Raw genomic sequence first — 72,089 nt, forward strand, 5'->3', positions numbered from 1 at the left:
TTTTCAACTAATATAGGCTGCATTATGGATGATATCTTCTTCGTATAATATTTTGTACGTTGACAGAGATCGCAGCGATTTATAGTTTTAGCTACTTTTTTGCGAAGCTTGTAAATATAGAAATTTTCTTGTAACATTTTCGTAATTTTTCTGGATCCAATATGACCATATATTTCATGTATCTCTTGGATCAATTCTTTAATAATTATTTCTGGTAGTAATAATTTATTGTTAATTTTATCTTTTTTATAGACTAAATTGTTATAAATTATATATCTATGGTTGAAATTTTCTTTATTTCTTAAATTTTGTGTATAACCATCATTTTGTTGTAATGACTCCATATTCTTGAAGTATTTTATTAAATTACGTGAAGGTTCTTTCATCAACATAGCAATTTCAATTTCATCTGTATAATTATTACTGCAGTCTGTGATATGTCTAGATAGAAAATCGGCGGCTTTATTCTTATTTCCTGGTAGATACTCATACGTAATGTTGTAGTCTTGAAGAAACAAGCACCACCTCACTAATCTCGCATTTGTAAATTTACAAGTCGTTAAAAATTTCAACGCTTCGTGATCTGTACGAATAATTATTTCTTTCGCACCTCTTAGATACGTTTCTAATTTTAAACATGACCAAGCTACAGCTAATAATTCTTTTTCAGTAGTAAAATAATTTAATTCTGCTCCTTTTAGAGTTCTAGATATAAATGTTATAACTTCTTCATCACCTTCATTATTTAATTGTGACAAAGCGGCGGCTATAGTATGGTAACTGGCATCAGTTGTTAATATGTAAGGTTTATTAGGATCAGGAAATTTTAAAGTGATTGTATCAATAAATATTTTTTTCACATTATTAAAAGCTGTTTCATGCTCAGGTAACCATTGATAGCCTTTACTTTGTTGCAATAAATTCATTAAAGGTCTACATATTTCAGCATAATTTTTTGCGAATTTTGTATAAAAATTAACAAAACCAAGAAAGCTTTGCAAGCTTTTCAAATTTTTTGGAGCTTTATAATTTTGAATTATTTCTAATTTGCTTTTTTGAGCTTTTATACCTTGTGGAGTTATAATATGTCCCAAAAATTCAATTTCTTCTTGAACTAATTTAGACTTTGAAAATTTCAATGTATAATTATCTCTTCGACAACATGTAAATAATGTTCTTAAATGATAAATATGTTCATTGAAGGTTTTAGAAATACATAGTATATCATCCACAAATGGTATTATAAATTGTTTTAAATCGCCAATTGACAAATTTAAAGCTCTCACTAAAGCTGCTGTACTAGTACATGTACCGAAAGGAACTACATTAAATTCGTAGGTATTGCCCTCGATTATAAATGCTGTATATTTTTTACTTTCTTCTTCGAGAGGAATCTGCCAAAAACTACTTGTTAAATCAAAACTAGAAATAAACTTTACTCCGAAACAATGTTGAAAAACATCATCAATATGTAGTGGGGCTTCATAATCTTTAACTAATTTTTTATTCAATTTTCGAGCATCTAAACAAAATCGCACTGATCCGTCTTTTTTAATGCTTATAACAATTGGATTAATATAATTGCTAATTTATCGTCGAATAACGCCATCTCTTAGCATTTCTTTGATTGCAATTCGAACATTTTCTCGATAATTTAACGGTATAGGATACTGTTTTGAGAAATATGGCTCTTTATCTTTCAAAATCAATTTATGAGTATATACTTTCAATAAACCTAATTTTTTACGAAATACATCTTTAAATTCGTACACAAGCGAAGCTATCTCATTTTTTTGAGCATCGGTAAGGTTAGAGCTTTCATCAACTTTCTCATTAATTTCCCCTCGAGTTAGATTGTCAGAATCATTATTTGTAATGCTTGCATCTATTTCATTTCGAGTTAGATCAATGAGTGATGGTATGTCATCCCCAAAATCCGAGACAGTATCATACTGAATAGTTAAGCTTTGATATGTACTTTCATCCATAAATGCATCGTTATATTTCATGTTTTCCAAAGTATTATTAATTTCAAAATAAATTTGCACTTTAAATGTGTCAAGTTTGAGCTTTATATTTTTCATAGTATCATAACCGATAATACAATCTTTAATTAATCTAGGAATAATTATGAAGATAATATCAATGTATTGACTACCCCATTTTACATTCAAATAAATTTGTTTTTTCAATCTCACCGATTTTTGGCCTGTAGCTACCTTAATAACGTGTCCACTAATCGGCAAAGTAGGTTTATCTTTAAAATTACTTAAGTTTTGATTGTAAAATTCTTCTGAAATAGCAGAAACTTCACTACCCGAATCAAGTAGAGCTTTTACTGGAATGTTTTCTAATAAAAGAAATATTTCAGGACAAATTCTGCCCCCATTGCTATTATCGTTATTTGATAATTCACCGTTAATTTCATGTCTAGGATCTTCAAAAATAGTTAATAATTCTTTTTGTAATAAATCGTTACTTGATTTTATTGTTGCAACTCGTTGCAAGCTTTTGCATTTATCCGATTTCCGAGAAGCAACATTTACTCGTTTCCCGAGGAAGTACTAGGTACATCTTGTAAAATCGGTTTTGCAATATTCTTATTTTTATTAGCTTTATTATTCTTATTATTCGACTTACTATTTTCAATCGTTATGCTATTAATTTGTTGTTCTCCGCCGCTATCTTTTTGAGCGTGACGTGAACTGATATAATCATCATTATCCAAAGAAAATAAAACTTTAATAAACTCTGATATCTTTTTTATATGTCTAGCTTGAACTAATAAACGCACATCTCTATCAAAATGTCGAGATAATTTATCTATTAATTCTTCTTCATCTAGATTTTCATTTATATCAAAAGCTAGATTAATCTTACGTATAGCATAATTATAACGTGATAATTTTCCACCAAAATATTTTCCAAATTCTATTTCGCGAGTAATATTTCTACGTATTTCAGCGTTCCAAAATTTCTCTTTAAATAACATTTTAAAATCTTCAAAATTTCTAATTTCCCTCTGTACTAAATCATACCAAGAAGAATTTACTCCCGTCATAGATTGAGATAACAAACATAACAATTGAGCAGTATTATAATTACTTGCTTGCAAATAACGTTTGAGATCATTTAAATATTTTACTGGTCGATATTTATAACTATCGTCAAAAACTGAACACGTTAAAGCAGGTTGCTTAATAGTTTCAATAATAGTTTCATTAATAATTGATCTATTTTGTTCATTATTCTTAATTTTATCAATATTCTCACGAAGTACTGAAAATGTTTCATTCATTTCCATAGTAACATTATTTTTTGCTCGAACAATATCATTAAAATTATCTTCACATCTATCTTTTAAAATAGCAATAATCTCATTTGACTTTTCTAAATTTGATTCTAAACTCTTAATTATTTGATCTTGTTCAACCATTTTATTCGTTAATCTATCAACTTTATTACTTAAATTGTTAATAGTTTCACAAATTGTCTTAAAATCATTTTGTAATTTAAATTGATCAGTATGTCTTTAATTCATCTACTACGGCTTTTTCCCATTCGTGCGTTCTTTTTTGTTGCACGGTCAATTCTCCACCAATTAGTGATTCACTAAGTTCGTTAAGAATTGTTTCGGGAGCACATTCAGTAGAATTATACATTGAACGTTTTTCGTTTGACATTGTAATATCAACAAAGAAAATCCAGAACATACAATCAATTCAATACCAATAATAAATAATATATATAGATGATACTAATCAATCAATTTTCAATAATATATAGGATTTAACAAATAATTGAACAAACTCAAATTATATATCGTAGTAATCAAATTTATTATAAATAACAATACAATTTATGCGCCTGGAGCAGGCCTATGTTCTACGGTATCAGCCAAATGATTTAAATCAGAGCTCATATTTCTCAAACTAGTATCAAACAATTTCATGTTCTTTTTGTAATTATTGCCTAAATTAACAAACGATTCCGCAAGTTCCATATACAATGTACGTAGTTCATTTATTTCTTTTTCCAATGACGCATTCTTACACAGTACTGCTCGCATATGTTTGTTTCTTTTCGGCATAATAACAATTTACAATAAAATTACAAACTAATAAACGAACTAATAAACTAAATGACAAATACTTAACAATAACTAATGTAACAAGAGTCCTGTCACGGTCGCCAAATGTGATGTTCGTATCACTTATAAATAAAAATAATTCGAACTCTCGTAATTTAGCTAATGAGTAAGAATTTGTTTCCGATGATTTTACTCTAATTTCAGGAAAGTAGATAAATGAAACAAATATGATAATCAAGTAAATCAAATATATATAAGTAATTGCAAAATATCGAGGAAAGTCAGACAATGCCCTAGTTTCTTATGGTGCGAGTCGTCCCATAAGCAGAGCTAAAGTCTTTCTTGGATAGGATATAATTCGGCCCAAGTTTCTTATAGCGCGAGATGTTCTATAAGTCGAGCTCAAATTATAAGGAAAGGTTAGTCTTGCTTAGTAAATCACAATGAGAGAAAGAACTTAGGTGTTGATCCAAGTTTATTCAAACTCATGCGCTCACTTTGCAAGGCTAGAAGTGAATGAATCTAGCCTGTGCAAAGGTGGGCCTATTTATACACAGATTTTCCCGCTTATTATTGCAGGAGAGATTTCATCGAAAATTCGAGAGACATTCGCGAATTTTGAGAAATGATTTTTCTTCATTTATAAGTAAATAACCATTAATATTAAGTTTTTAACACATGTAAATTTTACAGAACTAGTTATTTGTTGATTTTATACAATATATAATTATCGCCAATAGTGTCGTCAAAAGTTATTAACTAATAAAGTTAATTAACGTGATATTACATTATTTACAATAGAAAATTATTAAAATTTCATATAACTTTATAGTTAATTAATTTTGGAAGTATTTTCCAAAATTAATTATTTAAATTAATTAATAACATTTGAATTATGACTAATTTTTCATATTTGTAACGGTTTTCTTTTAATCTTAATATGCGATTATTAGGTTAATTATCTAAGATTTCTAAATCATAAAATTGTCATTATCAAGTATTAACTTAATATTTTCGTTCTATATATCGCTTATTGTTTAAATAAATTATTAGTTGTTTATTTATTAATAACAGTTGTTATTTAGCTGTTATTAATGAAACCAATTCTTACTCATGTTCTATGCTTATTCATTTTACATATAAATTATTTATATTTTTCTAATATTTCATATGTTAATAAATTAACTTTACATATCGATATTCGTTATAAATTTATGATTGAATAAGATATTGTGAATCTGTATGTTAAAATCTATATAATTGATACTTTGTTATATTCAAATTATCTATAATTAACATATTTTTCTCAATATTATGATTCATTATATCTATGTCTATTATTTGTGACGTCACGCTATTTGTTTTGACTCGACTCTTATTTGTATACAGTCGCGTAAACAGTGAGGTAGCGCCGCTTAATGTATTGTTTTGACTAACAGATAAATACGTTAGACTAGTTGCAGTCATTTAATAAACAGCTCATAAATAGGACCGTTACACCAAGAAAACTAAAGTTTTACGAAACCTAAAGAAACAAATAAAATGACTACAAAAAAAAAAGAAAACAACAGATGTAAGTGTACACACGTTAGATGAAATGTTAGGTCCTCTCGAAAGTAAATTAAATAAACCAGATAAACTACTTAACCCATTACAATTCAAAAGCTTTTTAGAAAACATACATGGTTCTTCCACTCCACATTTAATTGCACTAAACTATACCGAAAATATTAATAGTTTAATAGATCTAATGAATGAACTATATCCCTTGGCACAACATAAAAATCTCAAAAGTAGATTCATTAGAATTACAAAAAAACTAAAGCAAAACATATTGAACCAGGAAATTGAAAGCTCAACTACAGCAGCATCGTCCGCTGAAGATTCTTCATAATAATTAAAAATGGATAAAAAAATAATACAATGGAATATAAACGGATTATAGCATCAATTTGAATTTTTACAAAATCTTCTAGTAGATCAAAATCCAGACGTCATATGTGTACAGGAAACTATCTTTAAAAATAACTACTACACCAAATTAAAAAACTTTGAAATTTTTTATAATAAACTTTTTGTAAAATTGCTGTATAAAAACACTGTACATTACTGTATTGACCGCGATTATATCGTAACTCGAAATAATCTGTATACCATATTGTAAATCATGTCATAATAAGGTACTATAATTCTATTGTAAACTTCCAAAAGAAGTACATATTGTATACTTTTGTCATTATTTTTTCTATATATACTCTCATATGTAAAATTTTTATATCTAGTGGTCACTAATAACCAAACTGGTTGATGTAACCATCATAAGCAATAAATAAAAAAAAATTTTATACTCTTTTGACATGCGAGCTCCAGCAGAAAATAAATTTACTTTAGTGATGAAATGTATTGTCAATCATTGTCTTACCAGCATACAATTTGTTATCAATTAACCTTTTGATAAAAATTTTACCGTGACCTTCAACGTTGAAAGCTGTTTTGTCGCTAAGAAAAATTTGTTCATTGCTACCTTTCATAAGCTCCGCGAATTATTCAAAATAACAAAAAATATGCTAGCTGTGACGTAGCACTATCAAGAAGCTACGCATCACTTTCACCCAAATAAAAAATAACGTTTTCTAAATGATTAACTCTCAAAACACTAGCATTCAATTCTCATTATTACTGTTCTCTCAAATAAAGGACCACCTTTCAAAAATCAGAATCAATAAAATTTTCATCAACAAAAAAAAAATTAATAACACTTAATAACATTAAAAAACAGAATTAAACTTTTATATAATGAAAAGTTTTTTTTTCGATCCAATTACTTCGTTGACACAAACGACTGCGCATAACCGGTACGATAAAAATAAAAATTCCACAGCAACATTAAATATTTGTTTTATCAATTTCAGACAAATGAATTAAGTTTATCATGTTCATATTTAACAAACTTTTAATCGTTTTCGAACTACAAAACAAAACTTTCTTTTGTTCGAACGTCCCACAAGCACGGGCTAATCATTTCTAACGCGCTTTGAGCTATGAATTAAGATAGTTATCCTTTAAATGCATTTCGTTCAAAACTTTGAGAAAAATCAATTGAAGTAGTAGTGAATACGTGTTTCAATTCTGGAATTTATTATCGTTTTAATTCGGAGTTTTAATCAAAGTTTGCTTCTTTGGTTGCTCTTATACATAGGGGTAGTAGGCAACGCTTTGGAAAATGGCTCATATTTTACGAATCGCATTGAAGAGACCCTTGCAAATTAATGAAAAGACAGTTGATATACTAAAAAATAATATACTTTTGTTGAAAAAGTGTTAACCGTACGGTAAAAAAACTTATTTCTTACATTTCTTTCTGTAGTTCATCCAATTTATCTAAAACTAATTGTCGTTCTTCCTTTGCAGTTGTATCGCAGCTGTCCTTCACGCATTCTTTTATTATAGCTCCTATCTCTTGCTGATATTTTCTAAAGAACTCGTTGCTCATAATAGGCAGATTCAAACAAGCCAAATTTTAATTAACTGTGTACAGCCTATTCCAGCATGATAGTCACCTAAATAAATGCAAAAAATAAAATGTATTAGCAATGAAATATATGATTTCTTTTTCATGAATTATTTGTCACTACCACTTACTAAGTACTGCTTTGAATGTGTTGTTATTATGTTTTCCGTCGCTCATATATTGCTCAGCATTTTCGTTTACTTTGTGATAATTGCCAGTTTCAACGTGGAAATTTTTTAAATAGCTTTTATACTGCAGTATCAATGTTGTATGTAGCCTTTTCTTTATTTCACATTATATTTACATTTTCAAGGAATAATGATTTGTCACAAACATTGCACTGAATTGGCTTAGCACACGGAAATCAACGATTCGATTTCCTTCAACTAGTATATTCCTCTTTTCATCAATGATGGAATTCCCAACTGTTTCACTATGTTTTTTCAAGCCAATACGAGATTTCTCTTTTACCTCAAAAACTTTGTACTTTATAAATTTACCTTTATACCTCAATTGAAACATGTTTACATCAGATTGTGAGGTTAGCCTACTCGCTAAACCGAACGGTTAAGCCGACTAGTAAATACAAGCACCGTGTAGCGATGTCAAATCTTTATCCTGCTAAAACAAGGACATTCAACTGGACTGAAAATCCAATCCGCTTTGAGTCTATTCCTGAATCCTATATAAATGATAATTTAAGTTCATAAAAGTCGAAATACATCTGAATCCCTTTTAAGATTTTACTATCCTGAAATTAATTATTATAATGTGTAAAATTAATATCACGATAAAACACATAAAAATAGATTGAGCTTCATTCTACTTTAATGAATTTCAATTGTCATTGGCAGGATTCAGAAATAGATTCAAAGCGGATTAGATTTTCAAACCGGTTGAGTGTCCTTGTTTTAGATAGTAATTACGACAGTCAAATGCGAGTCGAGCGCGATGACGAGCGTATAGTATGAGAATAACTACTTTAAAATGTGGTTCTAATATTTGAAAAACGTCTGTGATTCCGAAAGACGTTTTCTTTTATGAACTCGGCCGAACAAACAATAATCCTGCTGAATTATACATTTCGACAAATTTTCAAAATAGAAAAAAGCCAAAAATGTTGTAGTATATTTCCGTAAATTTTTGAAGCTCGGAATCGGAATCTGATTTCAGAATTAACTCACCACCTAAGGTTATCGAGATATCTTAACATAAAAGGACGACAATCATAATATTTTATATTTAACCTTTGGACCCCAACTGCCTTAATCCCCGACCCCTGCAACCTGTGATTTTAATGTTATTGCGAAACTGCTAAAATACTTATCATCAATCAATAATATCTCAATGAAAAAAATGAATCTAATCTGAAAAATAGGCTTTAATTGGCAAGGATGCTGCTTTGTCATGACTCTACTTGTTTGTGGAAAAACAAATTTATTCACGGTGTTACATCACATCGAACATAGCAAATAATCGTGATTTTTGCACTTTCAGGTTAGGATACCTCGAAAACTTTGGATGATGAAAGAATTCTGAAGCCAGATTCGGATTCAACGCATCTCTCTGTTGAAGTTTTGAAATGTTAATTTGTTTTATTATACTGAACAGATATGTTATTTAATCCGAGTTAAAGTTTTCTTAATTATACTACTATTTCGAGTACTTATTTCAATTGGTTATGGGCTCAAACGCTAAGCTGTGTATTAAAAATGTATTCAAAAAGTAAGAGATAAAAGTAATAGTGTTTTGATTATGAAGTCTCGTTGAATAGCAATGGATTCAACGAAGCATATCAAACCTTTGACCGGGGTGTCAGACTGGCCTATTTGGAAGCGCAAGATACGCGACCTGCTAGATTACCACGAAGGAGTCGAGTTTACGTCATCGACAACAAAATACAAAAACTTGAAACTCTCGGTGACGGTGCAAATGAAAAAGATAAAAAAGAACACAAAGAAAAAGCTGATTTGTATTGCAAGGCAAATAGTATTGCAAAATTTATTATTTCAAGCTCAGTTACAGACGCAGTTTATGAGAAAATCATGGATAAACAAACGGCGCACAAAGCATGGGAGGCACTCAAGCAACAGTTCGAAGTGACTTCAAAAGATCAACTATTTCATCTATGCGATGCATTTTTCGCTTTTAGTTGGACCTCAGGCGAGGACGTTTCTACACGCTCGGCTAAAAAGTCTTTGAAGTGAACTCAAGAATGGTTTTGTAGCTTGAAAGGATAATAAGCTGCCCGATTTAATATTAGTATGTAAGACATAAAATATTTTACCTGCTGAATTTGAAACATTCAGGTCTTGTTGGATGCTCTTAACCAAAGACACTGAGAAAACGTTCGACGAGTTGACTACATAGTTATATATATTCGAGAGAAATTACAAGAAAAATGCGAACAACGATAAATTTTCGCAAGAAGCTTTAGTTGCAAAGGAAGAAATTCAAAGACAGAATACCAAAAAGAAGTCGAGAACAGGTACGGTTTGCAACTATTGCGGTAAGAAAAATTACTGGGCCAGCGAGTGCAGAAAATGGATCAGCGATGAACTCCTACCTAATATAGTATGTTCCACCTAACCTAGTGTGTTTTATTATCGCTTTTGTTTAAATATTATAATTTAACTTCAGCTTTATATGACTATGTTTATTATTATTAAAATTTATTAAAACTTCTTGAAATTCCTGTAATCGAGTATTTTTTATTGAATTTATTTACAACAGTTGTTGTGATTTTTGTGGGATAGTTTTTCGTGGTATTGTTTAATTAATTAAAATCGTAATGTTTTGAATTCAAAATTATTAATTGAAAATTTCTCTGACTTACTGGTACAAAATTTACTCTCTCCTCTATTCTTAGTATTCCTTGACCATTAATATATAGAGACAAAGCAATAACCTGTTTGCTCAATTGGCTACATTTTGAACGCTTGTTCTCAAAATGTAGCCAATCTAAAGGCTCACCAGAAAATATTGGCAATTTTTGATTTGTTATTCTATTCGCTTGACTTTGAGACTAACATACTATTTTTTCGTATCGCGAAAGATTTTTTCAAAACATCTGCTAAACGTGAAATCAGATCTACATAATAATTTTGCTTGCGAGTGGTGCTGCGCGTCGATGTAGAAGTGTATCATTCGCGTCGTGAGATAGACGGTACCAATTGATGCCCTTTGCGAGTAGTAACAGCGCCTCGTCGGGTTTAAGGAACAGACGATGCCCACTCACAGATTGCCAAGCGCTAAAATATCAGGAATCTCCAACAGCTCAGCGATAGGTTCATCATCGTCAAACAGCGTCCGACCTTCGATCGCGTTGAGTTTCAGCGACCTCACAGCGCCTGGTTACATCCTCTTGAGCTTCATCAAGAATCGCGTTCTCATTTGCTATTTGTAGCTCTCGTCACCGGATTAAGCTGCATTCGCGCGTACTGGCCGCCCACCATCGAAATAACAACTCCTCGGCCGCGTTGTCTAATAGTCATTGAAAGCTCCAGGCTTGTTGCTGGCCCGTAGTCCAGGTTCTCCTCTGTCTTTGGCTCTCGTATAGCTTCGGTAATTAAAGCATCATCCATCGGGACATTGCTCCGTGATTGTTTGAGGCGCAAAGAATCGCTCGACAATTTCAAAATCAAAGAACACGCCCAAGCAGTCAGATTCCGTTTGCTCACAACACATTTTGACTTTCTTTTCTTCTCAGCTTAAGTTTGTCCCATGACAGCTGTTCGTACCTTCAAACCACTTCGATACCTGAACGTTAGTAACGCCTGCCGAACGCACCAGAAAAAGAATCCCAAAAGAAATTTATAACTGGCTGATCGAGTGACTCTCGCGAGAAAATCAGCCCTGACAAGCTACATGCGCACAGATGTCTGCCAGCTTTCGCTGGCTTCCTTGAAAAAACTGTAAAAATATTTTTGTTTTAAACGGAAAAAGAAACAATGCGATACTGCAAAATAAATGCCAGAATGAGAAAAAGCGACTGAAATATTATAGAGTATAAGAGAAATATGTAAACAAATTTGTTGTAATCTTACTTCATTTTTCATGCAAAGCCACAGCTATGTTATATGTACTGTATGTAATTCTTAATTTATGTTAAGTTCAAGTTCGGCGATCAACATACTGTCATCTGCGATGGTAAGAACTTTTTTTCGAGTAAAGATAAAAAATTCAATAGGTGATCCAAATATAGGCAACGGAAATACTGACACGAGTCGAGAGTCGAGTTTATGGAGTATGACAGAAAAGATGTAGAGTCCCTTGGCTGTCATTTACTAAGTTCGTACTTTTTATTGAGACATCGAGCTACCTCGACATTGCATCAATCTTACGTGAATTAAATAAAATGAAAAACACGAACCAGTGAGTCCCGCTGTTCAAAGCTCACGATCACGTGACCATTGTCAGATATGATGGAAAAATTGCTGAAACCATGCAAATCAGAATACATTCCTCCGATCTCGTTTTCCAGTGTCGTTATTGAGTTCGAAGGTTCGAAAACAGGGAGCTTTAGAGGCACTCCCGCAACGATATTGTGCCGGGAGTAGGACCGCAGGCCAAATCACTATTGGTGCCACAGTCAAAACATATGCTGACGTCCCACTTCTGAGAGGGAAATGAAAAAGAAACACCGGAGAGAGAAAATTTTGAGAGATCGACTCGCTCATATTGATCGGGTAGAACGTTTTTGACCTTCGCCTACACAAGCGCACACCAGCTTTTAGACTCTCGCGAGCTTTATAACTGTTACGGTTGTCTGCAACAAATTATAATTCTTTGTAACTTCGAGCAGTTTAAGACTAAATTGGTACTTTACTTAAAACTTGATAATTTAATTTTATTTCCTTTGTATGTTTTAATATTTTAATAAAAAAACGGAGTCGTATTTTATGTGCATATTATCGTGGTTATTTTATGTTCACTCCTCCTCAACCCGAATACTTTGCGACGAAACAGAAGCTGTTTGGAATGTGTTTCGTTGCACAAAAGAGCTCCTTCGATTGTTGTCTCGAGACGAGAAAAAGACGACACGATTGCTGCCTTATGTCGGGATGGGAATCCTGGACCTGTGGGGCAAAACCGAGATATCCCGTCCAACACCTCGAATTGTAGCAGAAGCACACTAAGCTTCGGTGCGAAAAAGAGCTGGTACACCTTGAAAGCCGCCTTGTGCTGCTATAAACTTGGTGCAGTTCGTCTTTAATCAAAAGGTCCAGATGTTATGAATTTAGATCGATCAGCTTTTTCTAATCAGTATGAAGATTATTAAGATATTTTAGCAAATTTGTTCACTTTAATCTTTGTAACTTCCAACATGCGAGCGAGTTGAACTGATGAAACAGTTATTTCGTTACGCGAAGCACCATTTTTTACAACCGCTGCACGAAAGAACGTTCTTAAGTTTGATTGCAAGCAGGATATCCGGCAACCTTTGCTATATAAAGAGAGAAAGTCTGATGAAAGCAACGAGCAAGATGTTAGCGGCAATTAAGGATTCCATATTGAATCAATATGGTTGCGCGTTGAAACGATGAAACTAATATTGCGTTCAGTTCAATTTATCGTTTCTTGATAGCACTACTAAGTCAATAATTAGCTTTTTACCAAAACTTTTTTACGGAGACGCGTTCTATGGTACACTGAACTTATGTAGCAATGCTTTATCCTTAATTAGAAGTGAAAAAGTACGTGAGTACCCTAATGTAATTAGACTTATGAAAGGTGTCTTATATCATAAGACCTTTGCGTCCAAAATACACAATTACGTGAGACGACGCTACGGTACTTAATGTTTTAAAAGATTCAGATACTATTTTAATTTAAAAAACCTTACTTATAAAATAGTTATGCCTTTAGTACAGCTCAAAGAGCTCAAACCTTATCTAAATTGAATATTAATAATATTAAAAAAGACGACGAACATTTGTTAATTACAGACCCAGGTACAATGAAAACATTTGATCCAGGGAAGTATCAACCGTGTTTAAAACTTGCAGAATTCTTTGAAGATAAACTATTATGCGTTTATTTATTATTAGATATCTATTATCTATTATAATATCTATTACTTGTCGACACTTCGTAAACATGTATAAAAATCTTAGAGGTAATTGTACTCAACTTTTTATATCAACGAGAACACCCTGTGGGAGCATCTACTGTATTAGCATATGGGAAATAATAATGAAAACAGGATTGATGTATCAATATTCTCTGCTCACTCAACAATATATGCTGCAACATCAGCTGCATCTGATAAAGTTGTTTATTTTGATACGATAAGATATCGATCAGTTGGTCAGAACGTTCACAAATGTTCGCAAAAGGTTCTAATAGATCTGTTGTTTCGAGTGGATGTGAATTCGTAAAAGCTATAATTAGTTAAATGTAATACATATTTTTATATTAAATAATTTTTCGAATCACTGTAATTACTCTAAGCAACTACACTATATAGAATGTATGAGGTCGAGAACGTAATATAATTAATCAGACGAACTTACTTGTATGTGAAGTTCTTTTGAAATTATACTCGTATGTAGTCCTCGTTCTCACACATTATCTGTGTGCTGTCATGGTGGACAAAGAAGGATGCTACACTATGTAAAATGTATGAAAGCGAAGACTACATTTTATTTAAATTGAACTTCACATACAGGTAAGCTCGTTTGATTATTAATAACAGCGGTATCAACAGCCACGAAAGCGTGACTTTCTCTCTCTTTCTTGGTGTCATTTGTCCTGGATTCTGCATGCCGACCGTGAGCATTAGTGCCACGGTTGTACTATTGCAGTACTCGAGGTCACTGCGGGAATGGTGAGCTGTTCCATGGTAGTGCATTTGTGACAGTCGGTGACATTTATAAGACGTTGCGTCGTCTCGTGGCACGACGGCCGTTGATCTAATAGACAATGTGTAATAAATGCGATTTGTCTGTCCGTGTTGTGAGTGTTTGAATCTATCCTCTGAGCTTCTCATCTCAAAATTCTCTTGCACACGTGCGTGCCCGTACGCGAAAGCATACCCGACAGGCTGTTGTGTAGCTGAAGCATTCGTGCCTTCCTTCTTTGCAAAACATAATTTGTAAATAAACTCTTAAGCTAAATGTATTACGAAGGAAATTCAAAGTAACGACTTTCCCTTCACAAACATTTTTTTTGTTTGCAGAAATCTCGTGAAAACGTTATGGTCAAAAAGTCAATAGGAAATATAATCCTCCATAATATTTAATAATTTTTTGAAATTTCATTAGAAATAAACAGATATCAAATAATTTTTTATTCAAATTCCAATTTCTCAGATCAAAATACCTCAAAAAGTACACTTTATTTTTTTCTTAATGCAAATGTTAATTTACCGCATCAGTCCTGCGCCTGAGAGTTTTATAGTCTGCTTTAATTTTTAAAACTCCTTACCGGGTTAATAATTCAAGTTATATATAACTAAATACATAGTTTTGATATATTATTTTAACATAAAATTCGACTTTTACATGGATTAGTATTATCTCTCGTCATTTCTAGCTTCCATTTGGTTCATAAAATAATTAAATTTTATAACTGAGAGAGTGCATTCAATTTAAAAATATTCCTACCGCGCCGTAGTATGAAACTTTCTGGTCGAATTTTTCACATAAGTACGATGAATGCTATTAAAATGTTAATTTGTAGACGGAATGTATGACTTTCCCTCGTTCAGCGATTTATTAATTAGTAAAGCTTTTTTTATTTTATTAGTAATTGTTAAACAAATATTTAAATAAAAAATAATACATTTAATAAGACAATCACATAATTGAAAAAATAGATTTATTGATAACAGACGAAAAATTATATTATAAAAGAATTTTGACAAGCACAAAAATTTTTTTCTTTCTCTTATTGAATCATTCATATTTTGTACAAACTATTATACGGATTCTTGAGCTTTGCGGTATTCGAAAACACTACCACGTTCAACAAAAGTATTCATTGTCTTTTTGGCCATTACCGGCCTTTCTCTTGGTTCACCGTATCCGCCGCCTCCTGGAGTCTCTAGCAAGAATGAGTCCTGTAATAAATAGTAGTATGCTATTCTTATAAACATAAAAATATATTATTGTAATCTGATTTCGAGATTGAATTTAATTTTTGTTTTAGAGAATGGTCAAGACAAATAAAATAAAAATTGAACGGAGTGTGCTTGTTATTGATAAAGATTGAAAATAAATTCGATATAAACAATTGTAAGCTTCTAATCGCATGGAATATTTTTGAAATAGTGAGAGATGACATACTAAGTAACAAAATTGCACATTGAATGCTAAAAATGCATTACAAATCTATCATAGCAAATTTAGTAAATGAAATGCTAATTGCAAGTGACTAGATTGTTTAGTCAGAGTCATAGATGTACATGTTTTCGAGCTATCTAGCGCAAAAAATGTATTATGAAGCTTAATAGACTTTGCATTGATAAGTGAACAATTTGTAGTAATTACCCCAGCGTTGACTGCAACGGCAGTTTTCGGACCTAAATTGATCATTCTACCATCCACGCGTTTTAATGTGTTTCGTCCACGAGCTCCCGGATCGCCACCATCAAGTCCCGGAGGACAGTGGACCCTTCTTTCTGTCAATACAGATAGCGTCATAGGAGCCCTGTAGAAGTTTTTATCATCAAAAAAATTATTTTCATGTATCTTCTATCTTTCTAATAGGTCTGAGTTTTTAAGACCATTTTTCTATCAACATAAACTGCTGCAAAGGTGAAAGTTATTCCTATGGCACTGGTGATGGTGTGTGTTTAAATGAAAAATTTAGCATTAGAAGCACACCTTGACTTATACTGTGTTCGTGCAAGAACGCATACTCTGGATCTACATTATGTATATTGTATCGTGAAATATCAAAGCGATACTAAGAAGCAAGGAAGATAAAATAATTTCAACCTCGAGTGGTACTTTCATAACATCAGAGTGAAGTTATTTCATTGCACTAGGTTAGGTATTATACGCGATGCAATTTACAATGATCCACAAGTATTACCTGAATAACATTTCACGTATAACTCCATCGCCACCTCGACGAGCGCCATCACCACCACTTCCTTGTCGCAGTGAAAATTTTTGGAGAATTACTGGATATCGCAGTTCTAAAATTTCGGGATCAGTAATTCTGGTATTGGTCATATGTGTATGAACACCACCTCTGCCATCCCACGTAGGTCCCTAAATTCAATCGAAACTTTAATACTAATTCTCGATAAGTCATCCAATTACATTGTAATTTACTTTGTACTTTAGTGGTTTATTCTTTTGAAAGCCGTAAATCTTTATATACAAATTTCTACATATTAATTCATGATCAAAAGATGACTCATGAATCAGCATTTCATTAAAGCTTTAGCTATTTGCATTGCGAGAATTTATTGTCAAATCACATTGACTTTTATACCAAAATGCCTTAAAGTGAAAAATAATCTAGAGTAAAAAATAAAAAAAAAACAAAATATCTTATTTGTCATAGTTCGAAAAGTATTTTACTTTGAAACTAAAGCGTTAACCAGAAGAATTCATTATCTATAATTTTTATGTAGTGCGAGAAAAATATTTATTTCTTGCACATCTGTGATCGATTTTAAAGATAAATCGAAAATTACATAAAAATTTACATCACTCATTACGTTATCAGAAGTCCTATACTTTCATCATCATTTTCAAGTGATTGCGCCAACGTCAAAAAAACAAATATTTTTTCAAGTGTTGAATAATTTGTACTTTGATTTTTATATTGTTCTGAACACGAATTTTCCTCGTTCGCTTGTTCCGTAATAAAATTCTGTTTAATAATAATTACTGAAAAAGACCGTGTAACGATTATTGAAGAGGATTATCCGTGGACACTTTCCTTTGCCCTTGTACACAAACATGCGTATGCTAACTGACGAGGCACGAGGTAAATGAAAAAAGTGTATACCGGCTGGTGATAAGCTATTATTCTTTTCGAGATTGTGAAAAAACCAACGTTGCCAAGTTATAAATAAAGGAACAAGCTGGAGAAAAATGGTACAAAGTTCGATAAGAAAAACAATTCTACGAGAGCATCCAAGAAAGATAGACGTAGAACTCATTTACGTTATTATTTTAGAATAAAATGTAAGAGGAATATATTTTGATGCATCACTCTACCAACACAAATAATAAATACAAAGACTTACTGCGCCGCTACCACCAGCGACCGTTTCGTAGTATCCCCATTCCTCCGTCCCGAGGGTAATGTTGTTCATGCAGCCTTGGGATGCGGCGCACGCACCGAACGCACAAAGAATCACGTCGACAACGCGTTGCGAAGTTAGAACGTTGCCGCCTACGACCGCAGCCCCGTCCGATGGATCAAGCAATGATCCCTTTGGTATTATCACTTTTACCGGCTTTAAACAACCCTATTCGATTGTTTTTAAAGTAGATTAGTTTTATGATTATTTTTTCATTGAGTTACATGCTTCACAAGCATCGCTTGGAATTAATGTTTTCCATTATATATACAACTTTTATATATACAACTCATACAATTATAAAATAAATATTAATATAAATAATTCACAGTATTATTTCGAATATCTGCTAACATATTTCCTTCAATAGCCATTGTCGCTTAACGACAACATTTATATTTTAATAATCGAATTATTATTTTTTTTTTTATTAATAATTTGGTGAAATTATTAATGTACTGTTTGATAAATGTCGACATTATGCAAAAAATACGAACAGACATCATAAAAGCTCTTATTAATTTAAAAATTACATCTGATCGAACGATTGTAAACACAAAATAATAAAAAGTCGTGTTGCATATGTCTCTGTAATAGGTTTATATATGCATAAAAGTGATAAAGTGAGTCACCTGATTGAGAGGTACATCGTGTCCAACGATGCTTCTCAGGCAATAAATCAAAGCTGATAAAGTGATAGCACGTGGCGCGTTGCAGTTGCCCCAAACTTCATATCCAGTACCACTGTTATAAAAAAAATCAATATCAATAAAAATTGTACCTTAGAACATTTCCGCAATATGATTAATCATTGAGATATATTTATCTACTTGAAAGAACTTAAAATTCATAAACTAAAATTAACGAAGTAATACTTACGTAAAATCACAGATTGCTTCTCCTTTTCGAATGTCAATTGACAATTCAAGTTTGATTTCACTACCATCGTCTAAATAATCTGAAGCGGTAATGGAATGATGTTGAGTTTTCTCTATTATTTTTTCGCCAACGGATTTTAGCATATCACGTACTGCTAATTCTGCATTATCTTGAATATGTTTCATATAAGCTTGAACGACGTCCAATCCATAAACATCAATTAACTCGTTAACCAAGTGAGCTCCCTAAATATAAAAGAAATAAGAACAATTAAAATAAATTCTTATTCCAATGGACACTTTTCTTCACTATACAGAGAGAAAGTTTACTTTGTGATTAGCTGCTATTTGCGCTTTGAGATCGCTCAAGTTATCAGCAAGATTTCTTGTTCCAGAACTACCTGGAATTTTCCCGGGTGTCATCAATTCATCGGTGACTTCTTTTTCGCGAAATAATCCTTTGTGAACCAATATGAAGCTCTTAAATGTAGCCCCTTCCTGAAAAAAAATCATCCACATGTTTCATTCTGAATTTTTATAACATTTGTGACATCATCAATTTCCCATTCGTAATTTACTTGCAACAACATCGTAGAATGTGGAGGCATCGAACCGGGAGTTATACCTCCAATGTCCGCATGGTGACCTCTGCTCGCAACAAAGAATACTGGATCCGGCACATCTCTGTTAATGTTGCAAAATAACGAGATTGTATGCGATCGATTATTTTATTTTTGTCATACCTATAAAATACCGGCGTTATGACTGTGAGATCTGGAAGATGGGAACCACCTGCAGATGGATGATTCGATAGTATCGAGTCTCCTCTTTCGAATTTGCCATTGAATGTTTTTATCTGATATTGCACGGTTTCTTGCATTGCGCCGAGATGAACTGGAATGTGCGGTGCATTCGAGACTAAACCGCCGTCGGGTCCAAAGACAGCGCATGAAAAATCTAGTCGCTCCTTAATGTTTGTCGAGATAGATGTTCTCTGCAAAATTCTTTTCAGAGGCATTTTTTATTTATGTAATAATTTTATTGTATAAAACTCACGTAAACAAAACAATTACATTTCAATGACTATTTAAAAACTGCGCATTGTTTATAAGACAATAAACAAAATGTGCACAAACCTGCCCATTTGTTCGGCAATACTCATGAATCTATGAGAAAATATACTAAGCTGAATAGTATCGAGATCCGTTGTAACTTTCGATTGCAAGCCAGCTCCAATTTTGATCTTGATATCGCCACGCGTTGTGATTGATGCAGTGCATTGTGGTTCTATCAAAATAGTACTCAAACTATCCATTATAATGGCTGGACCATTAATAGTATGACCAGGCGATAAAGATTTTAATTGATATACTTCCGTATATTGATAACCACCTTCGAAGTAAACTTTTGTTTTCTAAATAAAAAAATGTCAATCGATTGTAAAAGCAAATAATCATAAAAATTGGTGTAATTTGTCAGAAAGCATAAATGGACCTTTTCTGCTTGAGGTGGCTTGTTAGATTTTGGCATTAAGTGCTCTTCGTGAACTTCAGTTCTACCAATACCTCGAACTCTAATATCACTAACTAAAACTTTTCGGTTAGGCATTGTGAAGCCAAATTCTTGTTGATACCTTAAAAAAATAAATATTTCTAACACAGAAATCACAATATTTTTACCAAAACTAAGCATTAACTATTCAATCACCGATTTAAAAACGAAGCTGCAAAATCGCCATGTCTAGTACATATTGATTGGGATTTCTTAGGAATAGGAGTGCACATCAATGCACAATCAGTTCCCTCGTATCGTAAATGCAAATAGCATTCAGTTTCAACTATATCCTTTGAAAATCCTTGTGCTAAGAGCTTTTGTGTAACAGCGCTCTGCAATTTGTCGAATCGATCGTCCAGACGACCAAACGAATCTAGAAATTGTATTCGTGTATTGAAATTCAGTAAAAACAAACGCCAAGTTTTTGCATTATCAAAACAGTCATGTAAATCAACGAAATAATACGCGCGAAAGTCTTAGGAAAAATTCCATTGTGTGTATTTACTAGAATCTGATAATTGATATCACCTTCATTATAAATTTCAGCACTAGGCTCTTGAGCTTCCTCTACAACATCAGCCAGAGCCATACCATAAGCTGATAAAATACCGGCGTATTTGTGTACAAAAACGGTGCTCATGCCGAGGTTTCGAGCGATCGCACAAGCGTGTTGTCCTCCGGCGCCTCCGAAACATGCCAAAACATGACGTGATGTATCGTATCCTTTCGCCTATTTGTTTTCCCAGAGATATCACATACAATGTACCGTTTATGTATAAAACATTGCATTTATATTATACAAATAAAATTAGTGATTGACTAAAGATACATTTGAATCGTACCTGAGTTAGTGCTCGTATTGGCCGGCACATAGCTTCGTTTGCGATTTTAATAAATCCCATTGCTGCCTCTTCAATAGATAACTTTTCGTTCTCTGATTTGCCTTCGGCGATTAAAAAATCGTTGATCTGAATACAAAAACAGCAAATAATCCATTAAAAATAAAAAATCGAAGAGGCTCTGAAAAGTTGAGAATATTACTTTTTCGGTTAATTTGCCAAAGCCCTCAAGAGTACATAATTTGTCTAAAGGCTCGTTTTCGTTAGATCCAAAAATTTTAGGAAAGTACTCTGGTAGTAATCTGCCGAGAACCAAGTTAGCGTCCGTCACAGCTAGTGGACCTCCCTTCTTGTAACACGCTGGACCTGGGTGAGCGCCAGCACTTTGCGGGCCTACTTCAAATATACCCGATCTGAAGAATAACATCGATCCACCGCCTGCTGCTACTGTATTCACATCAAGCTGTGCAAATTAAATTTTAGCTAACTTTTTTCAAATGCATTCAATCATTATATCATTAGTATTTACTAGTTTAGATGAAACCTATTTAGGTAGGAATATTTGTTTGGATTTTCGTAATTAGACTTCTGTCAGGCTGATAAATTCGATAATATATATGTGTATAGTATGGAAAATACTTTTATATATATATATATATATATATATATATATATATATATATATAATGGCAATACGTCAATACAAGTATGTATTTCTGTTTTTATTTGTTCATAGACAGCTCAAATAAAGAATGAAAAATAATGTATATAATAAGGTATAATGTAATATAACTTTTTTTAAATGCATCGTTAATAATACATTAATTAATGAGAATATCACTGATAGTCAGTCTTAGCTATAAATATCTAGCAAATTATTAATAATATTTGATTTTTATTCAAATGGATCATCCATACTTTCATAGTTAGCGAACAATATGTTTCACTGTTGCTTGATTCTATTTCTATTTCTCTATTGCTTCTATTTCGAGTAAAATCAAATTTAAATATATGCTCAACATGACAAGTACTTCTATTAAGAATTAAAAAAAACGACGTATGCCAAATCATTACATATATAATTATAATTATAATAAATGAATTAATATTACAAATAATGTTTGTTATTTGTTAATGAGTGTCAAAAATACAACAAAAAGTATACAATATTTTTAATTATTGGATTCTATTTGAACTTTAATTATTATTGAAACATTTGTGGAACGGCTAAACATATATTGTCGAAATCTAACTTTTATCAAAATATCACCTGAGCAGCTTGAATCGTAACTCCAGCAGTCGTACTTTCATAGACATGTTCGTAGCTCCCACCGTAACGACTGACATCAGTCGAAGTACCACCCATATCGAAACCAATTACCGGAAGGTCTGTTTCTTTTTGATAAGTTGTCATAGCATAGCCAACAACTCCGCCAGCTGGTCCGGATAATACGGCTCTCGAACCGTTGAAACTGGCATGCGATCAATTAAAATCAACGTAAATAATTATAAAAAACTTTGTTTTCATAAAATAAAATCAATGAATATTTAAAAATTTCAGTTATATAAATTAAAATAGACTTCGATCATTAACTCACGAATTCATGGGTGTAAGGCCACCATCACTTTGCATAAACAAGACATTGACTCCTTCAAGATTATTTTTGAAGCCCTTCGAAAAGCCCTACATCAAACACATTTACATGTAAATGCCGTTATATTTTATCTAAACTTAAGTAGTCGTTACAAAGTACGTTACTTGTAAATAAGTCTTAATGTGAGGAGTTAAATAAGCATCTGCCGCAGCTGTGAAACCGCGAGGAACAATACGGGTCATTGGCATTACTTCGTGTGAAAGAGAAATTTGATCGAATCCCATTTCTGCTGCTAATTTTCCAACTTGAATCTCATGTTCAGCATACCTATATATTGGGTTATAAGAACGTAACGTGATAAATTTTTATAAAGCGTTTGAGCTAATATAAAATTTTTAGATGCACTTTGATCTCTTTATTGCTGACAACGTTTACTATTATTGCTTCGTGATTTTTTATAAATAAGAGTAGCGAAGCGTTCCAACTAATGTACAATTTTTGGATACACTTTGACCCTTTTATTGCCTACAAATTTTATTATTATTATTTAATAGTTTTTTTATAAATAAGTTGCAATCGATAATCGAAATGAAAATCTGAATGAAGATTTTTGAGCATATCGTTTATTTAGGATTTTTAGTTTCGTATTGTATTCATTTCACCTTACAGTCCAGCGTTAATGAAAGAGCTAAGCAAAATTTATAGTTATATTTATACGTGGAGCGTATTTTTTCTTAAGACCTTAACTTAAATTTTCTCGTATTTTTAACACCTTAATTTAAATATCGAAGCTGTTTAGCTGGACGAGATGACTTTCAATTGTTTATTAATAATTTAAATGTTCATAATGCTATATCTTTATTGTGAATAAAGTTGTATTGATTTTGATAACAAATGATGCGGAATTTCATAACGAATCTATGGGATTTTGAAAATTGAACAAATATCTTTAGTCAACAAAACCCGATGCTAGCACGTGACCAATTATTTATCGTTACAACTTTTTTTCGAACAAAGGTACAGAAACCGTTAATAAACCAAATTACTTGCTACTTTTCGTGGATTCTATTAGTTTTATTAGTGCAAAAATATTTCTTGAAATTGAAATTATTATCGCTTAACTATCACAATAACCGCTCTGATGGCGTATTTAGTTGTTTAATGCGCTAGCATCTATTTTGTATCGAAACAAACAGCATATTTTTTTAACCACATGAATCCCGTTTTCAAAAGGAATTTAATGATTTTTGGCAGATGCAAATACTGTTCATTAGAACCGAAGATACAGCAAAATTAGTACAAGAGCGAAAGATAGTTAAATCAAACTGTACTGATGATTGTGCGGGCGGCTTGCGCTCACGCGCGCAACGGTGTACCGATCCGGATTAATTTCGTTCACTTATCATATCTTCGGTTCGACACGACTTTTTACGAATTTCAAAAATCGACATGCTCTGTGAGAAACTAAGGATTGTATTATATTTTACGGACGAGTGCAATGCTACTAGATAAAAAGGCAAAAACGCATAAAGAAATGCACTAAAAACACACTGGACGTTCAGATTCAGAAAATCACAATACACGTAGAAAATTTAGTTGCTTAGGGGGATCTCGGTCAGCCACAAAAACCTCCCTGATTTCTTGAATAACTTGAACGAATGTTGTTTCTCGGGCTAATTGAAAAACCGACAATGTGATGTTATTATTAATGCCATTATTACTTATGTAGAAATTCTCATACAATGTACGATTTCCAAATGATTTTCTCCAAGTGCCTTATGAATAAATTAAGCTCTCTACCAAGTAAATAAAGTCGTTCGTGCACTTCTCTCTTTTTTAAGAAAAAAGAAAAAATAGCCGTCTAAGTAGTATGGCTTGTCATTATTTGTAAAAATTTGTTGATGAGTACTTTTCGAGATGAAAAGAACTACCTTAATCCAGTTACATTAATCATTTCAGGTTATATCACGCTTGTTCTATCTACAATAAGATTCAATAATTTGAACAGATTTTATTTATGACTAGAAAAATTAACACTGTCGACTAAACGTATTCAATTTAAAACTATATGCAAAATATATAATCAACTTCTATGTACGTCTGTTTACTATACAATTGTAGAGGAAAATGGAAATGATACATGACTTACGTGTAACTATGCATTAAAACCACTGCTAGACTCTGTATTCCATTTTCTTTAAGCTTGCGTAAATCTCGCTTGAGTTTAGCTTCATCCAACTCCTTAGTAATAAAAAGATCTTCTCCAGTAGAACCTTTGACTTTAGTCCATGTATTTTTCGGTAAATTACATTTTCCTGGCAAAGCTGGTACAACTCTGGCTTTTACTTCTACTACTTCGGAGTATAAAACTTCTGGCGTTATAACCTCCTACAAAATTTGGTTTGTAATTATTAATGAAATAAAAAAGTAAAAATGATTAAGCTGTTTAACGTCAAATGAAACATATCCATATCTACAAATAAAAGCTTTTTCTTACGAGATCAAAGATGTTAGGCCGAGCTTGGTTTCCTATGTACAATAAATCTTTAAATCCTTCATTTATTAATAAAGCCATTCTAGCTCCTTTCCTCTCGAGTAATGCATTTGTGGCTACAGTTGTGCCCATTCGAATCCATGCTATTTTTGACGTATCAATTTCACCGGTGATTGCTGATCCTGTTTCCTAAGTTTAAGATTGTTTATTCAATTGCATAATTTATTTTAATAAAACATATCCTTTGAAATAAAAATAACGGAAAACGAATAACGGACATTATCTATATCATGTACAATAATTAATCATATTACTTGTTCCAAAATACGACGAATTCCTTCACGAGGTGCATCATCGTAATTTGCTGGATCCTCTGATAAAAGTTTCATAACTCGAATATTCCCTCCTGGACATTTTGCGAAAACGTCGGTAAAAGTACCACCGCGATCAATCGCAAAACGAAAGTAATTGTCTGCCATTGTACGCTGTCAGAAAAGAATAGTCATTTTGCTCACATGTTTTTCCAAAAATGTTTCACTTTATTTTTCGTTATCGGCGATTACGAAAATTTTTATTGTTAAATTTAAATCGGGAGAAAAATTTGGATTCCTATATATTTGTGTCTTTACATTCGGAAAAATCTTATAAATACACTGATATTAACTTTTCTGTAAAATAAGAAAAAATACTGTGAGTATTTGCACCAATTACCATAGTAGTTGTTTTACAGTTTTTTTTATTATTCGTTTTAGATAAGATTTCTGAGTTTGTGTTCTACTTATCGATCTTTTTCTAATGCGAATTATCTCACAACTGGAAAAATTTTTCAATACAATTGGATATATAAATGATTTCAAAAATAGGTGCGCAGTAATATCGCGAAATATTTTTATATTTGAAACATTGAAATTTAGAATGCTCGATATAAGCATCGAGTTTTTCAAACAGGCTTGTATCACGAAAAATAATAATTCTTTTTAACGATGAATACTAAAGTTACGTATTATCTTATTTACCAAAGTAGCTTTCAGTTATTGGTAGTATGTTATCTATAGTATATAAATCTTGTAGCCGGTACGTATGCGAGGCAGCCTTTTACGTAATTACATGAAGAAAATGAGTAGTAAGTGAGTAGTAGATATAAATTTTCATACAATATTATGTATTAATGCTTAATTAATTACACATAAAAATGTAATGAATTAAACCAATTTGTTGATCTTAAGAAAAATAATAGTTTTAAAAATAACAAAGCGATAGTTGTATACATTCACATGTATAAACTATACGACTATGATATTGTTTAACATGGGGATGAAAGAATTCAATAGGAAAGCGACGAAAATCGGCTTGGAAAAATTATCGAAAAACTGCGCTTGATTGGCAAGGATAAAAGAAAGCAATAATTCAACGCAATTTAGTTTTTGTTAATAAAAGAAAATTCCAAAAGTTGAATACCTCAGATTAGTATAAATTGAATTTACGTAGCGTTTTAACGCGGTTTTTATAGAAATGACTGTCTTGAATCGTTAGCAAAACTCAAATGTAATTTTTCTATTCGACTAAAGTACCGTTGATAAATTAAAAAAAGAAACAATATATTCTTCATTGAAACGATTCCTACACCTTATAGATCAGACAATAACATAAAACTTCATTTCTGTGGGACAATTCTCTCTCAAAAAGAATATCTCCCTATAAAGGCTCTATCGATAAAAATGGGTTATTTTTTAAATAACGTCTAAAATTTACCATTCTTTAAAAGTGGGTTTTTTAGTCCAGATACGTCTTGTTGTTCTTAACATTATTGATTAATTAAAAGGTAATTCGTTTTATCAGTACAGCTCTCGCATTGGCATTTTTGGGAGAATATATTCTACGTTAGGGTAGTTGACATTTCCGGTTATTTGAAAAAAAACCCATGCTTATAGGTACAGCTCTTATAGGAGCGCACTCCTTGAATCTATATGTTACCTATATCCTGATCTTTCAAGTGCTTGCGTATCGCTTGAATTAGATAATATTTTAGATAATATTTCTTTGACGGTTAGTTTGATGATATTGTGATTGGATCACCAAATTGTGTTTCATTTTTGTTAACGATTAGACACATTCATTTCTATAATAAACAAATTAAAATACTACGCAGATTTAATTTCTATACTAATAGCATTACTGGTAGTCTTTTTCTTTTGGAATTGTTACTAACAAAAATTAATTGCTCGGAGTTGTTAATGAATTTTGATATCCTTGTCAATCACGCATATAGTTTGTCTATAATTTTTCCAGGTCGATTTTCCTCAACATCTCGCTGAGTACCTTCGTCATTACAATTGAACATATAAAATTAATTGTAAGTAGTTTTTGTAACACCGTATAATACTCATGATTTATGGCGTATACATATATATGCGAAAAATTTATGGTTCAAGGATATTATCAATTATTGATAAATAGTCAATATATTTTAGTCTCAAGAAAATATCGAATATTTTATAAACGAAACTTTTCTACTGTATTAGAAAATAATTATATACATAGACACTCATGTTTGTATAGTGTATCTACATATATTCATGAAAAACAAAAATACATTCATTAACATCAAGTTTTAACATAACTTTTAAAGGATTTGAACTGGGGAGACTAAATTATTTTAAAAACAATAAAAACATACCTGTGTATGTATAAAATCAGCTGATCGGAAAACGTTGTCGGCACAAGTGGTTACTCTCTCCACTTACCAACGCTATATATATGCATTTGCAATCTGAGATCTGATGATGATGATAGCGAGCGCTGTAGGCAATTGTGGCGCTCAATTCAAATATAATACAATTTCAACTATTATATGCACCTGAACTATATATAACAGGAATTAAAAATAGAAGAATATTGCTAATCGAGAGTAAAAATCACTTTCACCGGTCAGTTTAGAATAGATAGGAAAAATCAGCAGACAATTAAGTTCAAAAGTTTATATTTTTAGAACAGTTTGAAATCTCTTATGTCTCTTGTTTACGTAGATATACTACTTTGATTTAAATTTAAAAACAATCTTTTTCTATTTCCAATCTTAAAGCAAGACTAAATAAGAACTCGAGATTTCTTATATATACTACAAGATAATCATACTTACTAATCATGTTGCAATTTTTATTTGTATTATAAGACGAAAGTATTTCATACATTTTTTATTTCTGAGAATAATTTATTTAAGTAAAACTAAAATAATCATTCGTTTTCATATGGATTATTTCTCTCGTATTGAAGTAAGATTGTAAGTATACTTATCGAAATTATTTCAAACATAAACGCCATTTAGGTGAGTTAAATTATTTATAAATAATGTTACTGTTGTTGTTGAGCAAATATTTAGAGGCACTTTGAAAATAAAAGTAGGAAATAAGAATTACCATACAAAGTTTAATTACATCAATATTTTGTACATAATTCGATTGATGATAGTAAACTATATAATATTTTAACAAACAATTATACATTTTACATAATAGTATAATTATTTAATTTTTACAGAAATACATGATGATGATAATAACAATAATAATAATAATAATAATCGAACTCAACTTAATAGCTTATAGTCTATTTTTGTCTTATAATATAACTAACAATCACTTAAACTAGGATATCACTTGTGATTCCGCTTTAATTATTCTTCATAAAACTCATAATGCAAAATACTTCACAGTCTTGTAGCGTCACAGAGAAAGCAAAGTTATTGCTTTACTGTTAACAAAGATATCTACGTCAGTTATCTACATACCAACACTTTCCGTAACGACCAATCCATTTTTCTTTGTAATATTGCTACAGATTTGGTCGTTCTGAGAAACACAGTTCTCCTGCCCTCTTAATGCTAAAAATAATATAATATAATGAATGTAAAGTATTAAATTTTATACATTCGATTCTTGTTCTTGTTGCCAACTCTTTGGTGTGTGTTAATAGATTATTTACAAAAAATGTTAACGGTCGACAACCAATATTCATTATATTATACTATTTGTTCCGAAGAGAGCCAAAATTATTGCAATATTACAAACAAAAGTGCATTGATGGAACGTCAGTATTTTCAATTTATTATTTAATTTTATCCATTATCAACTGACATTTTACATTTTCTGTAATACTTGATTCATTTACAAAATTAAATCATTTTCGTAATATTTTTTAAATCTTCCTCATAGCCGAATTTTCTCTTGCAAAATTTCATTGTACAAACTTTCTGTTAATCGTACATACTTTCCAGATTTTTCAAAAAAATATATAGGCTCTTTTATCTAAAATGTTAATAGAATCGTTAATGAATCCTCAGAATATGCTTAAAAAATGAAGTAAAGAATATTCACCTTGTGTATATCAAAGCCTTCTTGTTGGAGATCTTTCTTTTTCAATTTAAAAGTTCCTAAAATAAATTATGATCCACGTTTCATTATAATAAAATAGTCGCTTTCGATTTTATTCTTACCGGTCATAGGAAGAGTGGAAAGGACTCGAACAAATAATGGTCTTGCATAAGTTGGTAAAGCCTTTTTCACCTTTTCTGACAATTCATCCAAGTTGATATTTTGAGTAGGATCATAAATAGCTGCCATGCCGGCTTTTCCTTCATTCCCGGAAACCTAAGTACAAGAAATTTAATAATATGCCTTTACAATATTTCCATAGATTTGACAGTAACACGAGTTTTTTAAAATGATTTGTTGTCTAATAGATGTGAAGAAATAGTTCTAAATGAAAATGTTACTTACTTCTACACCGTATACTACAGCATCTCTTAGACCAATTGCATTACTAATAACAGCTTCAACTTCAGAAGTAGCTACATTTTCGCCTCGCCATCTACAAATGTGCATTAATGGAAATATTCCGCGAGAATAGGAGTTTTTTCAAAAATGAATTGAATAAGATATTAAATAAAATGCATGTAATACCTGAAGGTGTCACCAGTTCGATCTTTGAAATAAAAATAGCCGTATTCATCCATTACCAAAATATCTCCTGAAAATATATACAGGACAAATTTTAGAAATGAATGTTGATTTACTAAGTATGCAGACTGCTAGTCACAAACCTGAATTGAAAACACGATCTCCTTTCTTGAACACATCCCTAACAATTTTTTTCTCTGACTCATTTTTGTCGACGTAACCGCTGAAATCACTGACAGCTTTTTTCGGGTTGATTTTGCCGACGAAAACTCCAGGCTCGCCTGGTTCACATAAAATGCAAAGACCATCAGGACCTCGAACAATCTCACCATTTGATTCATCAACTTTTAAAAGAGCTACTGGATAGAGGGAACGAGCATAACGCGGTACAAAACCAACTGCACCAATTCTGCTGTCGATATTGACTATAACAAATAAGGATAATTTAGTTTTAATTAAAGATCCTTATATATCTATAGTAAGTTAAAAATCGGTATTGGAGTAAGGTAAAAAATAATCGAATAATGCGTTGAGTAATTCAAAAGAAGTAAGTTGAAGTAACTATATTTAATAAAAAAAATATCACTGCAGATGAACTCACCTAAATTAGAATTGCCTTCAGTAGCTCCATAAAATTCCCCAATTTGTTTCACTCGAAATCTTTCTATGAATGGTTTCCAGATTTGAGGTCGAAGTCCGTTGCCGTACATCAGTCTTACGTTGTGTGCAGTATCAGTTAAATCACGAGGCACGGCAAGAAGATAACGACATATTTCACCGATGTACTGAGCAACCTTCAAACAAGATAATAATCAAAAATATTACTGAACTTTGATTAATTTTAATATTCTACAATGCCGCTCATAATATATTTATGCGAAAAATCATTTTTATTTTATAGCTCGTTCATAATAACAAATACATCATTGTATTTTTGAAGTTCTATGCATCTTATACCAAATTAACTTCAATAGTATATGAATTCAAAAATAAACAGTATATTTGTGATTGTAATGATTTACTTCAAATGAATTTAAGCTGTTCAAGTACAATATATTTACTAAAATATTTACTATTAACTTTTTCAAAAAATAATTTACACACAAATTTGCACTTATTGCTCTGAATTTTTTTCTGGGGAGGTTAAAAACTCTGTTAATGGAAAGTTAAAAAATATTGCCTTCATTGCCGACACCGCTCGAGCACAAAGATTATTACACATTACTCTTTTATGTACAGAAGAAATAATATCGAAATAAAAGAGAATTGAAATTGAATAAAATAATATATTTGTTAAAATGACAATATTACCGTGCATTCATATTGTACACAGTCGGGCCAAAATTGCGAAGCACTAAAGCGTCGTCGAAGTACAACCGTGACTCCACGCAATACTGCCTGTCCAGCACCAACAATACCTCCAGCAGTGTGATAAAGAGGTAGAGAATTATAAATGCGATCAGATGACTTAAGTCCCAACATCGAATATACACCACACGACATCAACATGTACCTATATGAAACGTGCTTTTGTTATGAATATTGTATGTTTCTTTTTCAGATTTAATGTCCAAATTTATATTACAAAATATGTATAATTTGGTGAATATGTAACAACAAAATTATTTTAAAAATAAATTAATTCATTGAAATCATATTAACAAATGTTCTTTAAGGGAACCAAGTCAATGTTAAGTAGAGAAAATTCAAATTTTTGTTGTTGATATGTTAAAGCTTTTCTAGAAAAATAATGCATTGAAAAATATTTTGCACCATGCACAATTCTGAAAATCAGAATGAACAGGAAACATTTTTAAGGGCTATTTTTTTTTGTTAAAATTGACACTATAAGACAAACAGAGCGATTTTTCAATAAATTAATTCATGCCTATTTTATAATTTTTTCAAAAATAAATTTGGACCATTTTTGGTAAATTAGCGTTTTAAAATATAAAAAAATGAATTTATTGAACAAGTGCTCCGCCTTTCTCATAGTACAGATCCTAACAAAAAATCTACATGGCCTGAAACATTTTCAATAAATAAGATGATATATATATATACATAGTGACTTTGTAGAACGTATATTTTATATTTTGAAGCTATTAACTAAAAATATTCAAATGTTTTCCTAATACTTTCAGGTAAGAAAAATTTTAAGGTGATATTTTTACAGAAAGATTTTAACATACCAAGAAAAGAACTACCAAAAAAATTGTTACCGCTTAAAATTGATTGGTCCCGGTAAGATAAACTATTACATGTTTGTGCATTATTTTATTTGACCAATAGTTTTTTAAATATTATACTTTAATAATCACGTGAGTAAAGTATAGAAAGTAAATAATTCGAATGGTATAAGAGACTAGAAAGTCCAATTGCCTTTATTCAACAGTATCAGAAGCGCTGTTAAATGGACAAATTGTGTATAATTAAATGTTTAAATAATGATGTCGATGTTATTATTGATCAAAAGTGAAAATCACAGTAGTGTGGAGAATAATAATACTTTCGGTTGGAGATGACAGGGTGTAAAAATGAACAAAGTCAAATTGCACGGGAACGATAAAATACCTTAAATTACTGATGACTGCAGCCTTGGGCAAACCTGTGGTGCCGGAGGTATAGATGTAGATGAGTTTGTCACGTGGGTTCCCGACAGATATGTCAATCAAAAGCGGCTCTGGCTCGGTCGCAGCGAGACCTTCGTTCAAATCCATAGCACCTTGCAGTATAGGCAAATTCTTTCGCTCGGACCACTGGTACAAAACCAACTCTGGAATCTTATGCTTGATTTCCGCGATAGCTACAATGCGTTCGTTATCATTATCAATCCAGAACAAAATCAATTGCGCTTCGCTTCGGAAAATCGCGGAAAGCTTTATACCTTCTTTATAGTCGCTGCTGAAAATGACGGCCTTGCAGCCGGCAACTTTGATGCTGTGCACGAGAACATCCCCACGGAGATTGGTGTTGACGAGTGCGGTGACAAAGTTGGCCTTGCACAATCCCAGCCAAGTACCCACATACTCGGCACGACTCTCCATTATCAAGGCTACGGAATCCGATCGAGACATTTTTGGACGGAAATAACGTCCGATGCGGTTGCTGAAGTCTTCCAACTGCAAGTTAACGTATCACTCACTCTTACTATATGTATCGAGCTACGTTTTGCTTTTCTTTTATAGTTTCTTAACATTTTCATTCAAAACTATATATAGTCTGTAACTGTTGCATACCGCTTTATATGTCCATTCTTGATCTTCGAAGATAAAAGCTATTTTATCCGGATGAGCTTCGACAAGTCCGGTAAAAATTTTAGCTACTGTATAAAATCTTGTTTCCCACCACCAAAGAAGGGCATTGACTTTCATAAATCGGAAGGCACCTCTGAAATATTAATTTTAGTAGATTCTTAATTAGTCATTATGGTAATAAAATTTAAACTATTATTAAAGTTCTATAAGATACGGTCCCAAAGACTATATCTAATGTAAAATCCGTAAAATCATAAAATATATTTTAAATTATGCTGAAAAATTCTTTCAAGTCACGGATACTTTCTACATTATCGTTTTTATCTACAGCTCTCTCATTCTCTCCCGCACTCCTCCACCCTCCCCTCCTGTTTAAATTGGTTAATGTTTCAGTCGTCATGAATTGTGCCACATGCGAGATTCCTAGCTATAGTGATAGTTATTACGGCAAACGCACATGTGTACGATGGAAAAGCAAGAACAGAAGGTAAAAGTAACAGAGAAGCATCCGTAGTTTTGTTGCGCGTGTAAAATATTTGCTTGTCATAATTAGGTAATGCTGTTATATTTCCATGGGCTCTAAAGCCTGATATAAAAATTCAATCTATAAGAAAATAATTCTAGCGGTCAAAAATTGAATAGACGTTATTTAATTTAAAATGCTGTATGTAAAATTATACCAGATAAAACGTTTTTATTAACATATTTTAGTTATTGAGGCAATTCTTTTGTTGTGATATTAATTACAACGTAGATTTATATCGGCAATTCTAGGCTACTATAAAGGAAACATATTAACATTAAAATTAAATTATTATTCTATTTTTACATTGCTTTCTACATTTTTTAAATTAAAAAAAAAGATCGATCAAAATATTGATTAATGATATCTGTTTGTACATGTTTGAAATAAAAATACTCTGAATGAATACAGTTTTGTTATAAAGAAATCGAGTAATAGACTAACAGGTAAAAAGCCGATATTTTTCCATAAAAGCAAGGCATCCTGGAAAGTGGAATATCTTGCTATCATATAAAGAGTTGTAACTTAACTCCTTGTGGTTAAAGCTTGGGATATGTCTTACGATGACGACGATCAGATACAAAATCAGTACATAATAATCATACTCAAATAAAAATAATAGCTTGTTTATTTTATGACTTTAGATTTCATTTGAGTATAAGCATTGATAAATAACTAATGAAAAACTAAAATGATAAACAGAGCTACGAAAACATTATAAGAATTACAAACCAGCACTTTTTACAGAATGAAATCAATTCAGAGAGAGAGGGAGAGAGAGGGAGAGAGAGGGAGAGAGAGAGAGAGAGAGAGAGAGAGAGAGAGAGAGAGAGAGAAGTACAGTCCAGGAAATTTCGCACGAGTTCTTTAGTTCGACGCGTTTATTATGTATAAGTATGTCATGTTGAACGTCACCAAAAATACAATACATGAAATAACAATGGCTTATTATTAAACGGGTAATTAATATAATATAATTTTTACACCACTGTATTATTGCATTGTTATTTACTTTATAATTGTAAAACAATTTATATCGTAAAACGACGATTCATAGAATGCTTTTTAAGTTTAATTGAAAATGAAATAATTGTTCATTTGTTAAAAGATAAATCTTTCAAAATAAGTTTATCATTATTTTGTATTTCATGTAAATCGCGAAACTTAAAGAAAACCAATTAGTTATGCCATTCCTCGCTTGCTGTTTGCCTGTAAGTTTAAATTAATTACCCTGTTTAGTGTGTTATTAAATCTCCAAGTAAATTATAATCAATAATAGCAATTATGTTGGCAGTCAGCTGCTCTTCATTCACGAGTTCAGTTGTCGAGATTTTTAGAGTAAATTGACATAATAAAATTAAATCTAGTTTGCAAATGAATTTTTCCCAGTAAAATTAACTTAAAGAAGATAAGAATTGTTTTGAAGTATTTTTTTCTTATATATTTGAGATAATATTTTCAAACTACTAAGAACAATAGTTAAAATTTAATCTTTTATGTGTACAAATATAAGTAAAATATCTATTATGAATAGAAATAATGAGCACATGTTGATTCTTGCACGCGTGACGTATATACTCTCGCATGTGTGCTTGCTCAAACTTTGGACTTCGCATGCCAAGAAAATGTAAATTCCTTCGTCAAATTTATTTATGATTATTAGAACCACCATTGAATTACAATCACATAACTCAACTATTAATCATGCTACGAAAATACCCATGATTGAAAAGGCTAATTTTTTTCAATTCCTAATTTTCTGTTCGAAAATTACTTTGACAATAACAGATATTTGTAACAGTAATAAATAAGTGACTTTGAAGTTCAAATTCGCAGTACTATATAAAATGTATGTACTATAGAGTGAAAATTGTTGGTTTAGTAAATTACAGGCTTTTTAGCGAGCAATTGTCAGTATATAATTAATCTGAATTCAACAGGTAATGACAACAAATTAATGTGTTTGAAATTGCGGAATTTATCACGATTAAATTTGCTCCAATATCACGAAGGACTTTCACGGGTTCCTTTGCTTCGCATTTTTCACTTATTCCGCGTTTCTCTTTCAGAGCCAGTCAGCAAATAGTAGCTTATACATCAATTTGGCATGTGCTTGTTATAAATGTCTGTGCGTGTGAATTTCAGAATAGCTCGAAGTTTTGTTTTGATGTTAATAAAGGGGGACAATATATTGGCATGTGGAATCGACATGTCTAGTCTGAAAGTAAATAAGTCAAACTCGTTGTACTGCACGATTTGTTTTGCTGCTGGTTCTAAGGTCACCGTCAATGTTGAGATTATTGCAAAACCTTTGTTTACAGAATCGCATAAGCCAGCGCAGTAATTCGCGAGATTAATGCAACGATCGAGGCGATTATCGCATCGAAGAGTTGTACGACTTGAGAGTATGAAGTATATTGTTAGACAGACAAGTCGGATCATGAAGATCAATCTTACAGATGCGACGAAGACACGGTAAAATGAAGAGTGCGCGAATTAGACGATCGCACGCGAACACACATAATACGACGAATCTCGTTCACGATTCGGCGCAAGCAGACACGCGCAATTACGTAGCGAGCAAGCGCGGGCAAGCTAGTCAATTGATCGGAACAGTAGTACTTAAGCAACTTACAGAATGTCCCGTGGAAGAGTCTTGCAGAGTATGAAGATAAATTTGCGGCGGCTTTCGGACAGGAAGATGCCAGCGAGGAGGAGTGCGAGGATCGAGATGACGATTTGGTGCAGCATGGTCGGATGCAATCTTGGTGTACTCGATGCAGTCGTAAGCTCGACAGCGGTAACGCGCCGCTGCTCCCAATCCCAATCAAGTCGAATCAGACGCTCCGCAGTGCACAATAGCCAGCGACGGTCAGTGCACGCTTATCTCTCTCGCTCTCTCCCTCACGTTTGCTTCGTCTCTCGCAGAATGTGAGCGCGACCGAGCCTACCAACTGTTAATTCGCTACTGGCTGCTTGTTGCTGCCTGCGAGGAGTAGGGTGAGGACGCGACAAGTGCGTGGGCGGTGACGGAGAAACAGAGAAACTGGCAGCACTGTATATGCGTTGGCTCGTGGAAAACAACGACGTCGCCATAGCTCACGTCACCATGCTTCGGACTTGCCGGTTCTCTCTGATCTTCCCCACCTCTTCCTCTCTTCCACGGCATCCGTGAAGCTCACGTTGCGTTCTACCGTTCTATATTGTTACTGCACTATCTTTCAAAACTGAATAAAGCTGGATTTCAGTATTATACCACAATGTAACTATTTCTATCGTCTCTGATAGTCCAGGATTTCTACCAATAATCACAAAAATTAGCCTCAAGCCAACACTTGGATGTATTTACCACTATTTGATTTCAGTTGAAAGTATGAAAATTACCGTGATCGACCATCTTTTATTTAGAGCTTTGAGCGATGGTTGGCTATTCAAATAATTATTATAAATCCAAAATGTGAAATAAATAATAAGGTCAATAAGAATACTAGCAACTGTGTATGTTATATGTGGCTATTAAAAAAATACATATATAACTATTAACTATAATAGAAAGATCAAGACAGCTAGGCACAACGTAGTAAATGTTAGCGCATACGGTTTTTTAAAGCATTGATATTATGCACATGCGCAAATTGCGATTAATCTATGTTAGAGGTCCGCAATAACAAGTTGTCAGTTTGACTAACGTTGTTGCCGATTTCAGCAATTTTTATTCGAACTCGGTACCAATTTTTCCAAGTACATATTCTAGTTTTCATTTTTTTCTTTTAGTTTTTTTCGAGTTGATTTTTATATGTCGAGATCTCATGAAAAATCATCAGTTTTTACACTGGCACGTATGATTAATAAACAACTATTAATAAACAACTATTATATGATGAAGAAGCACATAAGCATGCAAAAGAAATTTGAAAGGAATGTTTATCGTAACTACATAATGATTGACTTGCAAAAATTAAAAAGTATATATAAGTAGAAAAACATATTTTTAAAGCAATTGACCTCAAAAATAATATTTCAAGTATTTGAATTTTGTTCACTAACTTATTCTTCTCATACCTTTACAGGCGAATATTTATTAAAAAGTTATATAATATTTAATCAATCATTTGTGTGACCATTCATTATAATAATTTATATTGAAGCTACCTACGAAATAACAAAATCATGGAAGTAAATGAAATTGATCACTGTAAGAATTATTTTTTATTAAAATGTTTTTGACAAATATTACACAATCTTAACATGATAAATATTTAAATACATTGTTGGAATGTTATTCCAATTAACGAAACAATGCTTTGATCTTATCTAACAAATAATTACATTATTATAGAGTAGTTTACAAAAATAGTTGCTCATTTATTGATAAGAGCTATAAAACTTGTTAATATATGACAAGAATTATTTTATAAAAATATTATACATATTTTTTTCAGTCAATACAATCAGCACATTAATATGTACTCATTAATCACATTAATTATCTTGTGGTAAAGATTTTTTGAACATAAGTTTTTTTAACAAGATGATACTTTGAGCTATGAATATAAGTTATCAAATATGCAACATTTGTTTCACGTCCCCACATATACAGTTCTTTACAATACCATTCCGGACGTGATAAAATTATGTTTGACATTAAATTAGAAATGAAACAAAATCTATCATTAGAGTAAATGAGTTACAACTTTCAAAATTCAGCAAAACAAATAAATTAAGACTTTACAAAATAATTCATACTAAAAGCGACTGAAATCGTATATTTTCAAAATTTTTAAACTTTTCACGCTTTTCTAAGTAAGCTCATAGAATAAAATATATTAAACATTGAAAAAATATCTAAGTATATAGAACAGACGTACCACAATTGCGTTGTAATACCTTTTATGCCTTGTACGTCGACTTTATTTATCACTCTTTGAGATCAAGAGTACTTGTAAATGATAGGCACTGAAAAAAAATTGTTAAATATATTTTATGAAATATACGATCTGTAAATATTTGTATGTAATATGAAAAATGTTGGAAAGAACACTAAAAACATATTAAATTTTGTTTGATTATTAAAAAAAACTTCTGCAAATTACCTTAGATATTTTCAAAGATAGATTTTTTGAAAATATATAAGATGAGTCGAAGGTGTTATTTCTTAACAAGCGGCTTATAAAACCCTTTATCCTTCCGATTTAGTGTACTTTGATTGTTTGAGTTAGTATATGCTCATAGCTAATGTGTTCTATTGGTTAAGAGGCGAAAAATTTATAAGCTTGTTTAATTAATTTTAATTAATTGACTATGTAGCTTTTTAGATTAAAATATTTTGTTGATATGATTAATTAGAAAATATTTCCTGAAGAATATGTGCAAAACGTTAGAAAAGATGCAGATCAGTGTTTAAATTTGTTTTCAATTAAGGGTTGACCCTCAATATCATATTTTTTAATTTATAATTTTATAAATATTTCATTATTTTAATAATCCTATTATGTTATTAATCAGCCAACGCTTCAATTATACTGTACCTAAAGATAAGTAAAGTAAGATGGGTTTACAAGGTACTTAATTATAGGTACCTAATATTATCAGTGTAATCGATTTGGATGATTTATGGAAATATTTCGACTGTTTGGAAATTTTGTCGTAAGATCAAAGAAAGCTCTGGAATTAATTAACATCTAAATTATTTTCTGTGAAATTGTCGTGATTAAACATTGGTCAGTTCACAGTAATTAATACTAAATTTGTTTCGTTTTTGTGTAACATTGTGTCTGCAGTACCATACCCGTTGTATTTAAAAAATAAAAAATTTTAATATTATTGATCATTGATTTGCGCATTACTATTGATCTTAAGAAATAATTTTTTTTTAATATTTAAAAAGAACACAAAAGATTATCAGACAGATAATAATTATAAATATTGTCGAAATACATTGTAATTACCTAAGTTGGGATACTGACTAGTGCAATTTGCTACCTGAGAACTAGGTAAAGCGCCAAGACATCCAGGACTGAAAAGTATGCAACTTACAACGACATCGGATTTCAAAGACACAAGAACAAGCCACGAAGGTGATGCGAGCACTAAGTTAATTTTAATTGAGATAATCAATTGAATGATCGCGTTTATTTAAGTTTTTTAATTTTTTTTCATTATTATTTGATAACCTGTTAAAAATTCGAGTAAACAAATTAGGCAATTTTCGAATTGAAATACCAATCAGTAATGGATCAAATAACAAAAACTATTTAAACGTACGAATATGAATAGAATTCTCCAGTATAAAAATCTTCCTTTCCTTTTTTTTTGAAGATATACAGTCACAAATTAGAAATCAGTGAAACTCGAAAAAGCGATAAAAAATGTTATGCTTGGTTTTCGAAAAAAACTAATATGAAAATTAATTAATTCAACAGAAGCATTGGACTATTTTTTTAATAATCACTTATGTCCCAAGCTATCAAATAAATTTATATTTATTTGTAATTAGTGTTTATATAAAATATTTTTAAGCTCACTTCACTGCTGCTTTTAATCAGACTAAACGCATATTTTTCAATAATTTTCTATAAACGTAAATATGCCAATTATATCATTTTGGCATGTTGCTTATCAAAAATTCTAGGTGACATTACAAGCAAGATCAATCTTTAATTAAACATCATTTTTTATAATGCAGTCGTGCTTATTTAAGTAATGAAAGTACAAAATAATATAAATAAGAGAAGAGATATGTAAAAAAGATGATATATTTTTAGTCATTTTCATGAGTCAAAGCGAGATGTTATCTATAAACTGGTTATATACCAAATTCGTCAGTAGAATAGTAAACAATGAATATTTGAATACCAATATTATCATTAACATATAATGAATGATTATTATTTCGCTAGATTAGTGATGATACCAGAAAAACTATGATATGTTAGTATCATTCTTAAATTATTTAATCAGTGCAGTCGTTTAAAAACACACTTGAATGGGCCGATGATATATAGTACATTACCATTGACTTAAATTTTTTCAAACGGTTTTTGGATCTCATAATAATTTGTGATTGTTATTATTTAAAAAAAATTCATTCCCTGCTAAGCCCCTATCCTAACTTGTTTTATCACACAACAACATCACAATCTTATTTTGCGAAAAACAAAATTAGGGTGGGTGTTTGGCGGGAAATGGAGTTTATCTAAATATTATAAAACAATCACGAGTTTTAACTAATGCAAGAAAGTAAACTCTTGTCTTGTGCGAGATTTATTAACAGAGGTAGGCGTCGTAGAGGTATGAGGTGAATAAGCATACGGAATGAAAATCACTTTCTCAAACATGTTATGTATAGTTTTCTTTTCGAAATAACGTGTGGAAAGCTTGAATATGCACGCATATTTTACGCTGCACATGTGGCAAAGCCGTACTTTCTATACGACAGGTTGAAAAAAAAGTTTTAGTTAAGTAATATACTATTAAAAAAGTTTTGACAGACCATCATCTACGTACGGACGCCACAGTAATAATCTAAAAAATTTTATTTTGTATACTTTGAAAACATTAGGTTATACATTTCTTTCGTTTTTTCATGTAAACTATTTGATTTTTATTATAATTAATTTTTATTAAATATTGACCGACATTTTAGTATTCAGTAAAAATAAAATTATATAGTTTGTAAGGTAACAAATTTATACTAGTTTTTACTAAAACTACTTTTTAGTATATAACAGTTTTACCATGTAGGAGAAAAATAAATAAATTTTTTTTAATTGTTATTTCTTATTGAAATATTATTCATAAAATTCGACTGAGAAATTCATACAACAAAATTATAACATTACGTACATAAACATTATCTATATAAGAATTAATTTAAAAATATGTTATGTATTTGAATGAGCAGTATTTTCAAGCCTGTTTCCTGATAATTTTGCTTTTTTCTTTTTCTCGCACCACCTTCCAAGCCAAAAATAATTATGATAAATTAGATTAACTCACCTATGATGCATAAAATGGCTGTTATTGTTATCGCTATTATAATAATTCTGCCACACATATTTTGCATCCAAGCTCGCCTTTGTGCTTTCCTTGCAGCCTCGCGAAACTCATTACCAGCTGAAGTCAGTCTATCACTTGCTACTTGCAGATCCTCTAAACGCTCCCCTCTCTCCATAACCCTCTGTACATTATCACGCATAACATCAGTTACTTCCTTTATTTGAATTCTCACACTGTAATAAATATACTTATTAAGATATAAGAAGTAGATCCTTTATTAATTGTTAAAATTTGCTCAGCAAACTGATTTTAAGATTTGACTCACAACATATATATATGTTTTTGCTATACAAAAAAAAAGATAATAGATGTATCCCAGAGGAAAATTAATTGTAGAACGTTGAGTAAGATAGTTATAGGGTAAAGGTATTCATAGTCAACTAGCCTATAATATAGTTGTCCAACAAATTAAGATGATTCAAGTGTTTATTGTATCTTAATTTTTTTTATTCATCAATCATAAAATGTTAAATTAAAATATTACCCTGTACTATCACAAAATTTGGACTAATATTTGGCTATCCTGGCCAAACAATAGTATATCCAATATCATATAACAATATAACAATAGAATAATATCAATATAACAATAGTATGTCAACTATCATTTTTTTTAAACTTCAATTATTGCTTTCTTACTCTGCAACAATTAAAAATAAATTCTATCTAAAAAACAAAATATCTTTACTGTAAGATTCCATATTTTTAAAAAAATTGCTATTAATTTAAGCATATTTTTTGTATTAGTTTAAATTGAGAAATATCTTAAGGTGATTGATTATTGTAGTATTGTCTTTTTTCTATCTGAATTAAATTTTGTAAACAAATACTTTGTAAAGATATTTTGTAAATAGATTGAAAATTGATATTTTATGATTAATAAAGAGATACAATTCCACTAATTTTTCAAAATGTCCTAAAGTTTCATGTATCAGTGTGGATAAAATTGAACATCTACAATTAAATACTAACCAATTGCAACTTAACCATTTTATATTTTACTATAACATAATGAAGTGGATTCTTTAGAGAAATAGAGTAAGTCTGATAGACATTACCTTGAGATTTTTCCATCAATGTGCAATTGTCCATCGGCTGAACTTGTCCTACTGCAACAAATGTTAAATTATAATATAATAATATTATAATATAATATATATATATATATTATATTATATATATATATTATTATTATATATAATATTATATTATTATATATATTATATATATATATTATATATATATATAATATATATTATATTATATAATTATAATATAATATAATAATAAAAATAATTATAATATAATTAAAGAAAAAAGATGAATTAAAATCATTCTTAATAAACTTTGCATCGATATAATATTTATTTAATAAATCCATTATTGTGACATATGTGCTTAATTAAATACAGATAATCATAATATTTAGCATACGTAAAAATTTTTCATAAAATAAGGAAGTAATGTACAAAACTAAAAATTCAGTAGAAACCTACAAAAAATAAGTGATAAATGCAATTTATCTTAATATATACCTGAACAGCATATCTTCCTCTGGCTCACTATCATGATCCAAGAGAGTTTCCTGAGAAATTACAGTATTATGAAAGTTAAATTATTTTCTAATGTCAATTCAAATGAAACCGAATAATAAAAATATGAAAACATTACTTTTTCAGCATCATCTGCATGCTGCAAATCTCCACTAGACAAATTACGCCCTGACCTCATCGCCATTTTTCATATTGGTGAATTCTACACTGTCCAGAATGAATTAATAAAGCTTAGGATAAAAAAGCTTAAACGATAAAAAAAACACATTAAAAAGACAACATTGACTCAAATAATGTTAGCGGCCATCATTAATATCATAGAGACTACATACTACATAGACTCCATGACTGGCAATCTCATTATGTTTTTTATTATTGATAATAATACCAATGAATATAGACGTATAGATCAGATCCATATGTATCACATACATGACATACATATATACTTGGTTAGTTAAAGAAATGCTGTTAGATGGCGCTAGGATGACGTGGGGAGTTTGAATGGCTTAAGCCATAAACTCAGAGGTTATCCTCTCTCCAGCTCATTCGTCTTAACTCAAAAGACTATTCAATCCAGCATCGTTTCTTTTTCTGTGTGCTTAGTAATTAGTCTAGGTGCAACGGGGGTTTTTATAAGACTTGGAGGGTCTCTGAGATTACTTAAATGATTTCTAGGTATTTTAACCTCCTGATTCCGAATTTTGATGGTGGAAAGCTGTAAGTGGTCAAAATAATTTGTTATGAACAAATTAAATGTTTAAATTACCATAACTTTGTTACTAATCAAGTTATCGGGCTGGAAAACAAGTCAAATAATTACTTATTCATTAAAAAACGTACTGATTTTTTCAGATTGCAAAAATATTGATTAGAACTGGAAATATTGCAAATTAACCAACAAAAAACGTCGACGACTAAATATTTTATTGTTTGAAAGGCCAGAACTTTTGTTCTAGTTAACTTTTGGGTACCGGAAATACATCAAATTGTTATTACATAACAAATAAAAGCCCGTAACTTTTTTTCGACGTAGGTTTCACATAATTATAATATACCAAATGATTTGTTATTATCAGAAGAATGCAATGGTTTTTTGAAATTGCAAAAAGGTTGATTACAACCGAAGATATGGCGATTTCACTAAACATAATTACAATCATTAATATTATCTATGATTGAAAATATTGATGAAAAAATACAGCTGTTTATCACCTTTTCCGTTTATACATATCGTCTGCTACAGCCGCGGCAAATAAAATGTTTTAATTTAGAATAATAGGATTTTATAATAAATTGTACGACGAATTATTTTTTTTCAGTAACTTTCTATCATAGAATTCATTGTTTTCGAGGAAAACGTAAAAATAGGCCTAAAAATGCTCTTATTTTTGCTTGTTTTTATTATAAACGTTCATTGTACAAATAGAACAGCTCAAAAATATTTGGAGTTGATGAATTATCGATCTATATTCCTGAGTCATTGCAATAAAAATTTATCATGGTCCCGCCATATCTATTTTTAATTTTAATATAATTGGATGTACTGAATAGAGACAAAGTTCCGGTGGATCATAAAATAATAGTATTATCAATTTAATTAGTTGCTATCTATTGCTATGAATATAATAAATTTTCTGAAAATTTTTATAGCATCTTTTATTATGTATTTGATGATATAAACCAGATTCTAAAAACTTGTTACTAACGAAAATTGAATGAAAGGAATAGAATAACTCAATTGCTATACGCCGTTCGTTATTTTGCAAAGGAAAAACTCAATAGCTATGGTGCGTCACAGCTGTGTCCCACAATTTTGGGTCCTACTTCGGTTAAGAAAACCGACGCTAACTCCCACAAACACAAATTCACCGCGAATGGCTGAAAAATTGAGGCCAAGCAATTAAGACATATCATACACCAATTTCATATATATATATATATATATATAAATATATATGTATAAACGGCGATCTCTTTATTACGCCCAATAAAATCAATTACAAAATTAAATAAATAATTATAGTGTGAGTAAGCGGACTCGCTCACATACCAAAACGCGAATCAATAAATGAATAAAATCCGAATTAATAACAAAATTACAAAGAGTGAGCGTATTCGCTCACTCGTGGAAACGCGACAATCGAGCAATTTAATTTAATTTAAGCAAAGAGAACACGGGCCAATTCGCTTTTTTTTGTTCTCGACGCAAAAGGATAAAATCACGGCCGCGAAGTTCCGAGCGAGAGCTGTTACAGAGAGAGAAAGAAAGTTGGATGCTCTAAAGAGCGAGCCACCAGGTTTCGTCGTACTCCGCTCGTAGGTGACAGTCCGGAGACGATGGAAGTGCAGCCTAACTGGCAGAGGCATTCGAGGGATGAAGACACCTGCGCGGCTGTCGAGCCTCGAAGATGGTAATGAGGGGTGATAGCCAAAAGACGCGCCTTGTCAGGACCTCGTGGCGACCTTTGCCTCGGCAGTGATGGCCGTGTGCCGAACTCGTGTCCTGGTACTTCAGGGCACTGCGCCTCCGGAGAGTATCCTCGACAGCTCAGACTCACAAGAGTTCTTCTGTCTCTCTCTCCACCTTTTTTCGGACTCTCTTACTGGTTTTTTGGCTAGATCTTTTCTCTGGTTTTCTCTCGGCTTTCCCTCTGATTTCTCTTTCGATTCCCGCGAATTCTCTCGCTTAAGAATCCACCGATTCACCCCCTCTCCACTAATTAGCTGCTCTCCTTCTCACTTTCTGCTCTTCTCGCTCTCGCCCTCATCTCGAGCCCCCTTCCTCCGTCCGCGCTCACATCTTCCAAGCCCTGCAATAAACCAAGCGTAAATGCCATGTTGCCATAGCCATGCCTAGTCGCTGCGTCCGTGCGAGGAGAGTGCCGCACACAGGGCCAGCGATTATCGCTGTTTGCCCTGTCACGATTTAAATCAGGCAGTGGCAAAATGGAGTAGAACTGTATTCATAAATGAAATGTGTTTGCTACATCCAAAGACGGTATGAATCATTTTTTTCAGCATCTGGTTTAGTGAAGCTGTTTCATTTGAGACCATACGAGAGCTTTTTTCGCTCTCTATCACTTATGCACGAAAGCCTATATTGAATTCAGCCCTTGCAAAGGCTTGATTATATTTTGGGCGAAGATAATGAAGAGTTGGAGACCTCAGCAAGCTCTTGATAACGAAAAATTTGGTCTATAAATCGGAGAATCGTGGTTAGCCCTAACTAATGAGACACTAATTTACTATGCTCAATGATTCAATGTCTAGAAGATCACAATGTTATCGATACACAAGGAGATCATACAAAATATTAAATTGAAAACAACTTTAAGAGCGCGTGCAAAATAGGCATCCATCTATACATTCATATTATAAGTAAAACGCGTAATAATAACAATTTATTATTCTTATATAGTTGTGATTATGTTCATCGATAAACTGATTATTAGTATTTGTACAAATTCTAAGTTCATCTAGTTCATCATAATGATAATATCATCTATAACAAATATTTATTAATAAAACATATTATTATGTTAACACAAATGACTCTAAACCTATATTGCACTAATTTTACAAACAAGTCTTGACGAATTCTTTATTATTTAATGTAACGGCCCGGAAAATAATTAAATTATTCTCGCGGCCTGTCAACAATTTTGTCTTCGCTGCTCGGTGCGGGGCTCACCGCCGCCCCGATCAGCTAGCCGCTTCCTGGTGTTCCGCCGCGCACGGACGGACACGTGCTGCCCTGAAAAGGGATCAAGGTGCCTTCCTGGGTACGCCCAACACAACGACAACACTTGAGTAGGTCAAATCGGGCTTTATTCACTTAGTCAGATTTTTCACACAATACCGCATGCCGAGATTTCGCTTCGAATTCTACTTTAGAGAGAGAGAGAGAGAGACGCTCGCTCGCGCAACTAACGCACGCTAAGTTGTCGCTTACGAACACGAAGAAACTCACCGGGAAGTAGCTGCTGCAGACAGACTACTCCTTCTCGCTAATCGCCCTCGCTATCGCCCTTGCTCGGGCGGACAAGCTCTGCTCCTGCGAATCGCCCACTGGAGGTGACGGTCCACGGGCTCTGGCGATCCTCGGGGATGATGTTAAACTCTCTTGCGCACTTTCACTTTTATTATTTTTTTTTTGGTCGTTCTCCTTTTCTCTTATTTCTCTTTTCTTCGCGCGCGCGCGTAACAACAGCTCCAGCTCCCAGGTCCCAGTGCCGGAAAATCGTCTCCTCTCCCCACTCTACCGCCGCGGCACGCGCCTCATCGAGTCTCGCTCTGTCTCTCTCTACTTCGCTTCGCGCTCGCTTGCCCGCTTGGCCATGCTCGGCCTCGTGCGCGGGCAATTTTCCGCGAAAACGGCCCCGGCCGTTATATTAATTAATTAATTTATCATCAACACTTATAATGTTATTTTCATTTGACTCAGATTAGGTATTTCTATATATTATGTTATAGTTAATATCATATTATTCAACAAATAACTCAAATCTTTCATTGTACACTTGAAAAACAGACATATTCGTAGAGAACTAATAAGACAGAATTCATGAAAGTAAATTATTATATGAAAAAAACTTTGAGTTGAGGCCGTGAGCGCGGGGTGAAATAAACTATATTGATGGTGTAAGGATAACTTTATTTGATCCAGGCTAAGAATTACAAGTATCACACGACTCGGCAGAACGTAGACCGTGAAGCCGGCAGAAGGCCGAGCTGTTTGCTAGTCTCGGGTTCGCGCTGGAGTGGCAAACTCGCCCCAGCTACTTGGCGTTTCTCCTCGGAAAAAATCCCGTGAATCAGGCAAGTCCCTCCCACGAGATCCGTGGAAGGGTAGCTGGGACAGCGGGTTAACATTAAAAAAACGCAGGTTGTGCGTGCGCTTTCCTTTAAGCAAACTCATAAACGCAGACGAGCGACCGTCGACGTTTAATGCGTTTATTGCTGATGGCCATAAAATCTCCAGCAATTCGTACAAGATTTATGAAGTTTTTCTTGCAACAAACGGTGAACTTCTGGCCGACACGTGGAGAGAAAGTGCACGCCACATCACCCCCTTACCAGTGGTAACGCTGAACTAGGATTAAACTAAACAATCATCAAGGTACGCAAACAAACTATAAAAAACCAGCTTGGTAACGGTCTGGAAAATGAACATTTCGTCCAGAACGAGTGGTAAAGCGGTTATTGTTAACGAGACATGGCTGTTGGACATTGACAGGCGCTTCGTTGTTATTACAATTGATGTTATGCTGCTCGGCATTAACAGGTGGAGGAACGACTCGAATCGGAGGCGTAACTTTATCATCATTACGTTGTACTGTGATATCGTAGTCCACTTCGTCGTAACGTTCACGATTACATTTATTATTTACATTGTTTTCGATGTCGTCGGATACAATGAATGCGGGCTTGAGTTTGTCGATAGAAACGCGAACCTTTTTATCGTTTATATCGATAACGAAAGATTTGTCGTTACGTTCGAGGACTTTATAAGGCCCGTCGTACGGAGGGTCGGATGGACCTCGTACGGCGTCGTAGCGCAAAAAGACATAAGAAGTAGTGGCTAAATTCTTAAAAATAAAAACGTTTTTTTCGCCATGTCGTCGTGTAAGTGATGGCTTAACGTTAAAAATACGCTTTTTGAAAGCTTCAACAAAATCTCAGGTCGGATTTAGGTTGCTTGCGTGGAAAAATTCCGCCGGTAAACGCAATCCGGCGCCGTATACAAGTTCGGCCGCCGTCGCTCCGAGATCCTCCTTTAATGCACTACGCATACCTAAAAGCACTACAGGTAGTATGGATACCCAATCGTTACCGTCGTGACATCTTATTGCTGCTTTAAGTTGCCTGTGCACTCTTTCTACTTGGCCGTTTGCTTGTGGATGGTAACTTGTCGACCGAATTCGCTTTGTACCTAACAAATTACATAATTCTGCAAAAAGAGCTGATTCGAATTGACGGCCTTGGTCGGTAGTTATACGCGCGGGCACGCCGAATCGAGCAATCCAAGTCGAGAGTAAAGCTTTAGCAACGGTGTTAGCTTCCATGTCGCTAAGAGGGACTACTTCAGGCCAGCGAGAAAAACGATCGACGCATGTTAGACAATAACGGAACCCTTGACAATAACTCATGGTTATAATATCAATGTGTATATGTTCGAATCGATTGGCTAATTTCTCAAATTGCGCGACTGGAGAGTACACGTGTCGAGTAACTTTGCATCGTTGGCATGAAATGCACGCTCGCGTCCACTCTTTACAATTTTTGTTAATATTAGGCCAAACGAAACGCGAAGTTACCAGTTGTTGAGATGCGCGTGTGCCAGGGTGCGAAAGGCAATGTAGTGAGTTAAAAACGGCACGACGTAAAGGTAAGGGCACATATGGTCGTACGACGTCGCTTGTCGTATCACAATATAAATGCACGTTGTAATCCGGAAAATAAACCTTTTTCAGTTTCAATGACGAAATTTTGGATGAGAGCAATTCGCGCAACTCGAGATCGCTTTTCTGAGCAGAAGCGAGAGAATCGTGATCGACGGATGAGGCGATTGCTTCGACGCGAGACAAAGCATCGGCAACACAATTTTCGGAATCTTTAATATGCCTAATATCAGTAGTGAATTGCGAAATGTAATCCAGATATCTAAATTGACGTGGTGAACATTTATCTAAATTCTGCTGGAAAGCGTAAGTAATAGGCTTATGGTCCGTAAAAATTGTAAAGTTCCTACCTTCCACCATATATCTGAAACGTTTAACCGATTTGTAAATCGAGTAAAGTTCTCGGTCATATGCGCTGTACTTTCGTTCGGTCTGCGTTAAAAACTTGGTGTAAAAAGCTAAAGGTTGCCATGCATTATTCACGCGTTGTTGCAAAGCACCTCCAATGGCAAAATCCGAAGCATCTACGACAATGCTGATGGGCGCGCCAGGAACGGGGTGCGCAAGCATTGTTGCTTTTGCGAGAGCGCCTTTTGATTTATTAAAAGCGTCACGAGCTTCATCGGTTCAGTTTACGGGTTCTTTGCTTTTCCTCACGCCAGTTAGCAAATTGTTCAATGGTTGGAGAATAGCGGCGGCGTGAGGTACGAATCTACGATAAAAGTTAAACATACCGAGATAACCGCGGAGACTTTTAATCGTAGATGGCAGCGAATACTTGATGATCGACTCAACGCGTTCTTCCATCGGGGCGATGCCGTTACAATTAACTTTGTACCCGAGAAAAGTTATTTCGCTTTGACCGAACACACATTTCCCGGGATTAACTACCACGCCGTACTCAGAAAAACGATCGAACAAAATCTTCAAGTGTTCGAGGTGTTGCTTCTCATCAACCGATGCGATCAAGAAATCGTCGATGTACGCAAATACAAAATCTAAACCGCGTACAATCTAGTCAACAAAGCGTTGGCACGTCTGCGCAGCGTTTCTTAGACAGAACATCATCATGAGCGGCTCGAATAAACCGAAAGGCGTTGTAAGCGCTGCTTTTTCGGTGTCTTCCGGTGCGATGGGAATTTGATGAAACGCGCGCACGAGGTCGATTTTCGAAAATACCTTTTTGCCGTGCAGATTATACGCAAAATCTTCGATGTGTGGCGGAGTGTAGTTGTCTGCGACGGTGCGTTCGTTGAGGGCGCGATAATCACCGCATGGACGTGGGCTTCCGTCCTACTTGGCAGCGACGTGGAGTGGCGTCGACCATGGGCTCTTCGATGGTCGAATGACGCCTTGCCGCAACAGCATACCGAATTCGGCTTTCACCACCTTCATCCGGTCAGGTCTAAGGCGACGAGGCTTCGCACGTATTGGCGGACCAGGCGTCGTCTTGATATGGTGCTGTACTCGGTGCTTGACTTCGCCTTTTCGAAAACTTGGCGGGCGCGTGAGGTCCGGGTACTTGGCCAGAAGCTCGTGATACACAGAAACACCGATCACTGTTTTAACTGATGCCTTTCCATACTCGGACGAAATTCCGCGCACTGACAAACCTGTGGTATTATCGATCAAGGTTTTTCTTTTTGGATCGATTAACAAGCCATAGTGCGAGAGGAAATCCATTCCAATAATCGCGGAACCCACGTCGGCGATGACGAACGGCCAGTTAAACTCGCGGCGTAGCGATAGGTTAAGACATAGGGGCACGATTCCGTAGGTGCTAATTGTAGATCCGTTAGCGGCAGAGTTCGTAAGCACTTTTCTTGGTCTCCTTGGCAAGCCATTTTCGCGGGTATACGCACAAGTGAGCACCGGTATCCACGAGGAAAGATTTATTTGAATTAACGTCCTTCACATGAATTCGGCGATGCGCGAAGTCGTCAGAACTCGCCACGTTTACTGACGGCGCGCGTCGTTTCCCGACCAGGTACATCGTCCACGGCACTTTTCTGCACGCTCCTGAAACCTTTTATGGTAAAAACAAAGGTACCCGTCCGAGGAATCGTTATTCGACATCGGTCCAGGAGTTTTACCGCGACCGCGTTTTTCGTGTCCTCGGCGGGAGCGAGAGCGTGAACGGCTTTGCTGATTGGTAATCGCGTCGATTTTCGCCGTAAGCTTGCGCATCTGCTTGACGAGAGCAACGAAATCAGAAATTTCGCTGACCTGCTGCCTAGGCTGTTGAGGGTTTACGGCGTGAACCGTGTCGGCCAGCTTCAGAACTTTATCCAAAAGATCTTTCACCAAAAAGGCACTATAATACTAAAATATTTGGAAATTGTAATACAAAACAAATTTCCTCATTTTCATGGAGATATGTCTTTCGTATATGATAATTAACAAATTTTGTAAAATTTATTTATTTTGTTTCATAGAAAGAAATGCTTTAATAGGAAAATTAATTACGAAAGAATTTATTTCATTTTCTTGAAAATCTTTCCTTATATAAACTATACAAAAAGTGTAGCTTTTCCTTTTTTATGAAAATTGTGGCGGGGAATTTGGGGGGATCTAAGCCGCACACACGAAATACCTCCGCCGCAATGCCTGTGGATCCGTTTTCCGGACTAGTGATAATATAGATAGGGTACGTAGTCGGTCAGAATGGCGGATGATCAGCGCGGCTCGATGCGATTTAATGCACGGCGGCAACAGATCCACATGTCCCGGCAAATCAAACACACGATAAATTATACGCGCAATCCCTAAATTTCGACGGTGAGTAGCACTTAACCTAATTATCTGAATCCTCGCTCGAGTTAGTCTAGAAAAAAAATGGCGGTTGGTCGGCACAATTCGGTCGGAACACTTTGTTCCCAGCATCTGCGGAATCAAGGATACGGCAAATCACGCACGGCAACACCGAATTCTCACTAATAAGTGGCACTTTATCTACTTACGTACTTCAGACCTGAAGATTCACTCGACTGCTTCCAAATCACTCGATTTTCTCGGCTCGTAGCAGGATCTGCTTGCAGCGGAGCTCACGATCAGTGACAAAATGGACAAGTAACGACTCTTCAGGGTCAAAGATCCTTTACTTCTCCTCTTTCCGAGAAGAAATTATTTTATTGGCCGATATGCTAATTCGGATATCGGTAGCACCCTCCGAATATTTCCGTCATTGGTCAATATGGAAATTAGAAAAGTAATAGTGCCCTCATTTTATTTCCTAGCTCGTCGCTATTTTCCCTCTCTCACCCCCTACTAAGTCGGTCAGCATTGATTGATGAGAAAGATCTACCCCTAGTCCTATTTATTTTTCCGTGCGGACGGAAATCAAATTTTATTCTCATTCGTTTATTGGTCGTGATATCACCGGTGAGTTTGGTCAGAGGTTCCAATTTCATCAGTCAATTATGTTGATTTAGTATAACAGACTATTTGTCGTTTATGAGTATGCCTGTTTCACTTATTCTTGTTTAGTCTGTCTCGCTTGCTCTCGTTTAGACACCATGCTTTGCTGCTGGTCTCTGGAGCACCTCCTGGAGCGCTCCCCCTCGGTCATGTGTGTACATCCGGATGTTTGCCAGTGGTCAGCTGCAGTGTGTGTGGCGCTTAGGGTGTCGTCAATGGTACGCAGCAACCTGGCACAGCTGATTGCCCACTGCCGCTTCATCTACGATTTCCTAGTCGCTCCGGATGTGTCAGCTTCCCCAGAATATGGGCTGGATGTGTAACGTGTCCACTCGCACGTATTTTTGCTGCATTTTTCTGTCGGTTTTCCTGTATGTTTTCCTCCAGTCAGCAACACGTGGTCAGGAGTGTGTATGTGCATGTGCTCTCTTTTTTCATCGTGGGCTCCATTTTCACTCATCGGTCGGATCGCGCGGTTTGCCTCGTTGCATCGTTTTGCCGGTCGTGGATGGGCGAATTTGAAAATAAAGTAGGGTTTCTATTAGGGCGCGAGTAAAACAATTTTATTCGGCTGGTTACGGGGCGGCAAGGGGCGGGGGTAGCTTCTCTGCGATGTTGAAAGTAATGCAACACTCTCAGGCAAAGCCTTGTAATGCATCGCATTACAAAATACATCACTATAGATTTTTTATTTCACTACATAGAGATTAATTAAATATTTACGTTGAATCACATTTCCTATAATCTTCATTAATGTTCAAACTTTTCTTCGAATATATTCTTCAAAGTTCATTTGAAACACTCGTGATAACTGATTACTAGAAACAAAATCTCTTTTATAGAATATTTGGTATTTTATAAAAAAACATGAGATCTAAATAAAGCTTGATCTCTTTAAAACCTAAGAAAGTTTTGTAATGAACTTGTCATTACAAACTTATCGTTCACTCAGCAAGTGTGATTAACTCCAGTGAGTTTATCATTAACGACAAAAATTAAAAACTAAACTTTATCCGGCATGTGTTTTCATTTTAAACTCACTTTTTCAGTAACAAACATTTCATTTAATTATGATTAACAAATGAGCAAATTTTTTTTGTATTAGCTTTTGTACTGGCAACCTGAAACAAGTACTTCACAAATAAGAGCATTATTTCTAGGAGCAGTCATGCACTTATCCTCGGGCATGATATGCATGCATTACTCGTACATTCCCTTGTACTACAGGTCCTGAGCGCTGCTTCAATAAACTTTCATCCTGTAATCTGTTAATACTCTTGTATAACAAACTTTGTAGTAAATTTATGATTGTTTAATTTTTTATTTTGTCTCTAACACGAAAAAAAGTTTTGGAAAATTATTGTGAATTTTCTATGAAAGACTGCTCTAAATAAAAATAATTTTCACAAAATACCGATAACAGGTCTACTCTATTTATGTATTCTTTAGTCTGGATAAGATCCTTATAAAGTACGTATCAAGTTGATAATTGTACTAATTCTATTTAAAATAATAATAACTTAAGCCAGAAGTATATTCTTTCAAAGATTGTGCTTGTTGTTAAGTAGATACTGTTGATCCTGCGATGTCAATATAGAAATAATTATTATAGTTTTACTCAGAATATTATAAATATAATGAAAATCGTACATCCTCATAGGTATAATATTAATGTACGAGTGTATGTAATATTAATGTCGTATCATCAACTCATAGGCTTGCGACTTCAAACAGAATTAAATCAGCAAGACATATATTCCTAAAGTATCTTGATGTGAAACAAATTCTTCTAAATATTTATGTTTATTATTATTCATAGTTGAATACATAGTTCTGAGAATAAAAATATAAATATACATTTGTATTTTATATGTTACAAATATACATTTTTTTTATCCGCTTCATAGTTGGTCTGAATAATTTTGATCGAACTACCAACTTCTTTTTCTTTTTATATTGGTTCTAACTTATCCATTCATCAACTGTTTGTGCGCAAGCGCATTTTGAGGTTATTGTTGATGGTAGATACAAATTGAAGAGAATTTCGTTTATAAAGAAAAGTTTTCTTGTCTGTAACATAACATTTAGAGCGTTCTCCGGTACTCATTTGAGGATGTAGGACGTCCCAGGTTATTCAAGTGCAGAGATTAATCCTAGGGATAGATTAGAAGGTGAGATTTAAAATAGTGGTAAAAAAGGCATTATATAGAGAGGTCGCATTCACGTGAAAATTCTAGTAAAGTAACTTAGGTATTTATTTTTGAGAGCTTTAGAAGGGTTTATAAAGTAGGGTAGTGAAAGTTTCATCTTTACCAGGGATCGTAGGAGTCAAGTGCGTTGAGTCAAAAAGCGTGGGCAGGACCAAATAACGTGATCGAGGTTCTCCTAACCCTGCCCACAGAGACATACAGATGAGGCACAGAATTTATTCCTGAATAGATTATAAGCGAGATTATAGTGCTTGCTGTGAATGCGACTGATTATAACTATGCTTGAGCGGCAGTAGTCTATAGCGAGTGAAACCAGGATTTTTTTCTTTTTTTAATTGAAGTGGCAAATTATGAAGTAGAAAAATTTAGTATCAGGACGGTAGTGTTCGAAAAATTGTTCAAATTCGGTGTCGATTATTAAGATGGTGATAAGGTGAAAGTATGAAAAAGGTAAGGTGAAATTCAAGGACGTGTCATTTTCGATAACGTCTCTAACTTAAAGCGTCAACTTTTTCATCGTCCAAGATGACTAGATGGTTGGGTTCGGGTATCCAGACAAATGAGATGTGACGGTTGCGGTTTTCGAGTTGTAAAATTAAGTTCTTTATTTTGAATATTGATGTGAGTACTAAGGGGTAAAATTCTTCGAAGCAGTTTATAGCCTGCAAGTTGCTGAGTAAATCGGTGAAAATGTAGTAAATCGCTGAGTAAATCGATGATGTATTGTTCGAGAATATATTCTAGGGTTAATTGTATGGCGAGAGCTTACGCAGTGAAGATGGAGGTTCGGCGAGAAATCTTTATTTGGAGGGAGAATTCATAGGGTAGAGGGCTGTAGCAAGCTAAGCCGATGGAGAATTCGTATCAGTTTTCCAGCCGTCAGTGTAGAAACAGATTGAATATTTATGGAAGTGAATTATAAATATAAGCCTCTTCCTTAAAATTCCTTTATGCCTTCTGTGCCACAAAATTGAAAGTCTAAATGAAGAAAAAAACAACGTAACCCGCTTCACTCATCTTACCATGAACGTCATCCCTTATTTTTGTGCCTTCGTGTTCATATCTCTCCTAGGAAAAATTGATTTTTCTGTCAAAAGGGGAAGAGGACGAAAACGTAAAGCTTTGTTGAAAAAGAAAACCGACGCTTTGAGAAAAGAATGAAAAGACTCAGACGAACATTAGTCAAATATCATCGAGGAAAATGTAGGTTAACCTTTCCTTTTTTCTTTTCACGATAAAATTTTTTCTTACAGAACGACTGGTTTAATCAGCTACATTTTTTAAATCTAGTGAAATCTGAGTTAGACTCAGTTATTTGATAACTTAAGATTAGCGGAAGCTCACATTTCAAGCTTATACGTGTTCAAATTATATATGAGCTAAGCTCATTAATTTGCTAAGTTCATTAATTTGATTATATAAATTAATTTCTAAGATTAAGCGCGAGCACGAATTGATGTAGTCTGTGTAATTACAGACTATTCGTCGAGTCCACCTTCAGACGACTGGAGCTATAGCAACTCCTCGTCATCTTCAACTGACTAGTTATCACGATTCGTTCCCATCGACTTGCTCGTTCTGCGCCCGCTATCTACGTCGTAGCTTGCGCTCCGTCAATCGTTGACACCGGCTTCTGCTGCTCCTACCATTCCTTTCTACCTACAGCCAACTCTTCAGCAACGCAACTCGCAGAATCTACTCAAGCAACAGAATCAACCGATCAACTTAGTAAACTTTCAGTCCCTGAATTACCAACTCTCGATGAGAAATATTTGGAAGCAATCAGTAAGCGTATCGTTGCTGAAAACTCATATGCGCCTCCTATGAATGAGTCGACACTCGTTCGATGGAAATATATATTGGAGAAGATACTTACAATGGAGGAACGAGAAGAGCTCGCCAAAAAATATTTCTGCCCTTCCAACTGCGTTTATGTTGAAGCTCCTAAAGACAATACAAAACTCAAACATTTTTTGAACGCTCCGATTATCGACAGGGATAATTGCCTTATTTTGGAGTAAGATAAGATATAATCTTATGCATTACTGTTTTGAGTTCCTTAATAACTCTCTTCTGCAAGGATAAGATGATACATAACGTAAACATAGTTAATGTTTAAGCGAGGCATGTAAATTACTACTTGACCTACAACGTGACGAGTCTATTGCAAGACGCTCCTTAATAATGATGAAACTGAAACAACCGCTTAAAGGTATTCTCGGTTCTATAGCTATTGATGAATTTTTATTTAGCAAGGATTTAGAGAGAAAAATCAAAGTAGCTCAGTTACTCGAAAAATTGAACAAGAAATTGCCTTCGATGAACAAACCGTTCAATCCAAAAAACTCGAAGAGCCCGCTCCGTCGCCATTTCACCAAGTTAAACAAGCATCCATCGAACTCACAGAGCGGACAATATCCGAAATCATCTTCAACGAATCCACACCATTCGAAATCGTCCCAACACCATCTGAGTTACCAGTCTCAACAGGGCAAGCACGAGCAACATTACCCGCTCGTATCAACCGACGACGTATCACTCACGATAGAAGAAATCTTAAGCTGATTAAGTACTCCTGTTGGCAGACTAAAAAAGTTTTACAACGTTTGGAAATGTTATTTCAATGATCACACTATTTTGAACTGGATTAAAGATTTCAAAATTCCTTTCAAAACTAAAGTTTTCCAACGAATAGCACCTTAAGAGCCTAATTGGTTTACTATATAAAAAGACTATATTACTGATTAAATTACAAAATTATTGGAAAAAGGCGCGATTGAAAAATGTAGCTATGTCGAAAATCAATTTATCTCGAAAATTTTGTTTGAAAAACAAAAACCAGATGGCTCTTGTCGATTGATTCTAAATCTGAAAAAATTGAATGAATTTATTGAAAGAGAAAAAATTTGATCGGTCAAAGGGCTAATTCCACCTCAAATCATGCAGGGCACCGGGTGACCGGTAACGAAACATCATCAAAATACTTGGATAATGTTCTAGGCCCAAAATAAGACGACCCCTATTTTTTCTTTTCCCCCCAAGATGCATAGGTGCATCAACAACGTACTTGAAAGATGCACTTTCAGAAAACAGACTAACAAAAAAAAAATATCGTATTCAATTTCAATCGATTTGCGCATGCTTATTTATCATCGGAATCGAATAAATCTTTTTTTATACGATAGAGAAATACAGAGCCTTCAAATCTATGCATTAAAATAAATGCACTAATGCATTTCCGAGAAGATTATGCACTTTTTCCAAAAAATGCATCTCATAAAAAACTCGATTTATTTAAAAAACCCCACTTTTTTTTGCGCTCATAATTTTTATGGAGATTCTCTGATACGCTACCTTCAATCCAGTATAGGTCCCATTTTCGGTTTCTACTTCGTTACTGAGAAAAAAAAATTTTTCAACTAGAAAATTTTTTATGTTGACTATCTTGCATTCACACTCACGAGCATTTAAATAACATGATAATCGGCGAGTATTGACTTGTTATGATGTCAGCTGTTGTCATAGACCTTTATGTGTGTAGTCCTGTTTGTGTATACAAATTCCATGATACTTATAAATAGTCTTATCATTTATTCAGTAAGTAGCGACAGTGTGTGTTTGAATTTCTGCTTGACAACATGTCAGCTATGTTAACGTATTCTACGCAAAGATTAAAATGCCCCAATTATTTCAAAGTACATACTAAAGTGGTGTATAGTAGCAACAAAGTGAATTTTCAAAAAATTGGTGACTATGCTGTATTTTTACAAGGAAAATTTACAAATCCTGATATAAAAGCTAGTGACAGTGTGTGTAGTAACTGCTATAAACGTATCATTAAAGCTTGCGATGCAATACAAGCAGAAAAAGAAGAAGAAACAATGTCAGATGACAATATTTCAATGGAAGGGAATGACGAAGAAGACAAGTTTATAGACACCTCAATTTTCATGGATGAATTTAATGATAAAATAATTGCTAATTTAGAAAATCCAGTATCTCCTTTGCGTAAGAAAGGAAACATAAAAAATACAAGTGTTGAAAAATATGTTATGAAAAAAAAGAGAGAGCTTGTATCATCATTCTCTGATACTACAAATTGTAAATTACAAAAGATTTATGATGTACCTATTGAGGAGCCTGTAAAAAAGTTAAATGATTATTTCCCTCAAGAATTGAGAGAAAATTTCTCTAAGGCCATCAGTAATTGCTCATGTTTTTCAGAGGTGATCAAACTCTTAACAATTATCGTTCCTTTGTTAACAAAGTTCGAAATTTTGACGTTATTTCCTGAAGTTACTATTTACATGATTGATAAGGCAAGAAAAATTGTTTCAAATCAAGGTAAAAATATAAATTTTTTGTTATGTAATAACAATCAATGCACAATTTTTTTGCGTGTTTTATTTTTATAGCTATTGTTATATTATCTCTAATCCAGGTATTTATACTAAACCAGAGCAGTACAATGGTCATCCACTGGATAAAAAAACAGGCGATATTGTCATGCAATATTATTTGAATGATGACTTCAATTGTTCGAGACAAAGTCCTAATAAAGCAGATGTTATAACAGTAAGAGAAAATGGCACGAAAGTTAAAAAAGTCAAGCGTTTTTTAACCCGAAGTTTAAAGGAAGTATATCACACTTTGAAAGAAGAGAATCCGGGTATAAAAATTAGCAAATCTAAGTTCTATTCCATGCGTCCAAAGCATGTTCTAATCGAACCAATGAATGACGTATGCTTATGTATTTATTGTGCCAACTTTGAGCTGTACTTAATTGCATTGAAAAACTTTATTGGTAAAAGTAGTGTTGACGTTTGCCGTTTACGTTCGACAGTTTTATCTTCTGTAGTATGTCCAGCACCTCAAGAAACGTGTTACTATCAAGAATGCGAGTTGTGTCCAGGTGCTGCGGGTGTCACATTTGACTCGTGAGTGTGAATGCATGATTGTCAACACAAAAATTTTTCTAGTTGAAAAATTTTTTTTTTCTCAGTAACGAAGTAGAAACCGAAAATGGGACCTATACTAGATTGAAGGTAACGTATCAGAGAATCTCCATAAAAATTATAAACGCAAAAAAAAGTGGGGTTTTTTAAATAAATCGAGTTTTTTATGAGATGCATTTTTTTGGAAAAATGCATAATCTTCTCGGAAATGCATTAGTGCATTTATTTTAATGCATAGATTTGAAGGCTCTGTATTTCTCTATCGTATAAAAAAAGATTTATTCGATTCCGATGATAAATAAGCATGCGCAAATCGATTGAAATTGAATACGATATTTTTTTTTTATTAGTCTGTTTTCTGAAAGTGCATCTTTCAAGTACGTTGTTGATGCACCTATGCATCTTGGGGGGAAAAGAAAAAATAGGGGTCGTCTTATTTTGGACCTAGAACATTATCCAAGTATTTTGATGTTGTTTCGTTACCGGTCACCCGGTGCCCTGCATGATTTGAAGTGGAATCAGCCAAAGATGTTTTCTTGTCTCTTTAGATATGAAAGATGCATATTATCTGATATGAATAGATAAAAATTATAGAAAGTTTTTGAGGTTCACTTTTATGGGAGTTATATATAAATTTACATGCTTACCTTATGAATTAAACGTAGCCCTATATTTGTTTATGAAATTAATGAAACTTGTCGTAACTTTTTTACTGGTTTCGACCCACCTTACCCCATTGCGATTGTTTAAGAGTCTTGCAGCATAATTCTATTGCTTTATTATTACTTACAACAATTTTTTCGCAATAAAATTTGAATAAATCTGAAGGTAGCTTATACTGCTTGCTGTAACATGGATATTCTTCTTGGAAAATTAGAAAATTATTGACACACTCCTTACAATCTTCCTTCAATAAATTTTCTTGAACTTCATTTTTCTTCGCCTGCATCAAATTCTGTTTTTCACATTCTGTTTCATCTTTCTGGGCTTCTACTACACTGAATCTCAATGCTGAATTACTACTTAAATTACAAATATCACTTTCAATTTTCTTCAAATCTACATGTGGATAATTTATTTCTTTATCACATTTCCGCAAAAACATATCAGAAAAATATTTTCCTTTTGAATATTTCTCTTGAACAAATTTCCGAGCAGTGGGTTTACCACATTGCTGCTCACGACTAGTTTTCGTCAAACTCTCTTCATGATTAATATACGTATCAAAGCAGCTATGTGCTTACATTTACCACTTTGATTGTACACGCAGGTGCACGATGCTTTTAATATTATAGTCAGTTAGTTTATTTATTTACAACTTATATGTTACATTTGGTTTACATTTCTTATATTACTATTTGTGTCTCGTATCCAGTTTGTGTAGTTGATTATGTATGTGTTTTGTGTGTGTGTGTGTGTGTGTGTGTGTGTGTGTGTGTGTGTGTGAGTGCGCGCGTGCGTGTGTGTGTGTGTGTGTGTGTGTGTGTGTGTGTGTGTGTGTGTGAGTGCGCGCGTGCGTGTGTGTGTGTGTGTGTGTTGTATAAATATGTGCATTTGTAGGTGTGTCTGCAACTCTTATGTCCCTGTCTTCTGCGCGTGTCTGTTCCTCTTTTCTTCTCATTTTTCTTCTGATTAATCTTCTCTTTCTCTTTCTCTCTCCAAGATCTTTCTTTTCCGCTCTTCTGTTTTTTTCTCTTTCTTGCATATTTTCTTTTCAGCTTTTCCTTTATTACTTTCTTTTGCCTTTTCACCTTTGCCTTTCCTTTGCTTTTGCTCTCCTTCTTGCTAATCATTTCATCTATCTTTCTCCTTATTAAGGCTTTGACACCTTTTTCTTGTTTCCTATTGCTCCCGCTGCCTTTTCTTTCCTCAACCTCACTTATTTTTCCTTAGTATCTTATGATTTGTCTTCTGGGCAATTCTTGGCTATTTCAAACAGTTTAAAACTTCAAATCACCAATTTTGTTCAAAGTTGGTAGACTTGTTATCTATACAGAGGTCAACATGTGTGCAGAGTTTTAGATCAAAATATTGATAAGGGGCCGACTTATCAACTGTTAAAAAAATATTAGACTTTTTTTTACTAATTCGGTTTCTCGGAGGCTAATAAAGATATGGGCATGATTCTTTTTTTAAAAGACGTAGAAAGAGTTTCACTTTTAAAATGTAAATAATAAAATACCAAACCATTTATTTATGCCATTGTTATAAACAATTTTTTCAAAAAATCGACGATATCTCAAAAAACGATATTTTTTTTTAATTTTTGTACCATCGTGTTCCTTGTCATTTTTTACATAAGAAACCGTTGAGAAAATCGAGTTCCTGCTATTAGGATTAAGATAGCACTAAAATGAAAAGGAACCGCGCGCTAGCCACTCGGCCGCTCGGTCGTTTGCTACTCGTGCGGTTCCAACGTTGCTTGCTGCAATTGCCTTCTTTAAAGAATAAATAATTTTATATTCTAACAGTCTATATGTATTTATTTAAATAATATATAAATGTGTTAATTAAGTAATGTAAATGAACTATTTTTTTATACAATCTGATATAATATTGAAATTAAACATTTGCTCTCTGCGTTTGAGCGGGCTTGAGACCGACGCATATTTAGGATGCGGCCTCATTAAAAATGTTTTTTTATCGGAACTACACCATAATACTCTTAATAAGTTATTTACAAGTAATTTTACAAAAAAAAACCCTTTAAATTATGCGTCTTATTTCAAATTCAGAAGAGTATGAAGTTTTTTTTACTTTAATTTCTGTTGTATTGTCATCACTAACTGGTATGAATGCATGCAGTGATTGTGTTCCTTGTATAGTAAGAGCATCTTTTAATTGTCATTTAATTGAAAATAAATACATATAGACTGTTAGAATATAAAATTATTTATTCTTTAAAGAAGGCAATTGCAGCAAGCAACGTTGGAACCGCACGAGTAGCAAACGACCGAGCGGCCGAGTGGCTAGCGCGCGGTTCCTTTTCATTTTAGTGCTATCTTAATCCTAATAGCGGGAACTCGATTTTCTCAACGGTTTCTTATGTAAAAAATGACAAGGAACACGATGGTACAAAAATTAAAAAAAAAATATCGTTTTTTGAGATATCGTCGATTTTTTGAAAAAATTGTTTATAACAATGGCATAAATAAATGATTTGGTATTTTATTATTTACATTTTAAAAGTGAAACTCTTTCTACGTCTTTTAAAAAAAGAATCATGCCCATATCTTTATTAGCCTCCGAGAAACCGAATTAGTAAAAAAAAGTCCAATATTTTTTAACAGTTGATAAGTCGGCCCCTTATCAATATTTTGATCTAAAACTCTGCACACATGTTGACCTCTGTATAGATAACAAGTCTACCAACTTTGAACAAAATTGGTGATTTGAAGTTTTAAACTGTTTGAAATAGCCAAGAATTGCCCTTCTAGTTTACCTTTTTCTTTCTCTTCTTCGATTTTTCTTCTTTTCCATTTTGCTCCATCCTCCAATACCTGCTTTCTCTCGCTTGTGTAGTTGCTGTTACTTGTGTCTTGTGTGTGTGTGTGCATGTGTATGTTTATGTTTGCGCGTATGTTCGTGTTTTGTGTGTATGTGTGTGTATGTATGTGTGTGTAGATGTGTCTGCGAGTCTTGCTTCTCTGTCTTCTGTTTCCGTTTCTCCTTAGGGTCTTGCAGCTTCGTCTTCTTATTCCTTACCGCCATTATTCCTCCCCCTATTTTTCTCCCCCTTCTTCCTTCCCTTCTTGAGTCCCTCCACTCTATGCTGTACCCTTTCAGTTGCTTCTCCACACCAGTTCTTGCCCCTTGCCTCTTCACCCAGGTTTCCGTTAGCCCTATTATGTCGAATTCCCTAACATATTCCCAGTCGTCTTCCTCCATGCTCCTCACCCCCGCCACGTTCCAGAATAGTATTTTTACTGCCTTTCTCCCCTCTCTCTCCTTTCTCTCCTCTCTCTCTCTCTTTTATCCCTATTGTTTTTGAAACCCTTCCACCCCCTTTCCTACCATTTTTCCCTCTCTCTCGCTCCACCACCATTCTTCTTCCCCTGACTTCACCCCGTTATGCCACATCTTTACCTCTTTACCTCTACTTTTTATTTCTTTCGCTTTCCTTCTTACTTCCTCTCTTATCCTTCTCTGTTTCCACGTCCAGTCCTGATCTATGTATATCTTTTTCTGTGCCAGATTCTTTTTCTTCTTCATAATTCCTTCTTTTTGTTCCCATGAAGCGCATCTAATTTGCCACATGTTTTTTCTTCTTTCTCTCTGATCATCCCTCTCCGCTGTTCCTCCTATTCTTCTCAGATTCACTATTTCTCCTTTCATTTCTAGTACCTCCCTTAACCAGACCTCTGCCTCTCCCTTCTTTTCCCATCTTAACTCACCCTCTAAGTTTGTCACTATTATATTGTTTATCCTACTTTCTCTATCCATTTTTTCTCATATGCTCTAATTCTTCCTTATTGCCCACTTCTGTTCCTCTTTGTTTCTTGTTTCCTCCTTCTATGCTTTCTTTTAGTTTCACGCACTCTTCTTCCAACTAGTCCATCCTCTCTCCCCATTTTTCCTGCAGTTTCTTTTCTCTACGTTCTGCTTTTCCCCTTTCTTCTTTCGTCTCTTTCTTTCTTTCTTCTCTCTCTCTGCTGACGGAGGCTGCGAGATTGGTGGCGAACTGGGCCCGGGATTCGGTTCTGCGCCTGAACGCGGGCAAGACCAAAGCTATCATATTTGGAACTAACAAACATGTCAATGACATATACGCGGAGGTCTTGCCTGGTGTTGAGGTGCAAGAGGGAGTATTTGTTCCCTTTAGTGATGAAGTGACCAGTCTCGGGGTCGTTCTCGATAGCAAGCTGTCGTGGAGATTGCACATTGACCGGGTCGCGGCGAAAGTTTGGAGAGCTCTGTACGGTCTGCGTTTTGTTAGGCTGTGTACTACGGAGCTGCTCCGGCGCAGACTGGTGGAGTCGATGGTCCAGCCTCACCTGGACTACTGCACCGTGGTGTGTTTGGGGGCCTCGGCGGAGCAGAGGGAGCGGCTACAGAGACTGAGCAACGCGTGCGTAAGATACATCTATGGTATCCCGCGCGATGTCTCGGTCTCTCCATATAGGTCGCGGTTGGGTTGGCTTCGCGTGGACGTGCGCAGGGAATATTTTATGTCCCTGCTAATGTACAGGTGTTTGACCATGCGTGAGCCTGGCTACCTGGCTGAGCTCTTCATAGGGCACAAGTCAAGGTATCCGGGTAGGGCGGGGCAGGCTGAGCTTAGAGTTGCTAAGGTTAGAACGGAGACGGCTCGCAGATCTTTCCAGGTGATGGGTGCCCATCTCTGGAACACTCTTCCATCTGACCTGCGGCATGCGCCGTCGCTTAGCTGCTTTAAGAGGGGGGCGCGCGGATACTTTGCGTCATTGAATGCGTAGGGTGGTACCACTGGAGTATATTTATTTTTATTGTTTACTGTATAATTGTTTATACAGTTATTTATTTACGTGTTTGTAGTGTATTATATTTATTTATTTATTTATTATGCTGTTTTGTGTCTGTATGACGAAAACTAGTCTAAACTTTTGACTGCATTACTAGTTTTAAGATAAGCAAGCTAGACTATAGTGATAAGAATTATTGTTTCCTCTGGAATATCGAACTGTGAACTAGTCAAATCCTAGTCTATTAATTTTAACGTAATGACTACAATCATAATCTTATTTATTGACTGAAGAACTACAATTGTAATCGAACTGTGATGAAATGTGATGCCTGTACGGTATAATGTAAATTGACTGAAAGCTGTGACAATTACTGTATATATGTTATATATTATTGTATTTTATGTTTTGCCATCACGGTGAATAAAATTCTTATCTATCTATCTATCTATCTCTCTCTCTTGTTCTTTCCTAACTTTTCCTATTTCCTTCTCCCATCTTTCTTCTCTTCTTTTCCCCTCTGCCTCCATTCTTTCCATTTTTCCCATTATTTCTTTAAACATTTCTGTCCATTCTTTCCTTTCCTCCTCCCATACCTCTCTTAATTTCCTTATATCTGTCCGTATCTTTTCCATTATATCTTCTGCACCATTACTTTTTCCCACTTCTCTTATCGTGTTGTCCAATCCTTCGCCCCCCTCCCCATCCATCTCGCTTCCCTCGCTCTCACTCTTGCATCTCTTTGCCTCTCTCATTTCTCCTCTATTATTCTCCCTCAGCCCCTCCTCGCTCTCTCTCCCCCCCACCACCGTTACTCTTTTCTTCTTTTCCTCCTCTGGGCCTTTCTTATCCAATCTTCCACCTTTATCTCTTAATTTTACTGTTGTCACAAATCTTTCCATCCTATCCCGTACGCCTTAATTCGACTCTCTATATCTACCCGTGATCCCACCTTTATTCCCTGTCTTACCTTTTCTGTCTCTGCCTTTACTTCTTACCGCCCCTTCTCTCTGCCTGCCTTTCCCGCTTTCTGATTTTCTCTCTTAACCTCAACTTTTATTTTTTTTCTTTATTCCTCTCTCTCTGCTTTTTCCTGCTCTTCTCTAGGCCTCTCTCTCTCTTTTCTCCACTCATCCTCCGCCTCCACGCTCTTTTCACCTCTATTTCTCTCCTCAAACACTTTTCCTCTTTAACTTTCTCACCAAAACTCGCGCTCACATCCAAGACACATCCACACTCCCCTCGAGTGAAATCTAACTCCCGCTTTTAATATTATATGTAAGTCATTTATCTGGAACATTATAATATTAATGTCATTTTTAATTGAGAATCATGATACACACACACACACACACGCGCGCGCGCGCACATATACACACACACATATATTTTCGCTGATATTGAACTTACATGCAACTGAATTTTATACGGCTCAAAAGTAACAGATGTTTGTCTTAAAACAATACATTTAATAAGATAACTATGGCCATTCCTTCTATATTCCTCAACTTGACGTACGTGTTCACTTTCAACTAATTTTCTTCCTTTTTCTTCAGTACAGGGTTGAAATTTAATTCTATGTAAAATGCTCTCAAGACCAGTCCTTATAACAATTATATCTATGTCCATAGTTAACCTTAACCTTCAAATCAATATAAATATTATTAACCTCTATTACATATTTATCTACTTTTATTTTACGCCGCTTACTTATAAACAATTACTTACTTTTATCGTATCCACGTATATCTAACAAGTTCAGTAACAGCAACAAATAAATATATCTTTACATTCTAGTATCGTGAATATTAGTACTGGTGAATATAATCGTGTAGCAGATGACAAATGGTTAACGAAGCCCGGCATCAACTTTCAAATCAAGATAAATTCAAATTTATAGGCATATCAAGCCAACCAGAAGGAATAACTCAATAAGTTATTGTTTTGTCTTTATATAATACTATGTTTTTTATTCGATTATTTTGTTCAATATTTATTATAATTCCTTTTTCGTAAAAGCCTATAGTAATCGTATATGAAGTGTCCTGAAAAAATGACATGTCCAGATGGCGCTACCAGCATGCACGAAGCGAATAGCTACCACTACTGTTTAAATTGTAAACGATTTCCATCATGTACTTTTCAGGTGTAATCTAATTGTTATCACTTCACCTCGAACGTTTATTAAATTTCCGTCTTGGTCAACGATGCGTAATTGTAAATTATATATACACTTAACGGTAACTGGGAGATAAATCACATTTGAAGGAACTTCGATAATTTTATATCCAGGCGGTACTGCAAAAAAAAATTCATGAATATTGTGAACCTTACTCCCATTCATATATGCACCTGAGCTAATGTTATACTCGACTCTCAGAGCATTTACTTTGAGAATTTTTACTGGAAGATTCGAACGGTGAGAGCTGTTTTTTTCTAGTTTACGCCGTGCAAATCTCAGTACTCGACCAATGGAATCTTGTGGACAAAAATCGATATCTTCTGAACTTTCAATTAGACAACGTGAAGTATTATTGTTCGGTTTCAGACTCACTGTTATTTCAGGCTCTAAGGTTTTACGAAGAAATTTATCAATATCTTCAATTTCATAACTACCCACAGATAAGATTACAGGTGGTTTATCACCTTTAATATTATTATTTTTTTATTATTATTATTTTATTTTATTTTATTATTATATTTATTTTTATTATTTTGGTGCTGTTAGTGATGATTATGAAAACCTACAGTCTAGTAGTAAAGGTACTGATGATACAGTTACGCACAACAATACACAAATTTATCACAGAGTATCTGAACTAAGCGAGGATCAGAGCTTGCCTGTCGATAAGTACATAAATGCTTTGGATAAAAGTGACTCTAGTTTTTTTTGGATTTCATTTATGGCGCACCATTTTGCATTACACGTAATGCTTCTATGAAAGTGTTCGCTAATACACTCAGTGCACTGTCATTCGCGTTCACGGTACCTGGCTCTAGTGCGGGCTGGTTCACTGCTTCGATTAACCTCCTCGGGCGGCCTGTCGGCGACAGCGTGACCGTGGTCGCCTGTTCAATATCGTTGATGGTCGGCTCTAATGGGTACCCTGGCTGCGACCGCCGTCTGCCTGACGGCGGTGATGATGGTGGTGTCACCTCTGATTGTTCGATCCTCTTTCGCAGCGGAGGCTGTTGTTGCCGTTGCCGGCCCGTCGGCGGTCTCTTGCCTCTTGTAGTTTTCTCAGCTGATGCAGCTAGTGTGGTTCTATTGCGAAGTTGTTTTGCAGCAGTCGCTTGGCTGTCAGCTGGAGCACGTCGTTTTCTCGGTGCCATTGTTGCGACGTAGTAAATTCACTGAGACACAATTACACTAACACTCGGATCCCACTCAATTTTTTCGACGTGTCCTCACCCGGGGCACCAAATGTTATTTAGGGGTGAGGTTGAGTAGGAAACTGAGTGATGGAATATTTATTATACTAATGTTTATTAAGGCACACGATACAGATAGTTTTACATGCGGTTAGATCGCGCTAATCACCAACTTACGCGAAACAAATGCTTTCGACAAAGGCTACTTGCCGGAGACAAGGATGGTGTCGAACTGAACTATTCCACTCTCGTACGCCGAAGACCAAATTTTCCAGGCCCCTCCCCGCCGCTACATTGCAGGATCTCATAGGCGCACGCGCTGTCGTTCACGCCCCCGCTCTTTCACCCTTCTTGCTCTCTCTCTCGCTCTCGTACGACAGCCGATCGGTCTAGAGCAAGTCCCATGTGACTTGCCCTTCCCGCCTCCAGGGTGACCCACATGTTCAGGAAGCTGAGCTTCCTCGAGGGGTCTGCAGCCTCCGGGTGCGCACGGATCTGTATTTGTGGCTTATGCGGCGACGAGCAACACTCACCAGGTGCCTCGTCCCGCAATACGTCGACTCAAGCATCGAGAGGAGCCCCGAGGGCCTCACACATACAGCACACCACACAAATACACCACGCAGACACACCACGCAGACACACCACACAACGACAAATTAACACGCAGGTTAATTTTTAGAACCCAATCTTCTCTCCGGCTATTGTGACACATTGTCTCGAGGTCGTAAACATTAATCGTGTTTCATTTGGAGAACAGCCGCGCGCGCACACATTTTCCCGACCTGAACGTGTCCTGTCGAACATGTGTACGGTCGAGCACCCGAACTCGAGTCCCGCTTTCTAAGAAGAAAAAACGTTTGCGCTTCGCAGTCGAACGAGCCTTCCAGCGCCCATGTGTCTCGCAATACCGCTTTTCAGAAACACCTGGGAAATTTTTATTTTATTTTCCATGCACGACTGACCCATGTGGCAGTCAGCCTGCTGCTCACTCGCGGGCGAACATATTTTTAGCGTTCTCAACACTAACAATACCGTCGGTTTTATTCGGATACATTTCAATGATCTTTCCCTTTTTCCATGAATTACGCGGCGCTTGATAGTCCAAGATAAGTACGATATCACCTACTCGAAAAGGAGTTGCAGGTTGGTGCCACTTTTTTCGTGGTAGCAGTGTTGGCAAATATTCCCGTAGCCAGCGTTTCCAGAATCCGTTCGCGAGATTTTGCGCGACTTCAAACGTTCGACGCGGATTTAATATTTCAACCTCATATCGCGGGATGCTCAAGTGGCCTGATGAGCGACCTATCAGGAAATGATTGGGTGTCAATGCTTCCTCATCGTCGGGACCAGTTGACACGTGAGTTAATGGCCGAGAATTCACCATATGTTCTATTTCTACCAATAAAGTAATCAACACCTCTTCGCTGCAAGATTGACCGCCCAATGCGTGATCTAGTGCTGTTTTTACCGATCGAACTAATCTCTCCCAAGCCCCGCCCATGTGCGGCGCTTCGGCAGGATTAAATACCCATACAAATCGATTTTTCTCTGTGAATCGTTGTATTTTCTCTCGGTCCATCGTAAACGCCTTAGCGTCCAGTTCTTTGCTTGCTTTTACAAAATTTGTCCCGTTGTCGCTGAATATTCTTTCCGGAAATCCCCTGCGACCTGATAATCTTTGTATAGCCATCAAAGTCGAATCGGCGTTTAAAGTATTAGCCAATTCAAGGTGTATAGCGCGCGTCGTCATGCAAGTGAACAAGACGCCCCATCTTTTCTCGCGTCGTCGACCAATTTTTATGATCATAGGGCCAAAGTAATCAAGCCCGCAATCTAAGAATGGCCTTTTGTTGATAGCTAAGCGACAGCGTGGTAGATCAGCCATCGGCGGGTTTGGCGGTTGTCCGCGTCGAATTCGACAAATGATACATCGCTTCGCGAGCCATCTCAAAGTCGTTCGTAGACCGACGATATAAAAACGCTGTCGCAATTCATTTACAACGGTTTCATTATTTGCGTGAAAATAACGCTTATGGTATGACTCGATTAGCAGTTTTGTAGCATAGTGATTTACGTCTAAGATGATAGGCAAATTTTCGAAATTTCCGAATTCAATCTTTGGTTTTCCTAATTTATCGTCTCATATTCTAGTAACGCGCCCGCGCGCTCGAAGTAGCCCTTCATTGTCAATATACGGCCGTAAGCCAATGAACTTACTACTTTTTGCAACAATTTTTCCGTTTTTAAGAGCGTCGAGTTCATTCGCAAAATAAGTTGATTGAATTAACCGATACCAAAACTTTTCACCTTCGAAAACTCGCTGCGCCGAATTTTCCTTGTTTTCGGAGATTATTTTGTCAGGTTGTATCGGTTTATTCTGTTTTTCGCGAGTTTCACAATACCAATGGTAAAAACATTTTCTCACTCTACCGCCTGTTTTTATTATTCGGTCCCAGCCTAATATTCGGATTCTTACGTCAACTTCCCACACATTTGGATTATTGATATGCAGTGCGCCAATGAATTCTTTTCGCGCCTCTAAGTTCTCTGCTTCCTTTTTTTCGATTTCGCTAAGTACTTTTGATCTTGGCCACAAATCGGGCTGATGACGTAAGAAGCTCGGCCCGATAAGCCACTGATCGTTTGAACTCATTGGCTTGTTTGATTGTCGCGTGCCCTCGTCGGCGGGATTGAGTTCCGCCGGAACCCAACG

General features: G+C 34.4%; 5 protein-coding genes and 1 long non-coding RNA gene across 8 annotated transcripts in view; all 6 read right to left on the minus strand.

Moving 5' to 3' along the window:
* Positions 1-5,658: 5,658 nt before the first annotated feature.
* Positions 5,659-8,316, minus strand: LOC131664107 (uncharacterized). Its single transcript, XR_009301911.1, has 3 exons — positions 7,733-8,316; positions 7,444-7,650; positions 5,659-7,379 (listed from the first exon to the last, which is right to left on the minus strand). It is a non-coding gene; the product is annotated as an uncharacterized LOC131664107 (long non-coding RNA).
* Positions 8,317-15,438: 7,122 nt separating this feature from the next.
* Positions 15,439-27,955, minus strand: LOC131664067 (5-oxoprolinase). Its single transcript, XM_058934927.1, has 22 exons — positions 27,906-27,955; positions 25,543-25,713; positions 25,232-25,417; positions 24,884-25,122; positions 22,899-23,061; positions 22,738-22,823; positions 22,410-22,611; positions 21,342-21,602; positions 21,143-21,268; positions 20,829-21,030; positions 20,454-20,673; positions 20,241-20,379; positions 19,883-20,160; positions 19,490-19,750; positions 19,325-19,430; positions 19,077-19,244; positions 18,748-18,992; positions 18,501-18,612; positions 17,812-18,036; positions 16,641-16,822; positions 16,094-16,253; positions 15,439-15,663 (listed from the first exon to the last, which is right to left on the minus strand). The coding sequence occupies exons 2-22, from the start codon at positions 25,705-25,707 to the stop codon at positions 15,523-15,525; spliced, it is 3,867 nt and encodes a 1,288-aa protein (XP_058790910.1). The 5' UTR covers positions 25,708-25,713; positions 27,906-27,955; the 3' UTR covers positions 15,439-15,522.
* Positions 27,956-28,394: 439 nt separating this feature from the next.
* On the minus strand, positions 28,395-36,899 carry LOC131664116 (long-chain fatty acid transport protein 4-like). The gene is made up of 12 exons (XM_058934987.1): positions 36,599-36,899; positions 33,423-33,573; positions 33,071-33,305; positions 32,758-32,989; positions 31,495-31,696; positions 30,785-30,977; positions 30,327-30,608; positions 30,187-30,253; positions 30,004-30,094; positions 29,721-29,874; positions 29,602-29,657; positions 28,395-29,532 (listed from the first exon to the last, which is right to left on the minus strand). The coding sequence occupies exons 1-12, from the start codon at positions 36,712-36,714 to the stop codon at positions 29,434-29,436; spliced, it is 1,878 nt and encodes a 625-aa protein (XP_058790970.1). The 5' UTR covers positions 36,715-36,899; the 3' UTR covers positions 28,395-29,433.
* Positions 36,900-38,159: 1,260 nt separating this feature from the next.
* Positions 38,160-43,912, minus strand: LOC131664117 (uncharacterized). Of its 3 annotated transcripts, none has more exons than XM_058934989.1 (6): positions 43,693-43,912; positions 43,557-43,606; positions 43,080-43,127; positions 41,962-42,194; positions 39,912-39,979; positions 38,160-38,919 (listed from the first exon to the last, which is right to left on the minus strand). In XM_058934989.1, exons 1-5 carry the CDS (start codon positions 43,756-43,758, stop codon positions 39,942-39,944), a joined length of 435 nt encoding a protein of 144 aa, XP_058790972.1. In that variant the 5' UTR covers positions 43,759-43,912; the 3' UTR covers positions 38,160-38,919; positions 39,912-39,941. The 3 variants fall into 3 exon arrangements, with proteins under 3 accessions (XP_058790972.1, XP_058790971.1, XP_058790973.1); XM_058934988.1 differs by having other exon boundaries at positions 43,080-43,130; XM_058934990.1 differs by lacking the exon at positions 39,912-39,979 and having other exon boundaries at positions 43,080-43,130; positions 43,693-43,910.
* Positions 43,913-48,709: 4,797 nt separating this feature from the next.
* On the minus strand, positions 48,710-50,548 carry LOC131664081 (uncharacterized). Its single transcript, XM_058934947.1, has 4 exons — positions 50,400-50,548; positions 49,855-50,342; positions 49,322-49,710; positions 48,710-49,165 (listed from the first exon to the last, which is right to left on the minus strand). The coding sequence occupies exons 1-4, from the start codon at positions 50,546-50,548 to the stop codon at positions 48,710-48,712; spliced, it is 1,482 nt and encodes a 493-aa protein (XP_058790930.1).
* Positions 50,549-71,516: 20,968 nt separating this feature from the next.
* LOC131664082 (uncharacterized) overlaps positions 71,517-72,089 on the minus strand; it is a 1,143-nt gene continuing 570 nt past the window's right edge. The window contains exon 1 of the mRNA XM_058934948.1: positions 71,517-72,089. This exon is cut by the window's right edge and continues 570 nt beyond it. Coding sequence (XP_058790931.1) covers positions 71,517-72,089 — 573 coding nt within the window.

Source organism: Phymastichus coffea, unplaced genomic scaffold (genome assembly GCF_024137745.1).
Source record: "Phymastichus coffea isolate CEN01 unplaced genomic scaffold, Cenicafe_Pcof_1.1 PCOF00040, whole genome shotgun sequence".
NCBI lineage: Eukaryota > Metazoa > Arthropoda > Insecta > Hymenoptera > Eulophidae > Phymastichus > Phymastichus coffea.

What these genes read in the sequence shown, in the direction of transcription:
- LOC131664067 (XM_058934927.1), bottom strand. Translation starts at nt 25,707, where the DNA reads ATGGCAGACAATTACTTTCGTTTTGCGATTGATCGCGGTGGTACTTTT. An exon ending in AAATAGCAGCTAATCACAAA is followed by an intron (nt 18,993 to 19,076) that starts GTAAACTTTCTC and finishes TTTTATATTTAG; the next exon opens with GGAGCTCACTTGGTTAACGA. An exon ending in CCGTTGCAGTCAACGCTGGG is followed by an intron (nt 15,664 to 16,093) that starts GTAATTACTACA and finishes TATTTATTACAG; the next exon opens with GACTCATTCTTGCTAGAGAC.
- LOC131664116 (XM_058934987.1), bottom strand. Translation starts at nt 36,714, where the DNA reads ATGCTGCACCAAATCGTCATCTCGATCCTCGCACTCCTCCTCGCTGGC. An exon ending in AGATCGTGTTTTCAATTCAG is followed by an intron (nt 30,254 to 30,326) that starts GTTTGTGACTAG and finishes ATATATTTTCAG; the next exon opens with GAGATATTTTGGTAATGGAT. An exon ending in TTCCACTCTTCCTATGACCG is followed by an intron (nt 29,658 to 29,720) that starts GTAAGAATAAAA and finishes AATTTATTTTAG; the next exon opens with GAACTTTTAAATTGAAAAAG.
- LOC131664117 (XM_058934988.1), bottom strand. Translation starts at nt 43,758, where the DNA reads ATGGCGATGAGGTCAGGGCGTAATTTGTCTAGTGGAGATTTGCAGCAT. An exon ending in ATGCAGATGATGCTGAAAAA is followed by an intron (nt 43,607 to 43,692) that starts GTAATGTTTTCA and finishes GTAATTTCTCAG; the next exon opens with GAAACTCTCTTGGATCATGA. An exon ending in AGCCATTTTATGCATCATAG is followed by an intron (nt 39,980 to 41,961) that starts GTGAGTTAATCT and finishes CATACTTTTCAG; the next exon opens with TCCTGGATGTCTTGGCGCTT.
- LOC131664081 (XM_058934947.1), bottom strand. Translation starts at nt 50,548, where the DNA reads ATGCTTGCGCACCCCGTTCCTGGCGCGCCCATCAGCATTGTCGTAGAT. An exon ending in TTAACGCAGACCGAACGAAA is followed by an intron (nt 50,343 to 50,399) that starts GTACAGCGCATA and finishes TAAACGTTTCAG; the next exon opens with ATATATGGTGGAAGGTAGGA. An exon ending in GAGCGACGGCGGCCGAACTT is followed by an intron (nt 49,166 to 49,321) that starts GTATACGGCGCC and finishes TTTATTTTTAAG; the next exon opens with AATTTAGCCACTACTTCTTA.